Below are 69,019 nucleotides of genomic sequence, written 5' to 3'. Positions count from 1 at the left end.
GGCCCAGGCAGGGATTCTGTGGAGTCCTGGGGTTTTCGTGTTTTGCCAGGACAGACCTCACGCATTCAGCATGGTTCTGGTGTCTCCTGCATGTTGTGTCAGCCAGGAGAGTACACCCAGGGCCCACCCTCTGAGCAGTGACTTCCTAATTTCTTACCTTCTGAGGATAGAAGAGGTGAGCTCCTGGTGAGTCAGATCGGGGGTCCCCTCCTCCAGCTCCATAAGAACCCAATTTCCTGTATTAAATCCTCCCTGGCTTAAGATAGCTACATCCATTTCTTTTACCTATAATTAAACTTTGGGCATTCCAATTGGCCCACATTCCTGTTTTTAAAATCAGATCGACTTAGAGTTGCGTATTTCTTCATTACTCATAACTCAGATTCTGCTCAAAGAAAGGCCTAGAAATAGACCTGGCAAGCAGGTATGTGGGTGACGAGGAAGAGACTGCCAATGCCTGCTTTATTTTTTCATATCCCTTTTTTGGGGGAAAAAGTCAACTCAGGTGTTTTCTGATAGTTACGTAGGATGTATGGGCTGATCTGCTTTTTGTTCTTTCTTCTTTCTCTTTCAGCCCATTTCTGTCTTTTAAACCAACCTCTTTTTTTCAACCCCTCAAAGCACTTATTCTAGAATTTGATGTCGCCCGGTTCTAATACTCACATAAAAGCCAATCAAGAATATCATCTAAAGTGCTATAGTGTGTGTGTGTGTGTGTGTGTACGTACAGTGGGAAGCTCAAGGTCACACGGTGGGTTACATGTGGCTGACCCAGGGGTCAGGGACAAACCTGGGGTTCATACTGAACAAGTGTGTCGTTTATATGAAATTCAGATGGAATCGGGCCTCCTGTGTTTTTATTCATTGAACCTGGCAATCCTGCTGGCAGGCTCCTGGGGAAGCAGAGGAATAACATTTAATCTAAGATTTAATAAACACATTCATTTATAAAAACAAAATATTAGGTTACTATAAATAAGTCCAGAGGGGTCAGAGGCTCATAAATAAGTCGTCCCTGGAGCATTTGGCTCAATTCCTGATGCAAAGCCTCCCTCCGACAGGTGGAGCAGGGGGGGCGCGAGAGGCCCCGGACCACCCCAAGGCTGGAATGGCCCCTCCTGCTTCCCTGTCTGACCGGTGCACAGCCCTTGGCTAGTTGCCTTTCACGCTCAATATCTCACAACAATTGTCATTATAGATGTGGAAACTGAGGCTCAAAGAGGTAGGTGTCCAGCCCAGGTCACCCAGGGAGGCAGCCCGAGGGCCAGGGAGCCGCTCAAGTCCGCGCTACCCGCGGCCTCCTGCCCCTCTGCCCCGCGCCTCTGTGCGGTCCGGGAGATCGGGAGAGGGAGGAGGCCCCGGGGGCAGCCGCTGGCCCTGGTGCCGGTCGTACCTCCTCTGGAGCCGGGCGCGCAGGTGCCGGGTTCTCCTCGCCTCCTGCGCCGGGAAGAAGGCGCCGGCGATGGCGTGCCGCAGGCGCCGGGCGTAGGTCTCCAGCAGCACCGTGGAGCCGGCCAGCAGCTGCAGGCTCGCGGAGGCCAGCGCGGCGGCGTCCTGGGGGCGCTGGGCGGGCAGCAGCCGGCAGCCCGCGGAGGTGAAGCGCAGGTCCCACTGGAAGCAGTGGCGGGCGGAGAGGAAGGGGCTCTGGGCAGGGGGCCGGTTGAGGAGGAAGGGGACGAAGTCCAGGACGGTGTAAGCCGCCTTGAAAGGAGAGAAGGGGCAGTCAACCGCGGGCTCTGGCACTGCCCGCCCGCCCTGCGAGGCCTGGGGACCACAGCCCAAGTTCCCTGCCCTCATCTGCAAAATGGGTGCGGAGATGACGCCCGCTCCCTGGGAGGCCAGAGGTAACTGGGGCTGGCAGGCAGTTGACGCTTTTGCCAATTAAAAAGCATCTTGCAGGTGTCACCAAGATGATGATGACGATGATGATGATGACGACGACCTTTTAACAGAATGCTTTAGAGAAGGCCAATTAATGCTCAAGGTCATTTACCCTCCGCTAAGCCCCTAGTGACTATTCTGATGTACTGTCCCCTCAAATGTGAGTGATTCTATGAGGTGGAGGCCAACAGGAGCCTCATTTAAGAGATGGGGAACCCAAAGCCACTGGGTGGGTTCACATGTGGCCTACTCGGGGGCAGTCCCAGCCAAGAAGGGTGGTCCCAATACCCTGCTCAGAAGCCTCAGACCCTCCCGTGTCCACAGGTGTGTCAGAGGCAGGAGGAGCGGCGGGCAGCGAAGGCCAGCCCCGGGCTTGGAGGCAGGCTGCTTAGTGGGCTCTGGGTCTCCCCTCAGGGAGAACATCTCAGTAGCTTGCCAGGCAGGGTGTGGGGTCTCACACTGCTGTATTTTTAGGGGATCGTGAAAATGTTTTCATTTTGCTTCAAGTTAGAAGAAAAAAATGGACTTTTATGCCAGAACAAATAAAAAAATTAAAAATATTAATTAAAAGAAGAAGTGAGTGGTTATGTCCACTGAAACGAAGTCCCGAGCAGCAAGCCACAAATATATTAGTGAAGCAAGTATTCATGTTGAGGGATGAACTTTAGCCTATGTTTTCTTGCCAAGTGACAACCCACGGAAAGGAGGCTTGTGCTAAGTAAGGCTGAGTCACGAACCCGTGTGAGGGCCTGCCACACCCCGAAGCGCTCAACGAGGGCAGAAGGAGCTCCCAAAGCCCTGGCAGAGACGAGGCGGCCAAAGCCAGGAGGAGGGCTGGGCCCAGATGCTCCCCAGAGGGTCAGAGGCACCAGCATCAACAGTCGCAGAGACACGGCCCAAGCTTGGTCAACAGTGCTCCTGAAGACACCGAGATGTTGGCCAGAAGCCTGGGATCCTTGTGACTTGGCCAGCGTCATTCAGGTTTGGGCTTGGGTGGAAGGACATCTTAGGAAAATTAACCAACCACTTTCTGTTTTTCTTTTATGTGTCCATGAGAGGAGATGTGGTGAGATAAATTGTTGTTAAATAAAAGTAAATTACTTTTACATGAGTATAATTGGAAGTCTAAGTGAAAATAAAGCATTGAGTCAGGTTTCATGGATAGCATTTCCTCTCTTATTGATATATCAAACAAGAGTGTGACTTGGAATTGATAGCATCTTGGATATGATAAATGAAGTCTACGTCAATCAGGGAACACTCTTAGACCATTCCCTGACACATTTCTTTCCTGTGACCTGTGGTAGGAAATGCATTTTACAGCATCTTCCAAGCACAGATTATATTATAATTGATGAAAAGTTTCACGAAATAATACATAGCCTTATCACCTGCAATGTACTCTCATAATTTTCTAGTTTATTTCATTAAAAAAAGACAACTTACGTCATAATCACCTAAACTGATTTCTTGCAATTCAAAAAATGATTTTATAATATATAATAAGTATTTGATAAATATAAGCTCTTAATATTATTAGCTCAGGGTCTGACATTCGGGTGTTTTTTATGCAATAGGCTTTTATGTGTGATCTCACTATTAAAAAAAAAAATACAAACTCAGCATGGGGGCACATGCCTGTAATCCCAGTGTCTAGGCAGGCTGAGGCAGAAGGATCGCAAGTTTAAAGTCAGCCTCAGGAGATTAGTGAGGCCCTAAGCAACTTAGCAAGACCCTGTCTCAAAAATAAATAAATAAATAAAAATAGAAAGGGCTAACATATGGCTCAGTGGTAAAGCACCCTGGGTTCAATCCCTAGTACAAATAAACAAACAAATATAAATAAATACAAAGAAAAGATTGGAAACCACAAATCGTGATCCGAAAGTAAATACAACCAACAGTAAGGAGATGGGAAATTTAAAATAGTAACCGCTGGCTTTGTGGGCTCTGTGGTCTGTCCTGCCTCTCCTCGACCACGCGGCCTTTGCAGAGCAACCATGGATAATACACAACAGATGGGAGGCTATGTTCCAATAAAACTCGATTTACAAAATCAGGAAGCCAGCTGGATTTGCTCTGAGAGTCACAGCTGACTGACTGATGGTCTAGGCCATTCCTATCCAGGCGTGAGCTATTAGTAACAGCTACTGTTTATTAAACCTCTTTTGTGTAGCATGTGACTCAAATGCAGGAAACGAGGCTAGAGTGTTTGGATACTCCTGCAGGGCAAGAGATTTTCAGGGTTCTGGGTCTTGGCATCTGCACCTACAACAGGAGGTGAAAATAGAACCACTTCTTAGGCCTTGTGTGGGGATCAAATGGGCTCATTTGCTGATGCCTAAGCCACATGGCTTATCCAAGGCCTATGTTTTGCAGGCAAGTAAATGCAATTGCCTGTCAGGTGGTTTTTTGTTGTTGTTTCCAGTACTGGGACTGAACGCAGGGATGCTCTACAACTGAGCTGCACCCCAGCCTTTTTATTTTGAGACAGGTTTTGCTAAGTTGCTGAGGCTGGCCTTGAACTTTCGAACCTCCTGCCTCATCTTCCTGAGTAGCATTACAGGTGTGTGTCACTGCGCCCAGCTTTGCAAGTCCAGGGGTCAGTGAGGCTGCCCCTTCCCTCCAGGAACGGACTAGGTCATCTCCCCTCCCAGCACTTACATCATACTTAACCATAAGCGTGACGGGCACAACTGGCAACTTCTGAGCCCAATCCACTGCCGCCTGTGCCAGCAGGAAGGCCATGTGGTCTGTGGCCACTGCCACAGCTGTGGCCACCAGGAGCAGGGAGAGAAGCCCCAGCCTCAGGAGACAGTGCGGCAGCTCCTCCCGGGACAGCTTGGGCCGGGCTATTCGGAGCAGCCACAGGGGTGGAGGAGCCACTAGGTGGGTGGCCTGGGCCTGGGCCAGTTGCCGGGTCAGCTGTGGTGTCTCATAGACGTTGTCAAACCGCAGGTCAGTCAGGTAGCGGTGGAGGTACCAGGCAGATTCCACCAGGAGGCCCAGCATGAACATCCCCGTGACCACCCGCTGAGTCCCCAGGGCTGCTGCCCGGGCCAGGGACTCCAACGCAGAGAAGTCCTCCAGGACCCCCTGAGTGACCCTGAGCATGTGAAGCCGGAAGGCAGAGCCATTTCCCTGGCTCTCAAATGTCAGGCCCCGGTTGCCCGATCGGCTGGTGGGGCCCAGTGCTGTGGACGCATTGCGCAGCTGGTGAGTGGTGTTGAGCAGACTGTCCAGGGAGCCCTCGGTGACGCACCTGAGCACCTGTTCAGCTGCACCCATGTTGGCCAAGACGTTTGGCACCACGGCAACGGCCAGGGTGGCAGTACTGTAGGACAGGAGCAGCCGGCGTCCCTGTTCCGTGCCCAGGGTGGGCACACTGAGCGCGACCAGGCAGCGGACCGGGGGTACCAGGCCCAGGCCCAGGAAGACCAGGAGTCCACACACAGTGGCTATGATGCCCGAGGGTCCTGAAGGATAAAGCCACGAGGAAACCAGCCAATGACAAACCAGTTCTGCGGCAGCAACAGCTAGGCAAGCACAGAGGAGGAGCTGGGTCAGCAGCTGGCCACAGCTGGCTGGGACAGGCTGGGAGAAGGCATCCCAGGCAGCCTGCAGTGGGTTAAGGGCCTGGCGGATCCCCAACTGCCAGAACCTCCACCTGCACACAAGGAAATGGGAGGACGCTCCATCAGGGGGCGGGTGGGCCTGTCACGGTCCCTGCCCCTCAATGCCAAGGCCTGCTAGCGGGACGCCACCCTTTTGCTCCAGAGGCAGGCCAACTTTCCAGATGGGCCAATCGGAGCTAACCACTCCCACCCACGTGACAACGCTGAACCAATCACAGCTCTCCCCAGGCTGGGTCTCGCTGGAGTGGTGGGCGAAGAGCCCAGTCCTCCTGCCGGTGGGGGGCGCCTGCCCGGCTGCCCGGAGCCCGGAGCCTAGGGAGGACAACTGGCCTGAAAGGAGTCAGGGAGCAGGAAGCCCAGACAAAGGGAGAAGGATCAGGAGTGGGAGGGGCAGGGACGGAGACCGAAGCTGTTTCCCTGAGCTCATCGTCCGGGGGCCCTGGCCTTTATCATCCAGGGGCAAGGAAGGTGGGCCGTTAGCTGTGGCAGGCAGGAAACGGGTAATGACGGAAATGGACAAGGTGTGCACACCGGTGGAGACCGTCACCTGAAACACGCAGAGCAAGGACGGAGGGATCGCCTCTGGTCTGTCCCGATCCAAACCCCTGCTCCACTGCCCACAGCTGTGTGGCCTTGTTCCTTAACCCCTGGGCCTCAGTTTTCTCATCTGTAGAGTGTGCCTCCTAGGGTCATTCTGGTCACATCATAAGCACCACCTGAGCTATTATCTGTCATTAGCGGGTCAACACCTCCAGGGCAGGGACTTTGTATCTTTGGGTCACTGATACATTCCGAGGGCCTGGAATAGTGCCTGATGCGTGTTCATAAAGATATGGTACTCATAAATCTTCATGGAGCGTGGCAGGATGGCTCCTGTTTGCTCAGATCAGCAGGAATCAAGGCCAGCAGTGAGGGCAGGATGCTGGAGGAGGTAATGAATGCTTGAAGGTAAAGAAAAGGTAAGACATAATTGTCCCTGTGTTGGGCACCGAGGTGAATTAGGTCATGGGCCACACACAGGACAAGTTCACAGTTAAATTGGGGAGATATGAACAGGACATTACAGCCTAAGTCCACCATAAAAGGACTCTCGGGAATGGTCAGCCTGGGTCTGCACTGGGGTGGAGAAGGTGGAGGGTCATGTTTACCTGAGAGAGTCAGGAGGGCTTCCTGGAAGAGGTGATATTTAAGCTAGGGCTGGGTGGGGAAAGGAGGCTGGGTGTCCCGAACAGAAGGAGCAGAGCATGAGAAGGTCCTGCACTCTGACTGCTCCCTTAGGAAACAGGGTTGGGGGACTTGAACACACTGTGACGCGTAAGGCCTGGGGCACTGGACCAAAGGCCACATCCTGGGGTTCCAAGGGCTGAATCCAGTGTGCAAATTTGCTTTGTTTTGGTCCATGCCGTGGGTGTGTGAGAACTGCCGTCATCTGGATACAGGAAGTTTCACATTGAAATTGGGATTTCTAGCTTCTCTTGAGAAATGAGAGCATCTGGGTCAGGGCTCTTGCCTTTGCAGCAGGTGGCCAGAGCTGAGGATCCACGGCCCCCTTTGACAGGGATGCACCCTTACAGGCTGTGCCCCACCCTTCAAGGTACAGGACTGAGGGGCCCTGCCCAGCACAGTCTCATCTGGCTCTTGAAGGCATTTGGATGTGGGACTAAACGCCCCTTCTACCGTCTAACTAGTGTTTGGAACAGGGCAGCTGATGAAATACTAGCTGATCATATAATCATAAAAACCAGTACGAGGTCACCCTGGGAGCCAAGTTCCATGCTGGGAATTACAAATGACAAGGACACCAGGTGACATTTACCAAGTGCACCCTTGAGCCAAGCCCTATGTGTACATTTCCTTACTCAACGCTCACCACAGTTTCATAGACACCATAATCATTCCCACTTCACAGATGGGGAAACTGAGGCTCAGAGAGGGGGAGGATGGACCCAAGGTCACGCAGCCAGGGAATGGAAGACCTTGAGGGCTTATGCTCCTCACAACAGATTGCTGACCTTTTCTCACCTGTGGCCCTCACTGTCCAAAGTCCCCAGACCTACCCAGTCCTGACGAGGTGCTCAGCAGCTCCACAGAGGCCCCTCATGGTCCCTAAATGGCAGTCAGTCTCTGGCGGCGGTGGCAGGTGGAGTGGCCATGGGGGGAACCCTGCGCTTCTGCTTTTCTACCCTTTAAGCCCTCCTGGCTGCCTGTCCCGCCTGCCTGGGCCCACCTCCTGGGGGTTGGGTGAGCTGCCTCACCCTTTCCCATAGAGAGGGCCAGTGGAAAGTGTGGGAGGAGAGCAAGATGTTTCCCAAGAAATATCTGCAATCCCACTAGCAGGAAGGTAGGCTTTGGCCCATTCTACAGAGGAAGAAACCGAGGTTCAGAGAAACCAGCTCATTCACGGTAGTGGGAGACGAAGAACTCAGCTCCGCTTCCCCTTTCTCCCCTGTCCCTTGTGTCCCTTGTTATTGCCCCAAGGGAGCCTGGTCCCTAACTCTTGGCGGGGGGGCAGAGGAATCCACTGGAGACAGTGGGATCCCTGCTGGTCACAGAGGTCTGTGACTGTTCACTGCTCCTGTCCACTGTCCTACTGCCTTGGAGGGAATAATTCAGACCTGTGACCACCTTGCTGTATACCCGGCATTACAAACAGAAGGTACTCAATAAATGTCGATCACCCGCATGTACTTTATGCTACTGTCACTTTCAGGCTGTTCTGAAAGCCAGTCCCACCGGGAATAGAGACATCTCCCCCAGCATCTCTGCACCCCACCATGTCAGGATGGACACAGCTAGATGGCATCCCAGGCTGCCTGTCGTTTGCCCTTAAAAGGACACGTTCCCTGGGCCACTTGCTTAGATCTAAAGAGGAGCGTCCTGCCTCCCGATAAGGGACGTGACCTCTCACGGTCTCATAGCTGAGTGTGGCTAAACTCGCCTGGCCATGCGGCCCTGAAAGCCTGGAGCCTCCACATCGCAGGAAGCAGGCACAAAAATCTCCAAGGCAGCCGCCGGTGCCTCAGGGCTGGGAGGGAAGCTCACGCACAAAGCAGGTCCCAGGGAACAGTGAACTGTGGCAGTGTGGGCTCCTTTGGGAAAGGCAGCTGCTCCTCGGCCCCAGCCAAGTGTTAAAGCCCCACAAAAATGAGGCATGGATGGTGCTGATCCATCATGGTGCCAGGGCCAAAGGCAGCATGAGGACCGCCGACTTGCAACCTCTGCAGTGGGCAGCAGTCAGGCCTGCTGTCCAGCTGTCCAGCTGCAGGAGCAGGGAGCGCTCCATGAACTGCAGGGGCCCTGGGCTGTACGCAGCAGACAGGAACTCAAATGCCAGCGGTGCCAGTTACTGTGCTGTGTGGCCTTGGGCAAGACAGAGTCCCTTTCTGAACTTGTGCGTCCTCTGTTATAGTAAAGAGAATCTATTACCTACTTCTTAGGATTGTTTGAGGACCCAGGGAGATAATGTGTGGAGTATCCAGTAAGCAGTAGATAAATGCTCATGCCCTGCTCCCTCCCACCTGGGCTGGTAGCTCTGCCTGAGTGAGCTCCGGGCTGCTCAGACTTTCTCATGCAGGCCTCTGTGATGCCCCCTCGGCCACCCTCACTGGGTCCCTTCACACAGGGAGTCAAGGCACTGTGCTGGTCCGAAGGGAACCCACTAGCACTGGCCCGGGTTCCACAGAACCACCAGGGAGCTGATTGGTTAAGAACTACTTGGTTGTTTCCAGAAGGTCTATGGATTTGGGGACTGGGGACTTGGGAAAGGAAAGAGCTGAAGGTATTTTGGGCTTTTTTTGACATTTGTGGGCAGTCACCCCTGCCCGGCCTGACCTCAAGGCCCACCACATCCGGAAGGGCTTTGAGTCATCAAAACAGAGCGGCCTTGTCGAGGGGAATTTCTGGGTGAAGGATTCAGAGGCATGAGACAGAGGGGAGCTGGGTGCCCCGGCCTCGTCTCCTGGTGACACTGGGTTTTTAGCTCGTGGGTGTAGAAGGAGGCCACCATCCAGATGGTCAGGAGTGTGCCGAGGTGGTGGGACCGCCTGACAGAAACGCAACGGGAGCCCCGGAAATGAGTCTCACGATGTGGTTTTCTAATAACCGCATAAAAAATGAAATTAATTTCAGTGAAACTATTTTATTCAGTCTAATATATCCAAAATAGTATCCTTTCAAATATCAAATATCCTGTCAGATCTCATCCTTTCATATGTGAAAAATAGAGAAGATTGCTCCTAGGACAGTTCCCACTTGTATTTCTCATGTTTTTAGAATCTGGTCGCATTTTGTTCTGTGACACATCTCGATTCAGACCAGCCACCTGGTGAGGGCTCAGTCCCTCACTTAGCAAGTGGCCTCTGTGTTGGGCCGGGCAGGAGCCAGCTGCCCCCTCATCAGAGACAGTTCCACTGGGCAGTGAGGCTCCCCGCCGTGGCCACCAGTGACCACTGAGGCCAAGATGGACCTCCAGATGGTGTAATCTAGGATCCTGGGTTCCAGCGCCTTCCCAGGCCAGGAAGGTGGCAGAGTGGGAAGAAGGGAGCCAGGGTGGAGGGACACGCAGCTCGGGACTGGGGTAGGTGACAGTCCTGGCTCCCCCACCCCACCCACCAGGCTCCCAGCCACCGTCGCCAGGTGGCACGAGGGCCCCCATTGCTAGCTCCGAGAGGGGAGAGCATCTGGGTCAGGGCTCCTGCCTTTGCAGCAGGTGCCAGAGCTGAGGACCCCTTTGACAGGGCTGCACCCTTACAGGCTGTGCCCACCACATTGCTAGATCTTGTGGTGTTTTCTTTCCCAAGAGAAGTGGGAATCCAGATTTTTGAGTGAAATCTGAACTTTAAAGATGAGCAACCCAGCTGGGTGCAGGCCTGTGATCCCAGCGGCTCAGGAGGCTGAGGCAGGAGGATCACGAGTTCAAAGCCAGCCTCAGCAACTTAGTGAGGCACCATCTCAAAATAAAAAATAAAAAGGGCTGGGATGTGGCTAGTGGTTAAGTGGCCCTGGGTTCAATCCCTGGGAAAGAAGGAAGGAGAAAGAAAGGGAGGGAGGGAGAGAGACAGAAAGAGAGAGAGAGAGAAGGAAGGGAGGGAGGGAGGAGAAAGAGAAAGAGAAAGAAAGAAAAAATAGTGTGTGGGGGGGCAGCCCATTAACAGCTGAAAACTCACGGGGAGGGAGGGCCAGAGAGTCTGACCGAGGGCCAGGTCCAGGGCGAGGGCCACCAGGGGGCAACCTCTGGTGGTGACTAAAGCCTGTCACATTGTGTGGGGTCTGTCTCTGGACCTGCTTCCGGCTCCTGTCCCCTGGTCCCCTGGCCCCGGAGGTGGGCTTGGGTAGGCTGCACTGAAGACTCGTCACATTCTGCCTTTTGTGGTTCCAGATATTTGGTCCCAGGTTATTCTAGATGTTTCCATGAGGATGCTTTTGATGAGATTAACGCTTAAAATAAACGGACTCTGAGTAAAGCAGCTTGCCTTCCAGGATGGGGGGGTCCCGCCCATCAGTGGGAGCCTGACGGGAACGAAGGTGACCTGGGAGTCGGGACTCTGCAGCAGGCGGCCTCAGAGCCACCCGCGACTCCTGCCTTCAGAGTCCCAGCCTCGCTGCTGGACGCGGGACTCACGAGGCCCACAGTTGTGAACCAAGGGCTAACGTTCCCTCGCTCTTCCCTTCTTGCCCACAGCTTTGCTCCCTGGGTTCCATCATCCATCTGGGATCACAGTCCCCAAATATTCAGAGGAAAATCTCAGAAACAAACAATTCACCAGTTTTAAGTGACATTTATCTTCGTCATCACTGTCCACCTCTCCCTGGGCCTATGACCGTATCCTAGCCATGGAGAAGGAGGGAAGGCATATATGTGGGGTTCGATATTACCCACCGCGTTAGGCACCGTGGGGCTCTGGGAACCCATCCGTGAGGGCAGGGGGATTGCTGCTCATACCATCTGCGTGTTTCCCTCAGCCCTGCAGCGTCACCCTGGGCTCCCTGTGTCCCTGGACCAGCCCCTGCCCAGGCAGATGTCTCCTGGGAGGCCTGGGCTGGGAGGTGCTGCTGCACCCAGCCTCCTGCCCTCCTGGGATCTCCCCTTCCCTTGCCACCGCCCGCCCTCTGTCCCCAGCTGTAGGTGATGGTTTGAACTTTCCTCCAGCCAGCCAGCTTGTTTCCTGTTGAGCCTGACCTGCGCTCCCATTTCTCAGATTAGGACACTGAAGTCCAAAGTAACTAGAGACCTCCTCAAGCCCTCGCAGCATGCTGGGGTGGAGTCGGCATGGCCCCCTGGACAGCCCCCTGGACACTGTCCAGTGACTTTCATGTCACCTTTGGCTTTCCCCGTGGGTCGTGGCTCCCATTCCTCTGCCCTCTTGACTCTGTATCTGTCGGGACCAATATTGGAGTGCGCATGTGACCGAGGCGCGGCCGGGTACCGAAGCCCTTTGGGTGTGATGCTTCATCAATGTCGGCCGCCGAGGTAGCCTCCAGGTCCCCCGAACCTCAAGAAGAGTGGCCTTCTGACATTGTCTCTTTAGGGACCCATGGGGTAGCTGGCCGGGCTGTAAACCCAGGAGTAGGATGACTGGGTCCAGGGAGCACGGATAATGACCCTCCTGGCCACTGCCGAGTCTCTGGTGGGCTCCCGGGCCGCCGTCTCGCCTGCAGAGCAGAGGCCTGGTTTCCTCACGGCCACCACCACTTAGTGTCCACTGCCTGGTTCCTCCCATCTCACTGACATCTGTTCTGTCTTCTCTTAATTTGCATCTCCCTGATCACAAACAAGTGCGTCTGGCCACCTCTTCATAACCTGTGGCCATCTAGAAATATCCCTTTTCCGAGTTGCATCTCATATTCCTGCTTATTTTCCTCCAGGGGGCTGTGTAGGAGGGTCCAGAAACAGCCGCCAACCAGCCCCGTGAAACCCGCTGATTCTGGCAGAGTCAATGCTCTGGACTTTAGCTTTTGTCCTTGAGGCACACTGCTGTGCAGATCTTGGAGAAGCCACCCAAGAGGGACTCTGGAGCCTCAGTGGCCATCACGACACGCCAGCCGCTATTCCTTACCTCCAGCCCTGTCACAAGAGCAGAAGCAGCCACCCCGAGGACTCCGTCCAAGGAGAAAAAGGAGCCAATACATCAGCTCGAGGCCAGGTCCGGGGGCTCCTTAGGCCGAAAGCTACCAGGACAGGTGGTTTGTCCTTCCTGGGCCATTGCTCCTCGTGTGGCTCACACCAACCCTGGTACCTTTCCAGGGACTCAGCACCACCCCTCCCTCCTCTGCCCCCATGTCCTCTGCCCCAGGTCCCCTGCCCTCCACGTCCTCTGCCCCAGGTCCTCTGTCCCCCGGTCCTCTGCCCCAGGTCCTCTCTCGTGCTGAGAACAGCGGAGCCCTTCAGCATCAGGGCCAGCATCACCCACTGAGGGCTGTCCCCGAGGGCCAGGAGGAGCTGCTTCCTCTCCTGCAGAGAGGGCTGTCACCAGCCAGAATGGGCAGAAGCTGGACCTCTGAAACCCAGGCCCCCCCTGGGTGGAGGCCGTCCCTGCCTGGCAGCCTTCCCCACAGAATCCCCAGGCCTTCCCCGGCCTCTGGTGGACTCCTGCGGGTCCCAGCCCTGCTGCCCCCTCAGGGAAGTCCTGAGCGGCCTCTGATCACTGTACCCACGGGGAGTCTCATTTTCTTCTTCACCCGAATCGTGACTCAGAGTCATTTCTTCTATTTATTTATCTTCCTGTTGCCTGTCCCTCCTGTTAGAATGGAAGTTCCATGTGGGTGGGGACAGTGAACCAGCACATCACAGCTTCTGACTAGACACTTGTTGGGTGACCAAATGGGGGAAGAAGTGAACCAGATCAAGACCCCACAAGAGAGGCCAAGATAACTGTCTCCTGACTCTGGTGTAGATCCACGTGTTGAATATTTGCCAAACACGTGGCCTGTGGCAGAGGCTGGCCTGTGTGCCAGAGCTGTGGCAGCGAACCAAATAAAATTTGTATGTTTGTAAGTGTATGTGCTGGAAGGAGAGAAGGCAAATAAACAAGGAAATAGATGACTTGGCATCCTGAGAACTAAGAGGATGATTAGGGCAGCGTAAGAGGTGGACAGTAACAAGGGTGACAAGGACTTGGATAAAGTGAGGCCAGGAGCCACACATATATTTGGGTACAGAGTGTTCTAGGCAGGGGGACAGCATGTGCAAAGGCCCTGAGGTAGGAGAGTTTGAGTGTTTGGAGTAGAGGAGGGGAGAGGTAGAGCCAGAGAGGTCCATGAAGTCCAGGAATTTGGGGTTAGTGGCTCTCTCATGTTCACAGAGGCAAAGGATCTCCAGAGCCAGTGTTGATTAACATTCTTTATTTTGTAGCATTTTTGATCAGAAGTATTTGAGTCATGATTCCTCTGGTGACAAGTCCATGGGTTTCTCTGTGCATGAGCCTCTCACTGTCCCAGGATAGGGATCAGGGCCACCCAACCCCAGTGGGCTGAAGCTGTAGTTAACACTGACTGCTCCCCGGGAAGGAAGCGGAACCCAGCCTCCAGCTCCGAGGGGCCTCCGCCCTGCCCTCGGGGAAACACCTCTGACTCACTGAGCTGTACACACAGAGCCCTGTGTCCCGGGAGCTGCAGGGAGCAGGAAGGGGAAGTGGGAGGTTCCAGCCCCTGGTGCCTCTGCGGCCGCTGCACCGCCCTCCTTGCTCTCCTTGCCCTCCTTGGGCGTCTGCTGGCCCAAGCACCCGCTGCTCAGGGGTGCCTCTGGGGAAGCCTGCCCAGCCCTGCCACCTGCTCAGGAAGGTCCCTTTCCCCAGGTGCCTGCCTGAGACCACCCCCAGGCCACCCAGGAGCCCTGATTCATCCTTAGACTTTCTCCCCCACCCAGATGCCGTCACACTCACCACCGGGGAGGGTGGGGAGGGAGGGAGATAACAACCAGTTTCTGGGACAAGAAATGGGTGATGACCCCCTGCCACAGAGGCCCGCGGGGCCACATGCAGGAGGGTCTTGGCTGCTGGGCCATGGTCCCCTGTGAGAGGGCAGGGCCCAGGCTTGGCCTGACCCCAGATTATGGCCCAACTGAAGGATTCCAGGAGGAGAGGCCGGAGCTCCTGGGCGCCGTGGTGTGCTTGGAGAAACAGCAAGGGGACCCTGCCCAGGCCCCATCCGTTCCTCCCGTCTCTAGGGACTGGAGGGTGTCACAGGGGTGGCAGCCACACAGCGGTCCCAGAACAGTCCCCAGCGGGCAGAACCCCCAGCCAGGAAGCATCAGGCCTAGAACTGTGCAGCCCAAAGCCTCTCTGGGAACCGCGTCCTTGGAGATAAGATGACTGGGGAGGAGGCTGGCTGTGCTCCTGGGGATGGGGGCCTCTCACCCCAGTGCACAGGACAGACCCCATTCTAGCTTTGTTAGTGTGGCTAAAGTGGGCTCCCAGAGCTTGCTCTCAGGCGCAGACCTGGGAGGTCTCGGGGCCTTGAACCGCATGAGAGAGGAACCTGTGGGCCCAAGTGGACCACTGGAGGTTATCCTTGCTCTGCTGCATACTGGATGACAACAAAGAATTGCTGGATCATCCTGTAGGGTCCTAGCAGCAAGTTATAGTGACAGTCCTCTGGGAGGGCCCAGCCCAAAGGGAAACCCCCAGGAAGGCTCAGAGGGTCCGAAACGTGTCGTTGGTCAAGGTGAGTGGCTCTGTGATGTTGGCTAAGTGGTTGTTGGCCCAGTCCGGGAAGGTGCCCAGCTGGAAGATGCTCTGGGCCCAGGTATTCATGGCCAGGCTGAGCAGCAGGACGCCCATCACGTTCATCAGGAGACCTGTCCGGACCTGAAATGGAGCCCAGGCTGAGGGAGGGGTCAGCACAGACCCGCATGCAGGTGAGGAAACCTAGATCCCAGCAGGAAGTCACCCGCCCAGAGCCCAGGGAGGTCGGCCTGCCCAGGTCCCGCCACTGGAGAGCAACCGTGTTTGATCGTGATGCCCCTCCCCCACAGACACATGAGCACAGCCCACACGCGCACACATGGGTGTGCACACGCGCGCGCACACTCTGCAGGTCCAGGGGAGGCTGTACTTGTCTATGGAGACGCATTTTCCCCCTGGAGAGTCCACCTCTTGGAGTAGCTGAAGAGCACCTGCCTGTGCGCTTCCCCCTGGACTCTCCGGGCCACTGGGTCCCCTGGGGTTGAAAACGCCTGCTTTCCCATCTGGTTTTCTGCTTGCTTCACCTTAGTGTTACCCAGGCCTGGATCCCGTGGGGACAAAAATGTCCCCTTGGGCAGCTGCAGGGAGTGGGTGGTCTGTGGTGGTCACTCGCCCGTCCCCGGGTCTCTGCTCCTCTGGCTGCCTCTTTGCTCTCTGGAGCCCTGTAGCCTGCGCGTCTGCCCCCACTGTTTCCTCTCTGCCCCACACCATCCCTCCTGCCCTAACGCTCACTCCACTCAGTGCAGAGTCGCCTCTAAAGACATGGCTGTCCTGCCTAGAACCGCACAGAGCCTCCCCTGCAGCTCTGCGGCCACCCAGGCCTGTGCCCGCACTCTGCCCATCGCTCCCCGCCGCTGAGGCACAGCAGCCTTCTGGGTGCTTCTGGAGCACGCGGAGCTCGGCCCCTCGCCCAGGTGATGGCGGTGCCCCCTGCCTGGAGAGCTCCCTTTTGTGTGGAAGACTGACTGCCTCTCAAGATCAGGTCTCAGCCGCTGTCACCTGCTTGAGAGCCATCCCATCCCTCCCCATCCCATCAAAGTCATCTCCTCCATCCCCCATGCCGGGTTCTGTCCATTTTCTAGTGCTTAGCAATTGACATTTCACCTTCTAAAAACTCTGCCACCTGTGTCCCGGCCTCGCCACGCTGCTGCCCCCAGTGGTCAGAGCACAGAATGCACCAGCCCCTTCCTCTGTCTGCTCTTTCTTCTTCCCTTGGTCCCTCTCTCCAGTTATCCTGCTGGGGTCTCCTGCCTGCTTACGCCATCACCCTTCTTGGCTGTGTCAGCTCAGGACGCTGAACAAATGCTCCAGGCAGCCAGTGGGGAGGGAGGAGCTGCTGGAGGAGAGCGGCAGGCGGGAGGGAGGGTCTGGCCGGAGGTGGGGAGAGGGGACCGGAAGCCCTGCTCAGATGCTGAGCTCCCCCAGCCCACCCACAGGCTTCTGCTTCCTTTGTCTCACTCCTGGGCACTGAAGCCATCCCCCTAAGTCCCAGAGCGTGTCTGCTGCCCCCTCTCCTAAAGATTCTGGGCACGGAGCTGTTGGTCAAACAACCAAGAAAACAGCAGTGCCCAGAGAGAGGGGCAGGTCCCTTGTCCCTGAAGCGAACTGTGGGAAGCAGTCACTAGGCGTGTTTGCTGGAATGGTCTAAGCGGGAGCCTAGCCCAGAGTGTTTGCTGAAACCTGAACCCAGCCTCATTCAGAACAGCTGTTCAGAGACGGGGGCAGGTGGAGGGCGTGGGGTCCAGCCTGGACGCTTTGCCCATTGCCTGGTGCCCCTCCTCCTGCTTCCCGGGCTGTGGCTGGGAATGCCCAGACTCACCATGTCTTTGACCAGCAGGTGTCCGGAGGCGAAGGCGATTGAGTTGGGGGGCGTGGAGACGGGGAGCATGAAGGCGTAGGAGCAGCCGACCGTGCCCGGGATCATCAGGTACAGCGGGTGCACTCTCAGGCGGATGGCCTGGGCCAGGAGGGGACCGAGACACAGACAGACACCGAGCAACCACATGAGTGATAGAGACAGTGGAAAGAGAAGGACACGAAGGCACAGAGATTGGCAGAGTGACAGAGAACAGGGACACAGAGAGACAGAGATATGCAGCCAGAAGTACAGACAGACACAGGCAGGAAGGGACCAGCAGACCAGGACGAGATGGAGAGAGGTTCCCAAAGTCAGTGACATCGCAAGGCCACGTGGCTGTTTCATTAGGGACCAGCTGGGGCGATTTAGCCAGGACTGTCCTCCTCCTGTGAGTGAGCATCCGAACTGCCCAGATGGCTGCCCTGCCTCCCCAGAGAGGCTGATCCAACAGGTCTGAGCAGAACCCACGACTGCGGTTCTCACAGTTTCTCCAGGGATGCTGCTGCTGCCGCCTCCAGGGACCACACAGGGACCGAGGACCAGGGCACTGACAGAACGGCTCCATACCCGGTCCTCCCCTCTGGGCACCTGTGTCGGGGCTGGCTGCGTTTCAGTAGCAAGGAGAGCTCAGGCTGCATCACTTGCAAGCACTCCCACAGTTCTAGAGTGTGGGTAAGTTGTCTGTGGGTTGACCTCAGGCAGCAGTCACCAGTGCGTCACCTCTGCTACATGACATATTCACCAGCGATTCATGTTGGACAATCTCTGCCACTTTACTAAGATAGGACATTTGGGCCCCTCTAAGGACTGTCTGCAACCAGAAGCAGAAAATTCCTGGGAAAGCTCTACGTCGCCCTCTGTGGACTTGATGAGAAGCAGAACTTAATAGGTCCCGCAGAGGCTTTCCAGCAAGAGCAGGCCCTAGGCTCCCTCCCCGCCCCCAGCACTCCACAGCACCCCTATTGCCAGGTCCCTGAGATCCTGGGAAAGGGTCTGACTGAATCTGACTTCACTTGAGGGTGTGAGGGGTGCCACCCCATACTGCTGGTGGGAGGGTAAGCTGGGGAGTCGCTTTGAAGAGCAATCTGCTCAAACCTAACCTTTTAAATGCACATGCTCTTTGATCCAAGAATCGCAGCTGTAGGCCTTTTCTCTAAAAGTAATCAAGGATGCACAGACCCAGCAAGATCAAGGCAGCCTTGTTGGGTAGTAGCAGCCTGGAGTCACCCATATGATCATGAGCCCAAGATTGCTTAAACTAATCAGCAACTATCCATTTAGAATGGAATATTCCCCAACCGTTTAAAAAAAGCATACATTATAGCTCTGCGCTGATACAGTATGATCTTCTCTGTAAACTGATACATAAAATAAGCAAACTAAAACCCAAACCAGGCAGGGCAGCAGGAGGGCTTGTGTGCACCATTGGCACACCGGGCATAGACACCATATATGATTGCAACATTGATTTGGTCAGTTTGGGATTATATTGAAATAGTCATATGGCTTGGTCTTCTTTAATCTGTTTAAGTGTAAAGCAACATGGATAGTCTCCTGAGGCTAACCCTGGTACAGATTCTTAGAATACCATCTACCTGATCGTTGTTCTTTGCATGATCCTGGACTCACTTCGCTTCAGTGTTTGCATCTTTGTTCACGTGAGATTGGATTCTCTCTCTCTTCCCCTCTGTCGCTCTCCCCCTCTCCTCTCTTTGGATTTGGCATCAGGTCCTGCTGACCTCCTGAATGGCTTGCAGGCCCTCTCTCTTTCTGTGCTGGGGACCAGCTGGGTGAGGTGGGAACTCTTTGTTCCTTGAAGACTTGCCCCCCCTCACCAGCAAAGGTAGATTCTGGATAAATGGCTCCAGCCGGTCCCTGATGAGACCCTCCAGGCGGGTGATTTTAGAGCACAGGTTCTCAGTCAGTGTGATGTGCCCCCCAGGGTCGAAGCTAGGGATGATGCTCAACACCCCCGCAGCCCACAGGACAGCCCCACCCACCCCCAGAGAATTCTCTGGCCCAAGTTCTCAACAGTGTGAAAGGCCTGCTTTTGAGAGGGGCTACAGCTTTGCCTGTCATTAGAATCTCAGATTTCCCACATCATCCAGCTTTGGAAATTTGTATCAGAAAACTCTGCGTGTCACCGTGGGTTCATTTTCCCCAAGGAGGGCGTTTCTTGTTTGTTTGTTTTTCACTTTGAACATATTAACTCATATTTATGCATTTCTTGAAGGAAAAAAACACATCTATCTTTTAAATGACACTGTGGTTCTGACACTTCCACGCATTTCGGAAGACAGAAGTGACCCCAGGGTCCCTAGGAGGGCTCTGTCGCAGGGAGGGGGTTTCCCGCCCGGGGAAGGCGTGCCCCTCCCCCCGCCCTGGCCTCGGCCCGAGGGACCCTCACCAGCTCCGCCAGGATGGGCAGGAAGATGACGATGGTGGCCGTGTTGCTGGCGAACTCGGTGAAGAAGGCGATGACCACGGTGACGAGCAGCACGGCCAGCACCGGGGGCACGTTCTGCAGCGGGTGCAGCTGCCCCCCGATCCACGCCGACAGCCCCGACTCCTGCGGGTGGGCACAGCCGTCACACCAGCCCGCCCGGCTGCCCGAGGGGTCCGGGCGTCGCCGCAGGGACAGCGCTGCCCCTGCGCAGGCGGGAGACCCGGGGCAGAGAGGCGGGGCACGGCCAAGGGCACCATCAGAGCCAGGGGCCGGAACCCAGGGTCCCCATGACCCATTTGGTTAGAATCAGAAATTCCGTCTCCATTGGCTCTAGCACCCCAGGCTCCAACTTGAGCCGCAGGGAGATCAGACCCTTCCCCACGAGTCTGACTCCTCCAACGATGGTGATCGATTAACAAAATATCAACAAATTGCTTATGCGAATATTCATTATTGTTGTAATTATTATATAATAATACTTCATATGTATCAAAGTATTATATATGATATACTAAATATCACATATAATATGGAACAAATGAACACGTGTCAAAAGCAACATAATCAATGATTATTAAGAATAAAGATATTTATGATCCATAATAAGGATGCCTGTTACAATGATAATGTAAACACTAACATTATTAGCATTGTACTACTGTTTCCTGTCATAAAAATTGTCATGACGGAGGCTTTGTGGGGCCAGTGCCTGCTACATTACCTGCTGACTCATCCCAGCCATCCTGTACGGTGGATTTTATTGTCCCTGTTTTATGGGGAGAGGATGGTGGTGGGGGATCTGAGCCTGGAAAGGTGTTGTGATTTACCTGCCCACAGTCCATCCCCCCAAATAGTGACTGAGATCCACATCTGATTCCTGAGCTGACATGCTTCTGCAAAGCTCCCCACACCCCACTTCCTCTGGACACACTACTTTGTCACTTGATCTCTTAATCAAGAGCAGCACCCAGAGCTGACCACAGCCCTCCAGGCCAGGGAAGGAAGAGAAGGGGTACAGTCCCCTGAGCCACCACTCTAGCAATGCTGCCCGCCAGCGTGGGACTGAAAGCTAGGGCCAGTGCTGCTGCACACTGCCCCCTGGTGGTGCCACATAAGATCACAAGGAAGCTCCCTGGCTGGTCCTGTAGCTTGTTTTCTCGTCCCAAACGACAGAAGTATAGGTTTAGGAACTGATCAAGGGCAGAGTTGGATTAAGCCCTAACACTTGAAGTCAAATGTATTCCTGCCATAGTCCTTTTATCAACCCAGGATCCTCTGCTACCAATTCACATTGTTTTGCCAAAGAAACCTTGCCCAGTTTCTTTCCTGTTTAATAGAAGATTCACTGTTTATTCAGAACTTAAGACTTTATGATGGCTTCTAGAACACAGCTTTACGTTGCTTTATTTACATAAATTAAATACGACACTTGGTTGTACGATGTGACTTTCAATTTACCTTCAATGCATGAATAATAAATGCTAAAAAATGTTTTCACCGTAGAAAGGTCCTTGCAGAATCAGGGTGTTTCTGGTCCACCTGCACTAGCCGATAGCCCAGGACAGGCCTCCCTGGCCTGGGGACACCGCGAGGAACTAATGGGGCCACTGGCTTTTCCCAAAGGCCGCAGCGCTGGCGGAGACCAGCCGAGCACATGCAGTTAGACAGAGAGGGAGGTGGCAGGGAATGTTAATGCCCCGGCTCAGGATGAAGCCCAGGGCCCCCTGCATCTTGGCCTCCGAGTGCTGGGCCTCCTGCCAACAGCCCAGCAGCCACCCGGGTCCTGGGCGCAGCTCCTCGCAGGAGGGACTCTTGGCAGCTTCCTGGGAGAGGAAAACCCCCAGCTCCCTGGGGTTTTGTTGGGGACACTAAAGGGACTTCACCTTCCCTTTCCCATTCCTTTGGAATCGGAAGCTCTGTTTCCTAGGAAACACACACCAGGGGTGTCCCCAGGATGTCCCCAGGGGTGCCAGGAACCACTGAGAGCCCAGTCAGGGGCAGCACGGCCAAAAGTTGAGAGAAGCCTCCAGAGTCAGGAGTCCTTCCTGCCTGAGCCACCCTGGCCAGGCCACGAGGCCTCTCTGTGCCTGACTCCTGAACCTGTAAACTGGGGACAATAGTGCCTGTCCTGGACGCTGCTGAGAGAAAGAACTGATGTATAAAGTGCCCAGAGAAGTGGCCAAGGACCCAGGAAGAGCCCGGTGCAGCCTCGAGTCACCAGATGCCAGAAATGGCAGGACTCAGAATCACCCAATGCAGAGGTCAACTGTGTTCCTTGGTGGCCCCAAGGAGGACCAGAAGACCGAGGGCCACCTGCAGGACGGGAGGGAGGGAGACTGGGTTAGCGTGATGAGGCCCCTCCCCCCTTCCTACTTCATCCAGATCCCCTTCCCGGGTCTCTTCTCTCAGCAGGGCCACATCTTACGAGGAGGCCGGCGTGAAGTCAACTCTCCTGGGGTCCTCAAAAATCCCTTAAAAGGCTCGTAAAACAGCAGCCTCCGCTGTGCCTCTACAGCCCTAAATAAGAATCTTAGGAAGCAAGACCAGTGACTTGGATTAAAGGAAGGAAACAAAGAGTCCTGTATGCGTCTGTGGGACCCTGCATTCATCGCCGCGTTTACCAGCTGGGCGACATTGGGCAAGCGGCTTACCATCTCTGTTCCTTGGTTTCTTTAAGTGATCGTGCTAAGGATTGAACAAGTACAGGTAAAAAGAGTCCCTGTGCATACTCAGCACTGAATAAAATCATCATTATATATTTAATTTCTCACACAACATAGTGCTTCCTCCGTGCCGGGCACCCTGCTAAGTCTCTGCTGATATTAACTCACTTGATCCTCATAACAACCCCCAAAGTAGGTGGTTCACACCTCCACGTCGTGATTGAAGAAACTGAGGCACAAAGAGGGTGAGTGATTCGCCCAAATAAGTGAAATGACTCGTCGGAGTGACTCTGGGCTTAGAGTCTGGGCCTTGGCCGTTCCACCCAGCTCTTGTCCCCCACCATGATGGGACAGTAAGAGGGACGAGCCTCGGGTTCCCCTCAGGAGAGGGATGGGGAGGGCTCGTGTCTCTGACCAGGGTTTGCTCCACTCGGCACCAGGCGCCTGTGACTTCCATCTGTCGGTAGAGAAGTGGCTCTTGTGACTCCGTGTATCTGAAGGCCATGGACAAGGCCACTCTTTCTGCCCTGAGATGGTCACACATTCGCGGCCATAGCGGCTGGTCTGCACCTGGGTGCTGCTCTTCCAGGTCCTGTTCTATATTGTCATCCATTTTCAAAATCGCCATCTATGGATCCTAATGACAAATGCTTGCTGGGCATCACTCCTGGGTGCCTGGGCCTGAGGGGTTGGGAAGGTCTGGTCCCTGTCCCCATGGAGACAGATCACCAATAAGCAAACACTGCCCGATCCGTCGGAGGGTAGAGGAGGTACAACAGAAATGGGCAGGGTGGGAAGAGAGGAGCGGAGGGGCTGAGACATGGACGTGGAGATCTCAGGGAGAATATTCAACAGAGAAATGTGGTGCAAAGGTCCTGGGGTGCAAGCGAGTCTGACGTGGATGAGGAAGAGCAAGCGGTCAGAGGGACTAGAGAGTAGTGAAGGAGGGAGAGGTCGTGCCAAGGTCAGGGAGTCAGGCGGGCGCCAGGCCGTGCGTGGGCTCATGTGCAGGCCTGGGAAGTCTCTGGGTTTGTGGTCACGTGTGTGGGCAGTCGTGAGCACACGGTTTTGCCGCACAGCCCTGCAGTGGGGACACGCTGCAGACCCCAGCTCACGTCCACGAGGCTGGGCCTCCAGCTCTCGGGCTCAGCCCCGGGGAAGCCACACGCCCAGCCTCACCTGGGCCCCAGCCAAGGATCTGCAAGCCCCGGGTGGCCTGGCTGTGGCCCGGCCAACACACTGGGCTGAGCCATAGCTTTCTGTCACTCCTGGGCTGGGCTTCAGCTGCCCGGGGACAGGATGGTACCAGCAGAGGCTGGGGAAGAGGGGCGGCCCCCACACAAAGGCCCTGTTGAACAGAACCCCGGGCCGCTGCCCAGGCCTGGGCCGAGGGCCAGCCTGGCCTCCCTGAGCCTGGCCCCGTGGAGCAGGACCCCACCACTGCCCCCGCCGAGCCCAGAGGCTCGGGAGGCGAGGCTAGCCCTCCCAGTCCCCTGCCTTGGGCTGGGCTGGGCTCAGGCGGCTGTGCTAATGACACCCTTGCTCCTGACCCCGGGCTCCCCTTCCCCAGCTTCCAGGCAGGGCAGCCAGTGAGTCAGGCCTCAGTGCCCCGCCCACGCTGCCTGCTTCAAACTCCGACCCCTCCACGGTGGTCACTGATCTCCACTCCAGGTGAGGACACCGAGGCCCAAAGAGGTCGAGTAATCTGACAAAGACCAAACAGTAAGAAGGGGGAGCTCTGCTTCCAACCCAGGGGACCTGTTCACTGCGCTTCAGGCCACACCTGAGTCACTTCCTCCCGGAAGCCTCCCCTGATATACCCCCACAGGAGGCGACAGCGAGAGGGGCAGACCAACCAGGGTTCTTATCCAGCCCTGCTACCAGAGAGCTGTGTGACCTGGGACCAGTCACCTCACCTCTCTGGCCTTGAAATTCCTAAAATGGAGACCAAAAAAAGCCCTTTAGTCACCTGTCATTTGTTCTCCTTGAATTCTGCTCACTTGTGTGAGTTTCTCTCTCTGGAATAAACAATCCCCCTCAACAGGTGCCTCGCGGAGGACCTAGCGGAGGACCTGCGTGTGCCTCCCGCACCCTTGGGGAGGCCTCGATGGGGAGGTTCGGCGTGCAGTCAGCCTGCCCTGGCCCCAGAAGAGCCCTCTGGCCCAGAGTCCTATCAGCCCAGGCCCGCGGACAGTGGACACTGGGAGACCAGGGCCTGGCCACCTCTGACCAGTCAGGGTGCTCTAAAGCCTCTGTGGGGCGGGGTGTCCCCAGCCCCCTCTCCCTCTCTCTTCTCTCCCTCCAAGGGCGCAGACTGAGGACCCGCTGCTCCCACACAGCCCAGGGTCCACGTGGCCCCAGGAGGGAGTGAGGTCATGGACGGGCACTCGTCAACCTGGCTCCTTATCGTCTTACTGTCTTCCCATCTCTTCTGTAGAAGAAAAAAATCATCTACGATTTATAGATGAGGAAACTGGAGCCAGAGAGGTGGCGGAGCCTGTCGAAGCACCCCAGGGAGAAGAGGCAGAGCTCAGCCCCCAAACCTGGTCACCTGAACAATATGCCCTGGTGACGGGTGTCCCACTCGGGAACGCGACCTGAAGATCAAAGTTGAAGTGAAGTGAGGAGGCATGTGAGCAGGGGTTTAGGTCTCTCTGCCTTCCTCACAGAGTGATCCCCAACTGGCTGTGGGTGTGCCCACGGGGGAGGTGGGGTGGAGCCTAGTGGCCACCTGCGCAGGCGTCCAGGGGCCACCAGCCTCCTCCTGTCTCGTGGTTTGCCTTTCGAGGGCAGCAACAGCCCTGTGAAACCCACCTGGGAGGTTCCTCAAGGTGCCGTCAGTGAGCTCTCTGCCCGGCACAGGGCGGAGCCTGGGACTAGATCAGGGCTGGACCCAGCTCCCCGCAGAGCACTAGCTCATGACCTTGGGGAGCTCCCTAATTGTCCACACCTCCGTTTTCCTTCCTGTAAAATAGGGATGGAGGCATCATCCTTCCCTGGGGGGGTCAGTGTGAGGATCAAGTGAGATAATACAATACGTATTGAACGCCGAGGCTGTGCTGCCTCTGGGCAGTGCCGACTGACCATGGACTTGCATGGCCTGAGAGTGAGCACCTCCTGGAACTGCTCTGTGCCTCGCCTGCCCGGCCCCAGCCCTACTCTGCGCTCAGGGAGCCTTCTAGAATAACACTAGGGATACCTTTAACGAACGACTACTAGTATCTAACATGCAGATCTCAGAGGTCAAGGACATAGACTCTAGACTCCCTGGTTTCTCATCCTGACTCCCCATCTGTGTGACCTTAGGCAAGTTACTTTACCTCTCTGTGTCCCAGCTTTCCTATCTACAGAAGGGAATCCTCACGGCCCCTGCCGCACAGGGTCGTTGGGAGGCCCCGGGAGCTGAACAAGGAAAGCACATCCAGGACTCGCGCCTACTCCTCCCGCTCCCAGGACCCTCCAGTCGCGACACATTTGTCCTGTGGCCACCCCGAGCTCCTGGAGCCTCCGCATCTGACCTCCTCCCTCTCCCTCTGCTGAGTGCGGGCCCACGAGGTCGGGGACCATGGCTGTCCCTCTTTGTCAAAGGGAACCTGGCTGTGCCCGCGGGCCCACTCCACCCCCTCTCCTGTCTGAGCTTCGGGGACGGGGACCTGCCCACACGGCGGCTCTCACCTCGCAGCCCTTGGCCATGGCGAAGCCCCCGCCCAGCAGAAGGATGATGTTCCAGGGCACCGTCTCCTGGGCCTTCCTCCAGGTCAGCAGGGGCTCCGTGTCCGTGTTGGGAGCTGGGCAGAGAGAGGGACCCAGCAATGCGCAGGGGCCTTGGCCTGAGGAGGGGGCCGCCAGCCCTGCAGCCCCTTCTTCATGGGGACACTCAGGGGTCCCAGGACGTCAAGGCCTCACTCTAGAGAAACCCCGTGAGTGTCACGAGGGGGTGTACATTCAGAATGCCACCACGCCCGGCTGCCTCGGCTCCAGATGTGGGGGACCAGGCGCCCCACAGGCCAGACACCACCTAAATCTCCCATCTGCCCCCAGGGAGGTGCCGGCGGGGTCCCCAGGCCCAGCAGGAAGGGCTGTCCTGACGCCAGCGTGCCCAGAGAGGGAGAAGGGGAGGAAACCTAGAACCATGGGGCCCAGAGCAGCCTTGGTCCAGGCGGTCCCCGGGCCTCTCTTCCCCAGCAGGGCCCAGGTGGGCAGCGAGCCGGGTGCAGGGTGGGCGAGCCACGCTACCAGCTGGGCAGCACCTGCCCTGTCCCTGTGGCTGGGAAAGCAGCCAGGCAGTCCAGAGACAGTGGCACAGGCACACTGGAGGGGGACTGTTCACGACAGCAGGTGGTGGCTGGGCCTGGCCCGCGGGAGGCACCCCAGCCTTGGCCGCTGGAAGGTCCCTGCGAACACTGCCTAAGGCAGAGTGGGGCAGGGGGAGCTGACCTCTGCGTCCCCAAGGCCTGGAGCCAAGTCACTGGTGAGTATCTGCATGTCACCCTGGGCCCCCCTGCTGGGCGGCGGACACTCTTGGAAGGGAGCAGGGGGCAGCCGCTCCCAAGTCCCCATTGACATTCCTGCCCGTCTCGGCTTCCCCAGGTTCACCCGGCCTCCAGGGTTTTGTGGTCAGAAAGTAAAAACAATAAGGGCTGCTCTAGGAACTCCCCAGGGAGGGCTGCAGATTCTTGGACCAACCAACATGCAATTAAGCCAGACTTGGAAGAGGAGGTGGCAGGAGGCCCAGCCTCTACCGCGTGATACAACCCTATTTCATTAGAGCGGGGAGGGGCTGAGAGAGTAAGCCACCGCCCTGGGTGGCAGGTAGAGCAGGACAGGGAGGGGAAGGCCCTGGCACAGGCCTCGTGAATGCACACTGCCGGCCACCTGTTAGGCACCACTGGCATGAACTTTGCCCTTTTTATGATTGTCCTGCCCAACCACGCCCTGCCACTATTTCCTATTAGCCCGGCTTCTGGCCAGGTGGGCTCCACTTTTGGCTCAAACTCCGCCTGGCTGGCGTCTAGAGCAGCGCAAGCACAGGCAGCAAGCACAGGTTTGGATTAGGTTTGACCCTCGCTCTACTGTTCACCAGCTGTGTGACCTGGGCTGGTGACTCAACCTCTCTGAGCCTCGACCTCCTCATCTGCAAGGCATGATGATAGGACTTCCCTCAGAGACTTTGGCGCTGAGATGAAATGTGCCCACGTGGGCAAAGCGCCGAGCTGGGGCCATGGCCCACAGCAAGCCCTGGTTCTTTAATTGACAAATTTACCCCAAGGGCCTGCCATGTGCCACACACTGCTCTGGACACCTGGGATACAGAAGGGCCAGCAAGGAGATATCCCCCGCTGTTGGCTGGCCGTAAAGGGGGAGGAGGAGAGTGGACGGGTGGAAGACGGCCAGTTGGGGTGAAGAGAAAACCCAAGTTGCTTGGTTTCCACATCCTGCTTAAGCTCGTCGGGTGACTTTGATCAAGTCACTTTCTCACCCTGGACACTGACCATTAGACCACTCTTTAAGGCACCGTCCAAGTTCTGAGGGCTAGGACACAAAGCGTCACCTCGGCCAGTCTGCACAGGACACCAGTGGCCAGAGGACTGCCCTGCCCACCAGGGACTCAATGCTGGGAACTGCAGCCAGGGCCTCGGCTAAGGTGGCACAGTGACACTGCCTGGACCAAGCTCCACTCACGGTGTCCTAGTGCGACTGCCACTGGCCCGCGTGGCGTTGAGTCAGTGACCAACATTTCAAATCAGGGAGATTTCATACAAGCCCAGAATCTTTGCTTCTCTTGAAAAAATCGGACCAAACCAGTCCTGCCTCCCTGCGTGGCGGCCGTGGGCAGGAACGAGGGCGTCGGCCCCACGAGATGGGCCTGCACAGCCTGCTCCCCAGGATGCCAAGGCCCCTGTCCTCTGTCCTCCCCTCTGCGGCCACTTCCTCCAGGGGCAGACGCTGCTCTCTGTACCAGGATGTGACAGGGGAGATGGATGAGGAGGCCACGTGCTTCGGGCACGGACTGGGAGCCAGCAACCCTGATCCCAAGACCACTGAGGGGACACCAGCCCCCAGGGTCCCTCCTCCCTGTAGGAGGCCCCAGAGCCCAGGAGCCGGGTGGAGAGCACCAGAACAGGGCGGCAGCGGGCACCGCCGTCTCCGCCATCACCCCCTGCAGCCCAGCCAGAGGACGCTCTGGGCCTTCAGGAGAGGCCACCTGACCTGGGGCAGTCGTCACAGGAGGCCGCGAACCTGTGAAGCCGTGAGGTGGCCTCTGGGGGAAGATCCGCCCAAGTGAGAAGGAGCTGGAGCAGCCGGATTCTGAGCCGCCAAGGGAGGGGGCCGACTGGGAGAAGAGTCCTGCCACGCAGGTGCCCACGCAGGTGCCCACAGAGGGCCGTGGGCGGGGTCCTGCAGGGAGCTGGAGCCGGGGCAGAAACCCTGCAGAAGCAGATGTCCCAGGGTGGCCCTAGCAGAGGCCCTGGCAGGGCGGGGGGCGAGCCGGAGCCAGGGGTAAGCAGCCACCAAGAGGCAGCAGGACCTCGGAAGACGCCCAGCAACGGAGCTCAGAGACGATGATGCGTGAGCAAAGCAGGGGCCTCAGGCAGGAGCGCTGCCAGGGCCGGAGAAGAGCTGAGCCCCGCTCAGCGGGGAGCCCGCGGCCAGGCCCCCTGGGGTCCAGCCAGGCCACAGCTGCGTGGGACCCTGGGGACACCTGGCTTTCTGTGCAGTCAGAGCTGGGACTGGCCTGCGTGAAAGTCTTTCTTCCCCAACCACAGGAAGTAGTTAGATCCTGACCCCTGACCCCTGACCCCTGGCTCCTGGTCCAGAGCCTATTCCCTGCCTGAGACAGACACGGGGCTAGTCACAGGTGGCAAGTGCTGGTGCCGCCTTCTGGCAGCCCTCTGCTGGACACCCAGTGGGGTCGCAAACTGGCACTTAGCCCTCCAGCCTTCGGACGCCCGCTTAGGGGCCTGCGGTGATTTTCATGAATTTGGATTTTAATTGAGCTTTGCCTCCGACTCACTGCGCCCAGCTTGGCTCTTTCCTGCCTGGCTCTTAGGCCACCAACTGCGCCTCCTGCCTTGGCTGAGGGCCAGGGGCAACCTCAGGCCTTGGGGTCGCACTTAGGTAACTAAAGGGAAAATGAATCTCCCCGGCTCCCAGCTCTCCTGCGGAAATGCGGCCTTGACTGTGGACATGGGACGCTGGATTTCTTATAATGTCATGTCAGGAAATATTCTTCTTTTGATTTTTTTCAATTATATGAAAACCATTCCTGGCTCATGGCTTGTACAGCAACGGCCAGTTGCTGGGCCTGGCCCAGAACTACATCTTGGATGCCACCTCAGGCAGTCCCAAGTCCCCAGACGTCCCTCACACTGCGAGGGGGACACGCAGGACCACATGGTCAGTACAGTGCTGCTCCAGGTCACTGAGGCCACACCGCAGGCCACAGTCCTGGCAGACCCCGAGGCCCAGCCTTCCCACCTTACCTTTGAGGTCAAACCACCACTTGAGGGAGGGTCTCTGGGACGGGAAGAAGAACAAGACGATGACAACGGCCACGCTGGTGACAGCATCAGACACAAACCTACAACGAGAAGCCCACAGCATGTGACCCTGGGCTTCTCAGCAGGCTGTGGCTGGCAGGCCGCCAGTGAGGGTCTGGGGACGGGAGTCAGCCGCTGTGAAGGGGGCATTGTTGGGGACAGGGCCACTGGATGCTGAGCGCAGTGTGGGGCCACCCCCAGGGAGGCAAAGGCCCTTCTCCCTGGCCCCTGGGCATGTCGACGTTGCTGCTGCCAAACAAACGCCAATCCTCCCGATTCAAGGACCAGAGCAGGAGGGACCGGCCAGAGAGGGGAGACTCTGAGAGCTACAAAGAACGGGGTCCCACCTCCGCAGGAGAGCAGGGAAGCTGGGTGAGGGGGTACATCCATGTGGGGAGCTCAAGGGTGCGACAGAGCCACCTCTTAATGCCACCTCTTAAGCACCCACAGAGGGCCTCTGGGCCTGTGTGTCAGAGGAGGAGGAGGGCCGTCAGGGGGCAGGAAGGGCTCGCTCAGGCCAGACCCTAGGGGCTGCGGCCGAGAGGAGCCTGAACTCGGGGTTGCCTGGCTCCAGATTCCATGAGGCCCGGAGCCGGTTCCTGACAGAAGCTGTTGGGCTCACAGGTACGGAGACAGGAGAACGCACATAGCTGAGGGTTGGAGGGGGCCAGTACCCCCGACGTCAGAGAAATACAAATAAAAACAGTCACCAAATACCACTTATCTGCTAATAAATTGTCAAAGCCTAAAAGGGGGATGAACCTGGTAGGGGGTGGGGGAGGGAGGACACACGGGCTTAACCTTCTAGAAGGCAGCGGAAAACAAGCCGCAGATTGTACCTGAGAACGCTCCTTGATCTCTTCTGCTCCTACGAGTTCACCCTCAGGAATGATTTATGAGACTCATACACAGATTATGAACAGGGGTGTTCACTATCGGTAGGATAACAGGGAGGAGTTTTGATAGGGACATGCTTAAATAAAGCGTGTTTCATCCACATTACAAAATAATCTCTCTGTTTAAAAAGAGATAAAAGATAGCATCAATCTTTAACATAGAAATAGAACCAAGATTTTGTAAATTACAGAAAAAAGGAAGGGCTCATTTGTGGTATTGGACATAGCTCAATAAGGAACTCGTTAAGTAAAATAAGATCCTCCCAGACACAGAATGCTTTGAAGTGCCTAAAAAGAATGAAGTGAATCAGAAATCGCAAGTTGTTCAGGATCAAATTACTGCATTTTCCAATCTTTTGTCTCCTGTGTGCATGTATGTGTACTTTGATATGCGTCTACATATCTGGAATGTCACACACCAAACTGTTCATTGTGATTGTCCTCGGGAGTTGGGTTGAGGGTGGTTGAAGGGCAACTAACTCTTTCATTTTAAATTTGGTCTTGTTTGAATTTTTGTGAGTATGCATGATTTTTCTAATTAAAAAAGAGAAAAATGGATGACCATCTGTTTACTGAGATTACATTTCTATTTGGAGTTCTTTCTAGCTAATTGTCATGAGTTTTATTGAGGTGTAATGAACTTGTAATAGAACGTATCCATGGTAATATACAACACGATGTATACAAAGTCTTGGGTACAATTCCAGGTTGGACATGTACCCAGTCCTGTAACCAGCCACTTGACCAAGAGGTAAAACAGATCTGGTCAGGCTTTATTGAAAGTTAGAAAAGATGTCTATCAGAACTGGGGATTGAGATTTGGAGTTATTTTTCACTTTCTCTGTATTGTTGAAATGCTTATAGCATCTATTATGCATCTGGAAAAAAATTAACAAAGTACCTGGAAAATTATTCTGGAAAAATAAAAGAATAACAGTAGTCAATTCTCTTGACTCCATGAAGTTACATGTTTCTGCCTTAAAACAACCTTTAGTAGATCAAAGTTTTACCACTCAAGTCACAGTGAGGACTTGGCGGCTCCAAGGGGGAGGTGAACCCAGGGGTGCTTAACCACTAAGCCACATCCCCGCCCCTTTTACTTTTTTAGAGACAAGGTCTCACTAAGTTGTTTAAGGTCTTGCTAAGTTTCTGAGGCTGGCCTTGAACTTGTGATCCTCCTGCCTCAGCCTCCTAAATTGCTGGGATTAGAGGCATGCACCACCATGCTCAGCTACGTGGCTATTTTTAAAAATATCTAAATGTATACATGTTCTATCATCCAAGGCTAAACTCTTTTCAGAGGGTGATAATGACACAATTACACGGGACGACAGGTGTAAACTCCGACACGGGTGTCCTGGTCTGCAGCCTCTCCAGCTCCACATGGCCCACCCCACAATCCTCCCCGTTGGCCTCCATCCCAGAATCTCACCCGGCAGGGAAGAGGCTGGCCCAGCCAGGGATGAACTTCGGGTCCCGGGAGAAGAGGAGGATGGCGAACATGCAGAACAGGATGAAAACGGCCTGTTCCGCAAACCTGTGGCACAGACAAGCACAAAGGTGAGCCTGGGTTCAGGTGACAGCAGCAGGGACGGGGGACCCAGGCAGGTGTCCCTCTGAGAAAGCTGAAAAGACTCCCTCCCTCCCAGGAGGCCTCAGAGAGAGGGCAGGGTGACGAGGTGTGACTGCTCCGTCCCTGGCTCCGCCCTTGCCCAGGACCCTGCCTCAGCACCAGGCCACCCCCTCCCAGTGGTTTCTGGGAATTTGAAGAAAGAGAAAGAAAGGAGGAAACGGAGACGGAGGTTGAAGGCAGAGAGAAAAGGGAAAGACGGGGGAAGAGAGAGGAACCGTCACGGAGGCAGAGGAGACAGGCACTCAGGAGGGGACAGCCACCGAGAGGAGCACGCACAGGGAGGGACAGACGTGGAGAGGGTGCAGGGCTGCGGGGGGGACGCTCCAAATGCAAGAGGAAATGGCTCCCTGGTGTACCCACTTCACAGAGCAGGCAGCAGGGCCCAGAGAGGGTTAGAACGATGCCCAGAGCCCCACAGGGAGTGGTGGCACGGCCAGTCTTGGACACAGACCTGTGGAGCCTCGGATTTCCGCCCATGGGTAATGTACATCAAACCAGAGCCTGAGAGCCACCGGAGGTGGTGTCAGACACGGTGCCTTAGGTGGGAGGGGGCGGATCCCCACCCCAAGCACCCTGAGGGCTTTGTGGGTCAAGGGTCCACCCAGTCCCCACCCTCCGGGCTCCCAGGTCTTTCCCAGGTCCTGACGTTCTCCTGAGACTCGGCCAGGGCCAGGCCAGGGGTAGCCCGCTCTCTCCCACCCCAAGTCACCCACACACTTGATGGGACCCAGGTTCTGGAACTCTTCCCGGATCACAGCTCGCGCCTTCTCCTCTGCGTCCACTCTCAGCTTGGATTTCCTTTTTCTCCAGCCCCTGAAACAGAGGGCGGTAGGGGCAGCCGCGCACTGGGTCCCACCTCTCGCCATCCCCCGCCCACCTGGCCAAGCCACGTCACCTCTGTTCTCGATACTGGGAGGGCCTCTGCCTCCCCTTCCTACAGCTGTGCCCCCAGAGTCTGGCTGAGAGTTTGAAAACAGGACGCCCAGGCTGAAAACCCTCTTGTGGGTCCAACGGACACGTGAACACAGACAGATCAACGGAACAAAACAGGACGTCTGGATCAGACTCACTCAAGTGGGAGCTGAGCCTATGAGCAAGCTGGCCTCTCAGATCAGCATGGACAAGTGGGCTATTCAGAGATGGGTGTTGGACGCGCAGACTGCTGGGACAGACTGAGAGCCCAGGAAGGCACCCAAGCTCCATGGCCAACTGCATTTTGACAAAAGAGCCGAGACCTTGCAACGGGGATGGAGCAATCTGTCGATATATAGTGCTGGGGCCACTGTATATCCACGTGCAAAAGAATGAATTTGGGCCCCTACCTCACACCATACATAAACTTAACTCAAAATGAACTGAAGGTCTAAATATAAGAGCTAAAACCATAAAATTCTTAGAAGAAAACAGGGGTACAATTTCATGGTCTTAGATTAAGCAAAAATTTCTGAGGACACCAAAAGCACAGACAACCCAGATCCATGCACTAGACGTCATCAAGCCTTCTTTACCTCCAGAACATCCCTTGCTACCTCTGGCCCCAGGGCCTTTGTACTTGCCATCCTAGTTCCCTGGATCTGGCTTCCTCATTGGGGGCCTCCCCGTCTAGCAAGCTCAACCGGGGCTGGCTGGGTCTCTGCCTTTCTCCCGGCTGCAGCCTCAGCTCCTATCAGCTCCTATGTCAGGCACCTCTCAGGGGCCCAGGTGACGTTGCTAGGTGAAGATGGAGTTGGGGGGCTGGCCTGAACCACTCTTATGTGCACCCAGAACATCCCTCTCACTGGGCTCCCTACCGCATTTCCTCCCCCAGCCTCCTCTGGTACAGGTGCAGCAGGTGCTTTTGCAACAGGGAGGTGAGACAAGGGGCCGCGGTTCAGCCCGCCCTGCCCTCATGCGGTCGTTACCTGGGCCCTTGCTAGTTCTTATCCTCAATCTACAGCGAAGACATTGGAAACTCAGGGAGGCCTAGAGTTGGGTAGGACGGCACCGAGCCACAACTTGAACTCGGGTCCGCCGGAGTCCCTGGGCTTGCTTCCCCGGCCTGAGCTGGCCTTTGAGCCCTGAATTCCCGCCCTCAGGGGTCCTGGCAGGCATCTGAGTCAGCCAACACCACACCCAGCTTCTCTTGTTTCAAGCATTTGTACATCTCTGCTCCCGCTGGTCCCACTTCACAGATGAGCCCACGAAGGCCTGGAGATGAGGGGAGGGACCTGGTCAGAGAAGAACAGTGGGCACGGCTGCCAGGCCCAGCTCAGAGCTGCTTCTCCTGCTCCCCCAGCTCTGGGCATCCGCACCTCCCTGAGCCAACATGCTGTCTCTGCACCCACCAGGCTTCTGGTTAGTGAATACATTCCTCCTAATAGGCTCGCCGCTTAATTAAGGAAATGTATTTAAGTAGAAAAATTTATCCACCCATAAAGGGAAGTAAGACTTCCTTCATAAATAAAGTAACCGTAAAAACAAATGCGGAAAGTAAATCACCATTATTGCCTCTTGGCTAGAAGCCAAGGCTGGCCTAAGTCTCTGGGCCTGGAACTCGCTCTTTCTTTGTTCCAAAACATGTTAGGGAAGTTTCTAGTCTTCCCTGGCACCCAGCTGGGGCCTTCTTCTCAACGGGTAGAGGGACATTTCCCCCGTTACGGGATTCAGTACTGATTAGTACCAGTCCTCAAGCCGCCCAGAGTACACTCTGCAGCGGGCCCCACGGGGACCCTGCACCCCCTCTTGTCTGGCCTGAGTGTGGACCTTACTAGAGAACAGGGCTATGAATGATGGTCCAGGAGGGGACGGTACCGAGGGCCTGCACAGCCGGCCGCCGGCCCAGCCCGATCCCACACCCTGGGAGGCCAAGACCTGGGTGTCAGGGCTGGCGCTGCAGCACCTCCCAGAGCTCCGAGTTAGGAGAGCAGCAAGGCTTGTTGGGAAGTGATTGGATTCCAGGGTGAGATCCCGACGGTGGACTGACCCCTTGATGGACTGGTCGTTTGCATGGACCACTGGGTGGGAGTTTGGGCAGGTAGGAAGGAGGTCACTGGGACCCGGCGTGGGCTCGGTCTTGCCCTGGCTCTTCCCTGGGTCTCTCTGCTTCCTGGCCGCCATAGTGGGTTGGTGTCCCTCGGACGCACCCTTCCACCGTGATGCTCTGCCTTACCTCAGGCCCAGAGCCATGGACAAAGGGGACCACGGGACCTCTGCAGCTGAAGCCAAGATGAGCTTCCCCTCCCCAGAGCTGTTCTATCGACTGTTTCCACCCAGTGACCCACAGCTGGCTCACCAAGGAGCAGAGGACGGGGCTTGATGACAGCTGTCACGGGGGACACGGAGACGCCCACCCAGGGAGCCAGGGGGCTGAGGGCGCCCAGGTCACACGGGCTCCAAGCTCAGGTGTCTCTCGTCCCCGGGCGGCCACCAGGAGGACGAGGAGAGGTACCTCAGACTCAGGCCCCCGTACAGGAAGGAGATCCAGAGCCAGCCGGCCAGCAGGAACAGCAGCATGAGCGGCAGCGCGAAGATGAACCAGGAGCCGAAATTCACCACGTCGCACTGTGGAAAGAAGCTGAGGACAGCGGGGGCGGGGAGGGGACGGTGGTCAGGGTGCTGCGACCACAGGGGCCCCGGGATCCTCCTTTTCTGTGGCGACGCTGGACTCTGACCTCGTGGACTGAAGGGCGCCTGGGTGAGCCAATGAAGTGGGACGGGGACCACGGAGCACAATGCTCGGCCACCGAGCTCCCCATCTCCAGGTGAGAGCAGGGCCCAGCAGGCCCAGCCTGGCGTGCTCCTGAAGGTCACCAAGATGGTTTCAGTCAACCAAATGCACCGCACCGTGGGCTGCCACCTCGCCCTAGCTGGATGGCCTCCCTGAGCCCAGGCCTGCGCCCCCACGGTGAGGTCCCTGGGGGTCTTTCTCTGCTACACGGGCTCAACCTCCGATTGGAGCACACCATCAAGCCTGAAAGGAAGGATCCAGGGCAGCAGGCCGGGAGGATGTGGGGGACGGGGATTCCTGGTGCTTGGTCAGTGGAACAATGTTTCCCGGAGAAGAATTTGATCAAGTGCATTGAACCAAAGGCCGGATGTTCTCTCTGGTAAGTGGATGCTGATCCATAATGTGGGGAGGGAGCACGGAAGACTGGAGGAACTTTGGACTGGGCAGCGGGGAGGCAGGGGTGAGGAGGGGCATGGGTAGGTGAGAAGGCAGACTGAGGAGGGCATCAGGACCCCAGGTACATGTACGACTGCGTGAACAGTGCGACTCTGCAATCACGCACAACCAGAGAAATGAAAAGTTGTGCTCCATTTGTGTACAATGAAACAAAATGCATTCTGCTGTCACGGATAACTAATTACAACAAATTAAAAACGATATTTTTGAGTCTTAAAAAAATGTGTGACCCTCTTATCCAGAAATTATTACTAAAAATATGCATTAAGAAAACAGCAATCAAATGCAGTCAGGAATGTTTGTGCTAGACTAGAAAGGAAAAAATAAGTTGTAAAATGACAACACACATGTATTCATAGGCCTTTTAAAATAAATAACCAAAATATAAAGTTATTTTATAATAAACACACAAATGAATAAAAATATTAATATACAATAGAGTGGGACCCTGAGAGACTTTTATTTCCTTCTTTTTCTTCATCTGTATTTTCTACCATGAATAAGAATGCCTCTGTGAGAAGACAAAAGAAAAAGAAAAATATTGTTCTAAAATATTAACATATTAGCAGATATGTGGTCAGTCCCATAATTCATAATAACAAAATAAAAGTAAGATGAAAGCAATCTAAATGCTCATGATTAATAAAGTGTGACACTTAGCCAAAACAGGATAATTGATAGCTATTAAAAATTTATGTTTTCTATAAAATTTTAATGTGAAAATCAGGCTCCAAAATAGTACAGGGCTGGCGATGTAGCTCAGTGGTCCAGAGCTTGCCTCGCAGGCCTGAGGCCGGGGTTCAATCCCCAGAACTGCCAAACACAAAAACAAAGGCAAAGCTACACAGATAATGAGTGTCCGAACACAAAAGAGCCCCGAGGGAAGCCTGTAGCAGTGGAATTGAAGGCATTCTATACTTTAATTTTTTCTCAGTTTTCTGTTTTATAATGTGCCTGTATCATTTGATAATTAAAATAAAACAGTAAAATGTGTTTAGAAGCAGGACCAAGGATCAGGCAGGGCAGCCACTTTCTTTTTAATGGGAGAGGTTTTCTTTTACAGTCTCTCTCCACCAGAAGTTCCAAGTTTGTGCATCCAATTTGCATAGATGCAAACGTATTTGCATACAATTTGCATGTGATTTACTCAAAATCCTGTGTATTTGGCATTTTCATTTAACAGCCCCAGTGCTTCCTCCCTGATTTCTTTTCAAGTTGAGACACAATCCTGCTCACATCAGGGTAGGCAGGCGGCCTGGAAACTGGCTGACACGACTTCTCTTTCCCAGTACCCTCCAGGCTCCAACTCAGACCCTGGTCCTGCACCCAGCGCCCACGGCTTCCTGTCCAGCCCTGTAGAGGGGCTTCAGCAAGCCCAGGGCCAAACACCAGCCACCTAGCAGTGCACAACTAGGAAAGCGGAAGGGCCACGCCGTACCCTCCCAGCCCCGGAGCAGGGCCACCCGCTTTCTGGCTTTTCTGTGGCGGATCCACACCTCGAGGCACAGGCCTGCCGTGCTGCAAGACTAGAGACTAAGAGACACCTGGGGTTGGCGGCTTTAAACCACGGGTACAAGGGGAGGCTCAGGCCCCATCCCACACCTCCTAAGTCAGAATCTCTGAGAGGAAGGCCCACACCTTTCCCTCACCTCCCTCAGTGATTCTGAGGCATGTGCAGCTGAGAGCCATTGGTTTCTATCATCAGATCTTAAAATGAAAGGGTTTGGGATCTGAGAGCATGGTGACAATTCACCTTACCCAGGAGTCCACTAAGGCCAAACGGGGAGGGGAGGGGCATGGAAAAGTTCTCATGAAAGTAACCTGGGGGGCATGCTCTGGTGGAGCGCTTGCAGAGCACGCCCTGGATCTATAACCAGCTCCACATAATGAACAAAAAGCAAAAAGAGAGAACTTTGATTCTTCACGAGATTGAGACCAACAGGGCCCCCTCTCCGTACCATCCCCACAGATGGTGACCGCTGAGCCCCAGGCAGAGGCCGGCTAGCATTTGTGGCCATGCTGACCTCAACCACTGTTAGCTGCTGTTTGCCAAAAGCTTACGTTTGCAGTTATGCAAATCAACAATCACAGGATTCATCTCCACTGCAAAAGAACCTCCCAGAATCCTGGAATCTGAACACCATAGACACAGAATCTTGAAATACTGAGTTTTTAAACTTCAAGAAACTAAAGGCTTGGGATAACGGGGTGAGGTTGTGCAGTGAAGAGTCCTTCTCCTCTGTCCTCCCGCCCTGGCTGCCAGCAGCCCTGTCACTTGGGAACCTGTTCAGTGGGGGGAGCAGAGCCTGCTCCACGGCACACCCGCCCCCCCAGCATGGTTGAAGGCTTCTCTCGGCTCTTCCCAGCCACAGAGCAAGCCGCATCAGGGGTCAGTTTCTAAAGCACCATGTCGATCCTCTGCTGTCCCCTCCCCACCCTTCCCATCCCGTGTGGAGGAAGATCTGGTCCCTGGGTGCTGCTTAGAACCTCCTCACACCTTCTTCGCCCGCCAGCCTCCCTCATCTTTCTTCCTTTCTTTTTCTGGGTGGGTCTTGCTGTCACTTGGGCCGGCCTTGAACTCCTGGGTTCAAGTGATCCTCCTGCCTCGGCCTCCCGAGTAGCTGGGACAAGTGCTCCCCAGCGTCCTGGCTCTCCCTGCCTTCCTGTTCCCTGGGGCTCTCCAGGAAAGTCCCACCTCAAAGCCTTCGCGCAGGCCGATCCCGAGGTCTCAAATGCTCTTCTGACCTGTGTCCCCACAGCTCATGCCCTCACTTGTAGGTCTCTGCTAAATGTCACCTTGGCAGAGGGGACAGGTGTCCCTGACCAACCTGTTACAACAGGACACCTCTCCTGTCCTGCTTTATTTCCTGTCACACATATAACTTGTATCCCTCTGTCTCCTATTACTAATGGTCTCTCTGCCAAACAGGAGCTGCCACGGCGGAGCTTGGCTAGACCTCGAGCATCTCTGTGTCCCTAGCGCTGGCCAAAGGAGGCCTCTGTACACCTTCCAGGGATGCGGAGAGCGAGATGGAAGCCCAGGATGAGGGTCACTTGCTTTTTACCTCTTGAGCTGGCCCAGCAGGATGAGGTTGGGGGCTGTGCCCGTGAGGGTGGCGGTGCCCCCGATGCTGGCCGAGTAGGGGATGGAGATGAGGAAGCCCTTCCAGATGTTCCTGCGATACTCCTCCTCCTTCTTGGAGTCAGCCGGCAGATCCAGCGGGGCCTCCACCTCCTCAGGGTGGCCTCTGTTTGAACACCCACAGAGAAGCTGCTCAGAACCCAGCCAGAGAAGCAGCTGCCAGGGTCGGGTCTGGGGGACTTTCTAGAGGCAGATTCAGCCCGGACATTGACCACCTTCGCTGCGAGAAGGTATCCTAAAGAAATGAGGCAGCGCCCCAGGTGTGGGCGCAGGAGTTCACTGAGGCATTGAATGTCATTTAAATCTAAAGCAAACTAAAAATCCACCAAAAGGGACCAGCCAAGCCAAGAGGCTCTCTTTCTGGATGGAGCAGCTATACGGATATGGGGACAGGTGACTGAATGAATGTCCATTGACATAAGAGCTCACCGTCACCCAGACTCAGCCAAAGGCAGGAGACAGTACGACTTAGGGTTTCTTTTAAAATATTCATGTTTTGTGAATAGGTGAGTGTTGAAAATGTAGAATAAAGTAGACAAAGTCGTTTTGGTCCCTTTCTAGAAGGAGGTGGAATTATGTGTTGTTTTCCTCTTTGATTCTTTATTTGAATTTTCTGGGTTGCTTGTTCTCCTTGTGCAGTGGAAGAGTTCAAGAAGGAATGAAATGAAGAATTAATTATATCGTTAAGACATCATGATATTGGCACGAATTTATTAAAGTAAAAAGGTGTCCACTACACTCCGTGGAGAGACTTGGCGGGTTACAAAACTGTGTGAATGACATTATCAATTTTTAATTTCTATTTATTTATTTATTTTTGGTACCGGGATTGAACCCAGGGGTGCTTAACCAAAGAGCCACATCCCCTGCCCTTTTTAATATTTTATTAGAGACAGGGTCTCCCTGAATTGCTTAGGGCTTCGCTAAATTGCTGAGGCTGGGTTTGAACTTGCGATCCTCCAGCCTCAGCCTCTCGAGTCACTGGAATTACAGGTGTGGGCCACATGCTTTTTTGTTTGTTTGTTTTCAAACATGCATTTACGTATAGAGAGAGATACCAAGAAATCATCCACCACGGTGTTCCCTTGACTCCTGATCTGTCTCTGGGAATGAGATGCTGGACACACTCGTTTTGACCTGTGCTCTCGTAAAAGCGTCTCTAAGTAGATAGACTAAGGACCCTCTGCTCTGTCTGTGGGGTGACAGGCTCGTTAGCCTGACTGGTAATGACTTCTCAGTGTGTACCTATCGCAAAGCATCACATGGCACGCCTTAGCTCTCTACAGCTTCATTTATCAGTTATACCTCAATAAACCTGAAAAGAGGAGTTGAAGCAATTTTTAAACCTTACTTTTTAAGATTAAAATTTATTTTCAAACACTTTCCCCAGAAGGCAACGGGGACCTGCCCTGGGGTCTGGGTACTGGGTTTCCAGTCTCACAGGGAGGCCAAGACCAGAAACAGCTCGAGACGGATGAGGCCTGACTCCTCAGGAGTGAGAGGCCTGGTCAGGAGCCATGGTCTGCTTCAGACCCAGGGCCCCCGTCAGCCTGAGACCAGGGACGAGGGGGCAGGCAGGCTACAGTGCACCGAGCGCAGCCCTGCTTTACTCAGATGGGGAAGCTGAGGGGTCTGCAGCCCTGGATATGGTCTTCCTGATGGTGGGCCCCAGGTCTCGTCCAACCTACCTAACATGTGCTCTGCATGGGCAGATGTCAAAATATACTCCCAGGTCACGTGGTCATGAGCGGCTGGATCAGTCACAGAGGTCACGTCTTAAATTTGGCTCAAAGGCCCTGGACGTGGTGCCGGGAAGGAGCCCAGGCCACGGGAGCCACTGATAGAGACCACGCCTCCTGGTTGCTCCCATCTTGGTCAAAGCCAAGGCTGTGACAGTGGCCTAGGAGGTTCCACACACCGTCTTTCCACCTGCACCTTCTCGTCACCCCAGCCACCTCTCTGTACCCACCCCCATCTGCTCACGCAGGCTCAGCCACGCCGGCCTCCTGTGGCTCTGGGACCCCCCAGGAGCTGGGCAGGTGCTGTCCCTCTGCTGGCAAGGCCCCCCACAGATGCCCGCGACCTCACCTCCTGCGGGGCTCCCTCAGCGGGACCCTCCTGGCGAGCCTTCCCGGCCTTAACCTGCCCTTTCCTCCCCTCTGGCTCCCCTTGCTTTGCCCCCACAGTAAGGGCTTCACTCGCCCACCTGGCTCCCCCAGGGCTGGCGCCTTCCTCTGCTCCTTGCTGCATCCCCGCCAGCCCTGCGCCCTCCCTAAGCGCGTGTCCAGTGAGTGAAGCCGCCCGACCCATCCCGGCTCTGCCCACACAGCCCTGCGCTGCCTGCTCTTCAGTGCGTATTTTTTTTTTTTTTTAATATTTTTATTTATTTATTTTTCGGCGGACACAACATCTTTGTTTTTTGTATGTGGTGCTGAGGATCGAACCTGGTCCGCACACACGCCAGGCAAGCGCGCTACCACTTGAGCCACATCTCTAGCCCCCTTCCGTGCATATTGAATGAGGAGGATGACACTTTAGTAACAGGTGCCCCCTGTGTATACGTCAGACCCGGGCAACCTTTATCCACACTATCTCACCTAATCTCAAAACAACTCTCGGAGGTGGGCCCCAACATCACGTCCGGTTGGTAGGTGAGCACTAACTGAGGCTCAGAGAGGTCAAGCAACTTGTTCAAGTTACACAGTCAACAACTAGCAGGGCTAGAATTCCACGTAGGTCTGTGCGACTCCAAACCCTGGGGCCTTAACCATGCTGCCCTAATACAAAGGACACTGCAGAACAAACGTGACAATGATGTGAAGATGTCACATAGGGTGAAATCGGCCATCAGATCACAGGATATGTTTGTCCTTAGAGCCTCTTAGCCTGGCCTCCCCTCCTTGACAACCATGTGGCCAGCTCTTCTGCTCCCTGGGTCCCTCCTGTAAGAGGAAAGCCCCCAGCCCCCAGCCCCTCGGGGATTCCTGTGCCTCTGTCCTCTCCATGGTGGCTTTGTTTAAAGGAGGCCATTGAGGCCTTGCCCAAGCCACAGGGAAGAATGGTGGAAACTGGGGCACTGGGTTGTCTGGAAGGCTTCAGGGCTGGCCAGGGGAAGGCCGAAGCAGATCCTTGAACCAAGCATTTCACCCCAGAATTTCCCCAGGAACTTACTCTTCGGTGCTGGCCAGAAAGCGCATCTCCGTGGGCACTGCGGGCAGGCCGCTCCTCCGAACAGCAGCTGGGGGGAAAGAGGGCGACGTCAGCGGGAGCGGCAGAGGGGATGGGGCACCGGCTCTGGGGTAGCCAGCCGAGGGGCCTCTTCCTGGCCAAGGACCCTCTGCTATTCATTTAAAGAAAAAAGGGTGAGGGAGGAGAGGAGACCAGGGACTCACCCCCTCCTGTCCCACCATCTGGTCTGGAGATGGTCCCGGGCCTGTGGGCAGGAAGTCAGCTGCAAGGCCACCTGGCCACCCATAACCCAGGCCCAGGCTCACCTGAGCAGCCATCGCCGAAAGGCTATTTGAGAATGACCAGCTGTAAGGTGTAATGGATTCAGCGCCCAAGAGGGATGACAGGGTTTTTGCAAACATCTCTGGCCTGGCCGGGGAGAAGGGACTGCGGGGACCCAAACTGGGAGCTGGGAACCCAGGCAGGGCCTATCCCCTTCTCCAGGTAACACGGTGGGGGTTGGACTGGGCTGGTGGCCACGAGATGCCGAGAGTAGATAAGCCGGGCAGGTGTTTCTGTTCCTCTGAGACTTGAACTCAGGACCAGCTGGAGCTCAGGGCAGGAACTCAGTCACGCGAAGCCTCGCCCATGGATCCACGGAGAAATCTTTATGGAGTCTCTCGTGTGTCGGGCACCGAGTGTCAAGGCATGGAAGTCCGTGCCCTGCGGTTCTTACCCTCAGTGGGGGAGACAGGCCACAGACCCGTAAATATGCCAGGTATGCCAGACGAGGGGTGTCGCGGAGAACAGGGCAGGGAGGGACCTCTGCTCTGGGGTGAGACATTTTTTCAAGAGTCTGACTGAGAAGAAATTCCCACGGAGAGGAGCTCTGACCAAGAAGGAAAATCTGTCCTCTGAGACCTGAAGGAGGGAGCGGGGAGCCCCACACATGCCCGGGGCCATGGGGAGGAGGTGCAAAGGCCCCGAGCAGGAGAGAGCCCGTGTGTCAGGAAGCCGGAGGCCAGGGGGCTGGAGGAGCCTGGGGAGGAGGAGGCAGGCGAGAGAAGAGGCAGAGGCAGGGTGGCAGGAAAAGGGCCACCGTGCAGGGTCTCGGAGCTCACGTAAGGAGCCAGGGTGGAGCTTGAGCAGAGGAGGACCGCTCAGGATCTGACTTCCTTCTGAAGCCCCTCTGCTTACCGACCACACTCCCCAGGAGCTTGGACAGTGTTTTGGAGAAGAGAAAAAACTGAACGGACTTAAGTCCTGCAGTTGGAGCCATCACCCAGGACCCTGGGAGCTGGGTGTGGGGCTGCGGGTGAAACTGGGGCCTGGTTCCCTCACTTACTATGTGGCCTCAGGTCAGTGGTTCAACCAGGGCCGATTCTGCCCCCGAGGGACACTGAACAATGACTAGGGACGTTTTTTGTCACAGGGATTTGGCGGGGATGCTGCAGCACATATTAGAGACCATGAATGCTACTAACCACCCCCCATAGCACGCCAGGCCCCCAACAAAGAGCCCTGTCACCCCAAATGTAATAGTGCTGAAGTCGAGAAGCCCTGGTCCAGAATCATCCTTAATTTCCCGTTACTCCATTCGTGAGTCATAAATGGAGTTACCGTCTCCATGCAACTGTCAAGAGGATGAAGGAATGAACCCAAGGAATTTAGGGATAGGCCCGGGGTCAGCTCAGTGGCAGAGCACGTGCCCAGCTTGCTTGAGGCCCTGGGTTCCACCCCCAGCACTTCAAAATAAAATAAAAAGATAAAGCAGAGACCAGCAAGCTTCTTCTACGAAGCCAGATAGTAAATATTTTAGGCTTGGGGCCATGTGATCTGTGCTGTAATAATCAGCTCTGCCGGGGAGCACGCAAGTTTCAATTTATGAATAGCTGGGCGCTGGGACTTGAATTTCACATAATCTCTGCATGTCACAAGACGTTTTTCTTCTTTCAATTTATTTCAAAAATATATAGAACTATTCTTGATTCATAAGCTGCACAAAAAACAGATGGTGCTCTGGATGTGGAGGGCCAGGGTGTGCCAGCGGGAGCCGGTAGGCGAGGGTGCTGTGCGGGACACAGAGCAGGGTGCTGGATCCTGGGGCCAGGCCACATGGTCCTCCTGCGGGACCTCCAGCTAACAGAGCAAGACCACTTCCTGGCCTTGTCTAAATGCAAGGTCACTGTGCTGCCCAGGAACCCCAGCACCCGCTCCTTGCTAATGAGCGACCCTCTTTCCTGACCCAGGTGTGGATGCGCCCTGGTTGCTGGCCTCACCCATCGGGGACCGGCCGGGCTTCCACAGGCCCTCCTCCAGATGACCTGAGGGACGACCCAGTCCCTGGCAGGTTCTTGTGACCCCTCTGATGAAGACACTTGTGGCTTGGGGTGCAGGCTCTCACCCCTGCTGCAGTGGATAGTCAACTCATTTAAGTAGACATTCCCAGGGGACTTTGGCTGAAGGACATTGACACTCTCAAAGAAAGTCCAGCAAAATGTTTGATTTTTCCTCTTTACATGGGATTTCCTTCAGGAAATCAGTCACACACTGACCACGTGGAGGAGCAGGAAGGGTCTAGACCCCAGCCTTGGCTCTCTCCCTGGCTTGCTCACCCAGTGGCTTGGGGAAGTCATCGTCCCCGCCCCCGCCCCCCAAGCTGGGTGGTTCCTATTGGTACCAGGAGGGAACAGGGTTTTATGGCAGCAGCTGGGGTCATATTTGCTGTGCCTGGGGCGGGTGCTGTGACCACCAGAGAGGTCTGAAGGCTGAAGTCAGCCGGCTCACCCTGAGTGGCCGGGACCAGGACCTCAGGGCTCAGGTGACAGTAACACACATGCACACCTGAGGCTTGAGCCCTGAGCCCAGGGCACTAAAGCAGAAGGTGGAGCCTTCCACAGCACACGGTGGGTGAGGAGAGTCGCTCCCCAGGGGATGGCTGGACAGGAGGACTCAGTGACTGGGGTCCCCACCTCCAGCGCCCTCTGCACCACTCCCCGTGGGCTGGACCACTGCTGCCACATCCCTCCGACCTCCCGAGCTCCCGAGCTCCACACAGCTGGCCCTGGCTGGCCCTGAGGAGTCCCCGGTGCGGGGGTCCCTATGGGGGCTCTGGGGTGGGGCCTGGGCCTCAGTATCTTCAAGAAGTTCTGCGGAGCCCCTTTTGTGCAGCCAGGGTTGAGGGCAACTTGTGGAAGTTACTGGTGGAAAAATGAGGCTCCCGCGGCTGCCCGGCCCTGGTGGGGGCTCCACATGCTCCTCCCTGGAGGCCGCTGGAGGCCAGACAGGAGCTGGAGCCCAGCCGGGGTCGGGGTTCGCCGCACACACCCCGGTGGAGGGGACCCGCGATGGGCGGGGAGTCCCATTTCTTATGAGTTAGGTGACAGCAGTCCCCGGGCCTACTCTTCTAAGGACGGTGCCGATGAAGACAAGGGACATGGAGTTGGAAGCCAGGGCAGCAAGGCGAGAGCTTAACGATTCACCAGAGGCCTCCCCTGGGCTTCCTGTGGCCGCGGGGGCCGAGAGGCCACAGGAGAGCCGGCTGCTGGGGCAAAGTCTCCGGAGGGACTCCTCTGGGTGCAGAAGTCGAGGTCAGCCCGGAGCTCGGTGCTTATGTAAGGTTTAGTCAACAACGTGATCCTTGAGTTCGAGGGGCCGAGAAGGCTCACTGGTGGAGGACAGAGCCCAGCAGCCCTGGGCGTGGGCAGGGTTGGCCACCTTTCCCCTCCACCCGGGAAACCGAGGCCCAGATGGGGAGGGGGGGCAAAGCTAGGATCCTCAGGACCCAGAAGCCGAGCGGGGAGGCGCTGGCCTGTATCCCCAGCAGATCGGGAAGCCGAGACAGGCGGGGACCTTCAGAAGCCCCCACGTTAGGCAGGTGCCATCCATTAATTCATCAGCACTCCTGCCGCCCCAGGAGGCCACTTACCCCCCTATTGCATGTCCGAGGGGCGGAGGCTTAGAGCTCGTTAATAACACGGGGACACCTACCACGGGCCAGAGGGCGCTCTGGGTGAGCAAGTGGGCAGGGCGACACAGGCCCTCAGGGAGCAGGCAGCGTGGAGTCCGTGGGGAGGCCCCAAGGAGCCAGCGAATAGCCCTCTCCACCCACCACAGGGCGGGTCTTCCCACTGCTCCTCCCACTGCTGGAAGCTCCTCCCACTGCTGGAAGCTCCTCCCACTGCTGGGAATCCTAGAGAGATTTTTACGCAGCGGCCACATATGAGCCACTTCCTATGTGCCTGGCTGTCGTTTCTCACATGTCACTCAACATAAGACAAAATGGGGATATTTTGACTTTATAGACAAGAAGAGGCTCAGGAGGTGGGTTGGCTTAATGAGGGAAGAGGAGGGCAATGCTTAACGCCACCCGAAAGATGTTTCTGTGACAGATGGTGCATCTCGGACATTCCTGAAGGAAAGTCATGGGTGGCATGCCTGGGTGGCCTTCTTTGGGCAGAGAAAAGAAGGAAAAGGTTCAGATTTGAAAGCCAGGTAGAGGTGGGTGCAGGGGTACACACCTATAATCCCAGTTATTTGGGAGGCTGAGACAGGAGGATCGCAAGTTCAAGACTAGCCTCAGTAACTTAGTGAGACCCTGTCTCAAAATTTAAAAATCAAATTAAGACCTGGGAATAAAACTCAGTGGTAGAGCAGTTCCCTAGCACACACAGGCCCCTTACTGGACCCTGAGCAAATCACTGACTTGAGCTTCATTTGCTCCTCTGTAAGATGGGGTAAAACAGTGCAGCCCCCACAGCTGGAGGATGAAACGGGAGCCCCCCTGTGGAAGGGTGTCGAAGCCACCACTCACGTGACAGTGCAGAGCACAGGATGGTTCAGGAACTAGAGAGAGGGGGCAGGTCTACCCTCAAAGGCTGAGGACCTCTGGGGTCTTGTCCAGTGAGCCCCATCCTACCCCAGCTTCCCCTGGGCTCCCCTCTGGGCCAGGCCCTACAGCAGAGAGCTCATAAATGCAGACTAGAGCTCAGCGACTCATTCACGGTGTTACTCTGGGTGAATCATTTTGCCCCTGTGAACCTGTCTCTTCATCTGTGAATGGAGGTCATCTACCTCATGGTGCAGTTAGGGTTAAACAAGTCGATGGGTTCAAACATTGAGCATGGCGTCTGCCATAGAGTGGGCCTTCAGAAAAGGGTGGCTGATATTAGCATTGTGTGGCTGCTATCGATGGCCCTTGTGACCTTGCAGCCTGGAGGAGACGCCCTGCCCCTCTCCTGGTCCATCAGCACGGACTCCACTCCCTCCAGCTCTGGCCTCACCCCAGCACCTGGTCAAGGCACAGAACTGGATGGAAGGGCCATCTCTCTTTGAGCTGGAATCAGCCTTGTCCTTGTCCCAGAGACTGATCATTAACCAGCCCCTGTCTCTGATCCTGCGGCTGCTGAAGGGCCCCCAGCCTCCCAGGGCCCCAGCCCCCTGACATCCTGCAGTGCGAGGGAGAGGACCCCGGCTCCTATTGCAAGGTCACCACTGTGTGTGACCCTGGGCGAATCCCCTCCCGCCCCGGGCCTCAGACTCTGCGTCTTTGTAAGGAAGGACCTGGTATTCAAACCTCCTGTGTTCATTTTGGAAAAAGAGACTCCTGTGGGAGGCGGAGTAGGAGAGAGAAAGAGCAGCCCGTCCCAACAGTTGGAAACGCTGCCTGGGAGGCCACTGCAGCTCTTCTTATTTCTTCAGCTCCCAGAAGGTCAACGCCAGCTCCATCTCATTCAGACCCCAGGCCTTAGGAGGGACCTTGCATTAAGTAAGTGCTCAATAAACACAGTTATTGTTACTAGGAAGGGCAGCCTAAGATAAAGAGGGCTCAGCCAGGGTTGAAAGGGGACAAGGTGCAGAGACCTGGGGAGACAGTTTAAAAACCAATAAAGCCAACAATGCAGAGCAGGGGCAGCCGCGCACGGTTTGCAGGTAGAATCTGCCAATGGAGACTGGAGTTCACATTTTTAAGTGGCTGAAAAGATCTGTAGAAGAATAACTGTTCAGGATGTGACAGTCCATGAGATTTTAACTCATTAATAAAATTGTGTTAGCGCCCAACCACGCCCACTGGCACTCTGCCACTCACTTCAAAGGCAGAATTGAGTAATTGCAACAGAGCGGCCGACGGAGCCTAAAATATTTACTATCTGGTTATTTACAGAAAAAGTCTGCCAGCCCCAGCTTCTCTCCCCTCCCATGGAGAAGACTTTGCCCTGGAGGAGACGACATATGAATGAACCATCTCCCTTCTCCAACCCCATCTGTACAGTGCTGATGATCATGGGCCGTTGTGGGAACAGAATACACAGGAGCCACTAGTGCACAGAGATACCAGCAAGTGACATCGCCTAGATGCCACATGGGCCAGCATTTAACTTTGGTCGGATCCATATTGACTGGAACACATACTGGAAAAGAACGTAACCAGCACCTAAAACCACCAGAGGCGTGGAGGATGCGGTCGGTCGTGTGAGTTATGAAAACGACCCAAATCTGCTGGGGCCCATCTGCCATCTCTCTCTCAAGAGGTGGCTTCTACCTCTAGGTGCCAGGTGGCGTCTCTCATAGTCTCATGGACCCAAGGGGAAGCAGCGAGCAGGAAGGCAGAAGCTGACGTCATTCCCACTTATGTACCTGAGGCCAGATTCAGCCGCCTGACCACATCTGGCCACAAGGGAACCCGGGAGATCCAGCCTTTTCTCTGCAAAGCCCCGAGCCCATGAGGGTCCACTGCCAGGAGAACTCCAGAGAAATTGGTGTGGGACGAACAGCGATTTGTACCCACACACGGATCAACTAAAGCTTCTTTTAAGAAATAGGACATTTTAGAGCTGGGGTGCAGCTCAGTGGGTGAAGAGCCTGCCTCCCACGCCCAGGGCCCTGGTTCAGTCCCCAGGACCACAAAAGAAAAAGAAAAAAGAAAGAAATGAGACATTTTAAAGTGGACGTGATGTGACAGCCACGCGCAGCCCTGGGAGAAAGGCCCAGGGACTCGGGTTGCCGAAGAAGAGCGCTCGTCCCTGTGCCCTGGACTGACCTGGACGGCCTTTCTCCCGCTCCTTGGTACCTGAGGGAAATACGCCTCTGCTTCTGCAGTGGCTTGAAGACGTCATTCTCTGAGTTGTAGCCACAGGATTCCCTCTGGCTCGGCTGATTCCCTCTGGTGGCACCAGTGGCTCTGGAGCACAGTGCCGGGCCTGAGTCAGGCTCCATCATCTGCCCACTGTGTGATCTGGGGAGGCTGCTTGCCCTCGCTGGGCCCACAGAGTGGTCTAAAGCATGGTGGCCACTGTGGGGTTTTGGAGTCGGTTTGTTTTTGCTAAGAGCACAATTTCAGAGGGTGGAGGTCACAGGGCCAGGTCACAGCACAGTGCTACTGTTGGCTGCCCAGGCCCCTCTTCGGTTTCATTTTTTTTAAAGTCTCTACTCTCGCCGCTCCCCACTTGGACCCTCCCGTAGTAGCTTCCCCACGGGCTAAGAGGCAGCCGTTGCTTCCTGCCCTCTCCTTCCTTCCCTTGTTTCCTTCCTTTCCTTTTCTTTCTCTCCAGGAATCAAACCCAGGGCCCTTCACCTCTGAGCCACGTCCTAAGCACTTTCATTTTTATTTGGAGACAGGGTCTCTCTCACTTCGGCCTTGCCAACTTGCTGAGGCTGGCCCAGCTCAGGACCTCCTGCCTCAGCCTCCCAGGTCGTCGGGACCATAGGTGTGCGCCACGGTGCCCAGTTTATACTCCTTATGCTCTTACAAAACGCTGTGTTGTCCACATGTTTAATTCACATGTTGTCCTTGGGGCCTATACCTCATTCTGGTTTTTCCACAATCAAAACTGTTTTAAGAGATCCGTTTCTGTATCGGTGGGGTTTGCTGGTTCTTGTCTTAAAAGCGGTGGTGCTTGGTGTGTGTCATCAACAGAGCCCACGTGACCGCCACCTCCTCACCCCAGGAAGAACGTGTCTCCTGTGTCTCCCGGATGGAGAATCCCGGGGGCTTTATCCCCCAGGAGCAGAGCTGTTCCCCCAGGGCAGAGGCACGTTTGACTTCTGCACACTCCTGAAGAGCATAATGTGTAGCTTTTCATCTCCCTCCCTCCCTGAGAGCCCGGCCCAGACCACACTCTTTCTAGCAGTGCACCAGCGTTCCCACGGCCACGTGGCTGCCAACACTGGGCATTACCCAGCTTTCTTATTTTTACAAGTCTTATCGATTCAAATCTCATTGCTTCAATTGGCGTTTCTCTGAGAATTAGGTTGAATATCTGTTCAATGCTTTCAAGCAAAGTTTCATTATAGGATCCAGTTCAAGGGGTTATGTGGAGAGTTAAAGGAACCAATACATATGCTCAATAAATGCAAAAATTAGAAAACCAAAGTCCCACAGTTGGACTTGTCTAATTCTCGATTATTACTATTAAACATTTGACGCCTAGAAGGTGCTCTGCAAGTGCGCATTCCCTTGGCTTCTCCCAGTTTCCTTTGGTTGTCCCTGCTCCCCTCCCTTCATGCGGTAGAGTGGCCGCAGTGCCCGTGCACAGCCTCACCTGTGTTTTCATCACCTTCCCAACTGAGCTCCTTCTGAGCCTCCTTCTGGCCAAAGAGACTCTTCAGGATGGCGTTGGCAATGGGCAGCATCATGGCCGTGGAGGCGGTGTTGCTGAGCCACATGGACAGGAACGAGGTGGTCACCATCATCCCCAGAATGAGCCTGGGGACAGAGGGAGATAGAGTCAGAGCCTGAACCCGGGGTCCACGAGGTCCTCTGGGCCCAGGTTCCCCTCCCTGAGGAATCCACGCCATTAGTTTCACAGTGGAAAGTTGAGATGCAGAGAAGCAAGTCAGTGGCCAAGAGGGACCGACAATCTGGGCTTGCTGGGATCTCAAGAGCCCTGGGCCACTCTGTGAGTGAACTGCCCACAGGCTCCTGGGGAAAGAGAATCCAGAGCCATTTCAACCTGAGGTTTTCTCTCCCTTGCCCCAAATCCTCAGTGTCACCCATTTCAGGATGAAGTTGCCAGGACACAAGGCTCCTGCCATCTTGCCGTACGACCTTCCCAGTCTCCCTCTGGCCCCCACTCCCACCAGCACCCGCTGCTCACCCGCTGAGCCTCTCCCCAGCACCCAGCGTGCTGGAGGACTCTTCGGCTCCTGGTCTTGGCTTGGTCTGTTCCCACAACAGAATCTAAGTCTCAGGGTGTTGTGGGTTTTGTTTTTTTTTTTCATACATTAGTTTCTTAATCCACCTGGAATTCATTTAGATGGTTGTATGAAGGAAGGAGTCAGCAGAGTCTTTTTTGTAGATCAGACCAATGATCTCAGCTCCCGCCATCTACCGACCCTCCCCCTTCCCTGCTAGTTCCAGCGCCCTCTGGGCCCGTTCCTCTGTGTCTAGATGGCTCTAAGCCAGCGCCTGGCTGTGCTCATGGCTGCAGCTTCACCTCCACACACCGCACACCCCTGGATAGCAAACCCTGCTGGCTGCTGGGCTCCGTTCTCGATGGAGACTGTCCCACAGGATGCACAGACTCCCGAGGGGACACCTCTACACGGTCGGGCAGATGTCTCAGCAGAGTGGATGCTGGAAACCCAATGGTCATCCACAGCGTCTCCTCCTCCCTTACCCCCATGGATCATGTCACTTAAAGAGTGCTCAGGTCTCTCCCTTCTGTCCTTCTCCACTGCCACCCTCTAGTTCAAGCCGTCACCATCCCTTGTCACACCCAGAACAGCCTCCCAGCCAGGCTGCACCTGGCTTCTCACCTGCAGCCCACCACACGTGGCCAAGAGCAGGCTTAAAAATGTAGATCTGCCAGGTCATTCCCGGCTCGGGACCCTTTACAGCAGGGGGCTGTGGATGCCATTCAAGGCTGGATCTGGGAAATACCTGGCCTCTTCATGTTGCTAACTTCTAGTCAGAAGTGAGTCTTTTCCTCAGTGCCTGAGACTTTATCACCAAAAAAGATCACAGGTGTTTTATAGCACTTTATAACAGCTGCAGAATCCTGGCTTAGCGATGATGCTCAAAACGGTTTCATCACTAGATCTTGCCGTGTGCTGGGTTCATAAAGGGGCTGTTACGGCAAAATGTGTTTTAAAAATACTGTTTGAGTAACTGCATTTTGCTCCAGTTGGGGTTGTTGTTGTTGTCTTAAATCCTGAGAACTAGATTGCTTCATGCAATTTAAAACATCATTCTGAGAAAAAATCTTAAGATTCACCAAATTGCCAAAGGGGTTCATGGAAAAAAATCAATAGACTTGTACACACACACTCCTTAGCTAAAGGCCACCCAACCCTCGGAGAATGGGAGTCCACATCCAGAGGGCTCGGGGCTTTGCAGGGTTGGGTCCTGCCTCCGCCTCTCCTGAGCCATCTTCCCACCCACTTTGTGTCCCCAACGGCTCCACCCCATCACCCGGGCTGCTAAGCAGCGAGCAAGCCTGAGAGCGCAGGGCCAGGCCCTCTGCGCAGGGCTCAGGGACAGCCCGCAACAACCTTCTAGTGCTCACAGGGACTCTGTGAGTCAAGGTCCATCGCCAATTCCAGGCAGCGAGTGGCAAAGTCACATCCCGGCTGGCCCTGTGGCCTGGCCTTACCTGGCCGGCTGGACTCCCACGAGCATCAGGACCTTGAGGGCGATCCTCCGGTGCAGGTTCCACTCCTCGATGGCGGTGGCCATGATGAGTCCGCTGAGGAAGAGGAAGTTGGTGTCGAGGAAGTACTGGGGGCAGACCTTGCTGGAGGGCAGGATGCCCAGGAAGGGGAAGAGGACGATGGGCAGCAGCGCTGTCACCGACAGGGGCAGGGCCTCGGTGCACCAGTAGACGGCCATGAGCAGGATGACGAACAGGCAGCGGCCCTCCTGCAGGGGACATGCACAGCTGGGGCACGCCCGGTGCCTGGTGCAGAGGCAGGTGGCCAGACCCACCGGGCTCATTCCCAGGGAAGTGGTGCCCTTGGCTTTGACCTTGAGCTAGGGGCATCACCTTTCTGAGCCTCATTTTTCTCGGTACAAAATAGAGACGCTATTTCTGTCTACTTCACAAGACTGAAAGAAAACTAACCAAAATACTCCACTGTCTTAGAGGTAAACCCCTAGGTGAGGATGAGAATGGAAATACTTGATTTAATAGGGGACCCCAGAAAGTTCTGGAAGGGTGTGGGCAGGTGACACAGAGAAGGGGTCAATACAAGGTGAGTTTACGAGAAGTTTCCACCGTGGGCAGTTGGAGCCACAGTCCTGGTGGGGAGCCTGGGATGCAGTGCAGGGCATACTTGGGAGCTGTTCTCCCTGGAGCCGAGGCCCTGACCTGGACCTGCTGAGGCCTGGCCATCGCTGGTTGAGGACGGCTCCTGGGAGCACTTCCGGCCTCCCCCTGGGCAGGCTGAGCTCTGCCTACAGCCAGAGAAACACTCCTGCAGCCACAGGAAGAGGGATCAGCATGTGCGGGCCCGGGGACCGCCCTGGGGTAGAGGGCACACAGTAAGGACGGCCGCAACTGGGCAGGTGCAGCAGCCAGCACGGCACACACTCGATGCACAAAGACGTGACCGTCGCGCTCATCCTGTCCTGTGCACCACCTGACCTACCAACCGGTGTCCCGGTTTGGAAATGAGGCATCCTGAGCCAGGATTGCGACCTCGAATGCTCACAGGAGCCTGACATGCCACCATGGAGCTCTGGGGCTCCCTCGCACAATCTCGCACCCTTCACTTTGCCAAGAAGACATTTTGCTTTTCTTTGGGGTCTGTCATGAGACGCCAGACTGCCAGGTGACAGTGCATTCCTGCCCCTGACATTGGCAGTCTGGGGCCCAGCCACCTCCTGCTCATCAGCTTCTGCAGCTCAGGAAGACACACGTGCAGGCAAACCATTCGCCCCAGAGACAAGGCCCCAGGCAGCCCAGCACCGTGAGCATGGGGCAGAAGAAAGCCATCGGAGGGACTGGGTGGGGAACAAGGAGGGCGCTGCCTTGGTACCAACTTGCTATGGCTGAGTCCCCCCAGCCCCCCAATTCATATATGGAAACCTAACCCCACTGTGGCGGGACCCCCATGAATGCAATTGTAAAAGAGGCCTGAGGGCCTTCTGCCTTGTCCAGGCCCAGCAACAGGTGCCATCTCTGAAGCAGAGAGAAAGCCCCCCGCCCTCCAGACACTAAATCCGTCTTGGACCTGGCTGGGCTGTTTTAACAGGCTCCAGAACTGTGAGCAACACATTCCTGTTGTTTGACCCAGTTGACGGCACTTTTTGTTACAGCAGCTCAAATGGAATCAGACGCTCCTCCATCTCCCTGGACCCTCACTGTTCACAACAGGTGACTCCGTCAGCTTCCTCTGGCTAAGTTGCAAGCTTGGTCAAGATTTCCAGGGACAAAAGACTCCCAGGAACCACTCCAACCAGGAAGTTTGGTGGCTGTCCAGGTGGGATGGCTGAGGCACGTTGATGCCCCCCCACCACCGGGTCCTGGTAAGATGGAGGCGCTGTTGTCCTGGAGTAACGTTTTCATCCATTCCCCTGCGATACCGCCACGGTCTTCACGTTTCACGTTCCCACCACCAGAAACGTTCCTTGGAGCCAAGTCCTCGTTGCAGGGTCCCTCTGGAGGACAATCAACAAGCTCCTGGAGACAGTGACATCTTTCTGAGCTGGGATTTGGGAGATCTTTGGTGTGGGGGAGGAGGGGCTGTCTTCTTGCCTGTGCGGAAGCTTTTTGTATTTGAGTCAAAAAGAAGGGCCTCATCTGAGCCAAACCCAGCTAGTGGGGTGCACCTGGCTGAAGAACACCCACTTGTTATGTCAAGTGAGTCGGTCAACGGAAAGGGGTCTCTCCTGAGGCTCAGAAGTAAAAGGGGGTGCCACTGCATACCCACTCCATACCTGGTAAGGAGCATGGGTGTGTTCCACGTGGAGAGGACCCTGGGAGGGCGAGCTGCTAGGAGCAGAGCAGGGGCCTGAGGGGGCGTCCACATCAGTCACGCTGGTGCACCCCCTAAGGCCGCCAAAACGGGTTCCAAGCCAGGGAAGTTCTCAACAGCCCTTCTCCCTACCGATCCCCGAAAATTCCCAGAGCATCCGAAGCACTACCAAACCACATGCACACATTCACTTGTCCCCGTGAACCCAAAGCTTCTGACATTCATTTGCCCATGGATCAAAATATCCCTTAAAACCCTGCATGACTGGAAATGCTGCCAAATCGCAAGCCGCGACGATTCCGGTGTTCAGTGTCACTGGCCTCCTCTGTGTCCCCACCTAGAATGCAAGTGCCACGAGAAGAGGGTCCCTGTTTGTTGTGTCTTGTTCTCTTCTGTGTCCCCAGCACCTGGCCTAGCGCCCAACATGTCTAGGGGCTGAGTCAGTGCAGAATGAGTGAACTGAGGGAGGGAGACCCCCCAATACTCTTTGCTGGGCCCTGTCCTGGAGCTTCGGGGGCAGAGAGAGGAAGAGAACCTCTGCCCTCAGTGGGCAGCCAGGCAGGTGGCACACGCTGTCACCCCAGGCCTCGGGAGGCTGAGGCAGGAGGATCGTGAGTTCAAAAGCAGCCTCAACAACTCAGTGAGACCCTGATTCTAAACAAACAAACAAACAAACAAAAAAACAGGCTGGGGATGTGGCTCAGTGGATAAGCACCCCAGGCTCAATCCCCAGAACCAAAATAAATTTTAAAAAATTAAATGCTTTAGAGGTAGGTGGCTAAAGACTCTTAAGAGCAGCACCAAGTCATGTGACCAAAAGGAGCCGTGGCTCGAAGTCCATTAGGGACAACTAGCGGGAGTCATTAACTTAGCTGAGAGGCCAAAGGGGTTAGCAGGGGAGACTTCTCTCGGGAGAAACTGCCTCAACTAAACATTAGCAAACGAAAGCTTTGGCAGTGTCCGAAGGTCAGACCCTCCACTGTCCCGCAAGCGTCTGGTCATTGACTTGTGTATTGTACTCGCAACCTGAGGGCAAAGTTGTGCAGCAGTAGAGGAACGTTGCAAATTCATTCCTCTAACTTGAAAGGAATTGGTGTGTGTGTGTGTGTGAGAGAGAGAGGGGGGGGGGCAATCATGTCCAGCACCAAGTTAAACATCTCAGGCCTTAAGATAGCTTCTCCTCTGTCTCCTCCTCTCGCTTCCTCCCTCCCTCTTCTCTCTCCGGCTGCTCCTGCGAGGATGCCCACATCAGCCCTGGGTAGAGGGAAGGCCCAGGACAGCACATGTCAACTGGGGGGTGACCTGAGGAAAATGGTGGGACCTGGGGAGTCTGCCGTGGCCACCGGGCAGTCCTGCATGACCTTTCTCAGAGCCTCTCCTCCCTGACCACAAGGCCACGCAACAGGGCCCCTGCCCGTCCCGTCCCCTCTACCCCCAGTCCTCCTAGATGCCTGCTAAGTGAATGAATAAGTGACATAAACCAGGCATCACAGACTGCAGCGCGGGGGACTATTTGGTGAGTGACGTGAGCTGGTGGGAGAAAAATCGCACCATCTTGACGAACCTGCTTTGCGCTCGTGACAGTGTTGGAGGGGCAGAAAAGCACTATTTTTCCAGGGGAAAATGCCCAAACATGACAATGATTCACAGTTGACACTGGGCTTCAGTGTCTTGGGTGCAATGGGAAGGGTGGGGACCGAGGTGAAGGTGGCACGGCCCCCTGAGGACAGCAGGGCCGCTCAGCCCCTCTGCTCCCTGCCACATGGGTCCCATGATCCCCGAATTCCTGGGGCCTCAAGAGAAGCTTCAAACTGCTTCCCTGAGAAACTTCAGTTTAACAAGATTGGCTCATTAAAAGGAAAGCGGGGAGGCGGCCATTATTAGCAAGGGCTGTCCAACCCACACTCACCGGTCTATGACCAGGCGTGGGCATGGTTTTAATTGGTGGAGTCATGGATGTCTTTGATTATTAATGAAAACCTCAGAAGAGTGCCCAGACATACACACAGTTTGACTGTGATGTCAAAGTGCTGATCAGCCTCTAGGGATCACAGGACCCTGTTCTGAAATCTCTGCTCCATGTTAAAACCCCCATTTTACAGGTATAAAAACCCAGGCCCCGAGAGGCAGAGCAATTTCTTCAGCACCATGGAGAGCGCAGGGTGAGCTCTGAGACCTCACGTGAAGGGGAACGCAGGTGGATGACCCACCCCACGGCAGGCAGGTTCCACCCTGTGGCTGGGCCCCGTGCTCTGTGAACTGGGACCAGCCACATGACCCACGAGGTGCAGTCTGTGTGGGGGAAGGGGAGGCTCCTGCTCCTCCAGGGCGGATCCAGGTAGGAGGGAGCAGGGTGACTCGTGATGGCAGGCACTGATCCTTTGAATTTGAACTTCTGGAGTTCAGAGGTTGGGGAGGTGTCTGATCTTGCAGACTCACTTTCTGAGTCACCCAAGGGCAAGCAGCTTGCCCTGGGGCCACTTTGTCCTGTCCAGAGGCTCTGCAGGAGTGGGGATCAGCTGAGGGGCCCCTGCAAGGCGAGCTCCAGGGAAAGTTCCACGCCTCCCGCAGCAGATTGTGCAGCCGGGCAGCTCAGCAACAGCCTCCAGGTGTGGAGGAACCCAGGAGGAGGCCGAGAAAGATTGCGGCTGGAGAAGCCCGGGGCCTGAAAGCAAGGAGGCTGCCCCAGAGGCCAGACCTCAGCAAAGCTTGAGATGGAAGGGGCCTGAGAGCGGCCAAGTGGAAAGCAGTCAGCAACATTAGAAGACAAGGGACGCTGAGGAAATCTCTTCAGCTGGACTGTCCAGATACAGTAGCCCGGGTCACATGCGGCTATTTATACTACTTAAAATTAAATGAAGTTTAAAATGTTGTTTTCTCAGTGATTTAGCCACATTTCAAGGGTTCAACAGCCACCTGTGACTGGTGTCTGCCATTGGGGACAGAGCAGGTGTAGCTACTTCCTTCCTCACACAGACTTCTTTTGGATAGAACTGGGCCCCGCAGGCTGGCTCCTGTTTCCCAGGACAAGTCACACAACACCCTGAGGCTGTCTCTTCCTCTGCACATTTGGAATAATCATATTTGGATATCCAGCCATCAGGGGAAAGGCATGGGAAGGCAATTGGAAATGTGGGGCGGTTCTCTTGGGGTGAGGTAACGAGTGCACTCTTTCTTTCTTTCTTTCTTTTTGGGGGTTGAACCCAGGGTTTTGCAAATGCAAGGCAGACGCTTTGCCACTGAGCTGCACCCCAGCACCCCAGCCCCAGGAGTGCATTCTTATTTATTCATTGCTCTGTTTTTCCAAGTTTCAACAACCAATAGACATGATTTTTTAAAAGAAGACATTCTCTGAATGTAAAGCTAACATGCTGGCCCAGCTCTTGGGCTCCCCTTTCCTCCTGGAGCACCCGCAGATGTGTAATTATTGTGTGGCAGAAATTTGAGGCCAGGTCCATTGCTTCCCCCTTACAGCTCACAGAATTTCACCGGGATGTCCATCCGCCTATTTGTTCAACCGCCAAGTTCATTTACATGGCCGTGATTGATCTCCACGTTGCCGAGTCTCTGTCCCTTTTTTTCTGGGAAACAATGTACTTTTTCAACCTGCACATATTTTAGTTTTAACAAAGTCTCTCCCACTGAAGATCGCCACCTTGTTCTCAGCTACTTAGTCTTCCGCAGGGACCTCAACCTTGTCGAGGCTCGCTGTCCTTCCTCTCCAGCATCCCTCTCCTCGGCTTCCTCTTCCTTTCACTCCCTCTGTCACAACCTGGTTATAGTGTGAGCGCGTTCCCATCCCCTCTCCTCCAAGGGTGGCTGCTTGTCCTCGGCTCTCTTCCTGAGCGTTCCCCGTCCTCCTCTTCTGGGCCTCCATCTCGCATCAGCATCTAGTGCTCTATGTGGGGATCAGGAGGCCATCACCTCTCTGCTGTGTTCACATCTCAGAGGGAAACCCCTGCTCCTGCTCCTCCTGCTCCACGGCTGGCTCTCCCACCTCTATTCTTCGTGGGCTTTCACTGTGTGTCCCTTTGTCTTTTCATTCTGGGGCCATCCTGGTGAAGGTCCACACTGGCCGCTCCCTACAGAATGAGGGCCGTCCTTCCAAGCCCATTTCTTTGTTGGAGGGAAGGTGGGCACGGACGGGGCTGCAGGGGTCTACCATTCGCACAGTGAGTCCCGCCCTGGAGTCTTCTGGGCTCGGCAGGCGGGAGCCTTGCTGAGCACCACACCAAGGAGGTCCCGCGTGGGTGGCTCCCAGCATTCCTGTTCCTTGACTTCTTGAGAGAGAACATGGCCCACTGGCCCACGTGTGGCCGCTATCCGTCCCCTCCTTCCCCCGCCCTCCGACTGCCCACTTCTTGCCAAAGGTCTTTGAGCCTCCAGGATCAGCACACCCGGCCTGGGCTGTCACATGTCTCAAGGACTCGCCTTCCCCCACGGCCGGCCCAGGCTTTCCAGGAAGAGGGAGGCTCGGGACTGGAAGGGAAGGGGGGATCCAGTCCTGCCCGGCTGCTGGGCTGCTCCTGGTTCCTCCTGCCCCAGGTCCAACCCCAAGGCCCTGTCTGCCGGACCTCGCGGGTGGACCGTCCCCTGCTTCCCTGGAAGGTGGCCGGTTTTTCTCCTCTTGTTCCTTTGGTGGCTATTGTCAGGCTGCTCCAGAGACGGCTGGGACAGAGCAGCCTGTTCTGCCAACTTGAGCCCCGAGAGCCTCCCCTGCCGACTTGGTCATCAGAACCGCCGTCCTCTGCTCACCTGTGCTCACCTGTGCTCACCTGTGCTCACCTGTGCTCACCGGCACTCGGGAAGGAGGGGGCGTGGAATAGAAAAGGCTGACGTCACCCCAGTCCCCCGCTCTCTAGTCAGCGATCCTGGGCTGCTTGGTTAGCTCCCTGCCCTCAGTTTGCCTGATGTAGACACATGTCATTGACACCCACCTGGGGGACAGAGCTGCTTAATGTAAGATACACACCCCCAGCGGTTGGTACGAAGGTATCCCCGACAGATGGGCTGTTGTTATGCTGCATTCATTGTTATGATCATATATTAACATTATTTTATTATAAATAATACAAGTTCGATTCCTTAAAGCTGGACTTCAAAAATGTAAACCAATGGTTCCCACGGGGGGTGGGGGTTGTCCCCCAGGGGAAGTTGTGGATTGTCATGACAGGTGGGAGGTGCTGCCAGCATCTAGTGCACACGCTGGGGCTGCTGCTGACCTCTGTCTGCAATCAAGAATTACCCCCCCCCAGTGTCAATGACAATAGGGCTGACACCGAGAAAATCTGTCTGTCTAACCGAAGGACAGTAGAGGAAAAGGCTGCCCACAGAAGGAAAGAGGCTAGCCTGCAAGTCAGAGGTAGCCTGTGTCAGCCAAAAGCTTCTCTTCTCTTTCCTCATTAAGAGGTGATGGTCCCGAGCTTTCCAGGCCGCAGGGGTTGGGAGCCCAGCTGGCACTAGGGCACGGCACCCCATGACCCTCACAATGAGCCCCTCCTTAAGCCTGGTCCTGCCCTGGTCCTGCCCTGGTCCTGCCCTGTTGGGAGCAAGGGCGGCGGTGGTCACAGTCCCTGAGCAGCCCTGTTCGTGTCCACCCAACCCAGACACACGGCCCAGGGTGTGAGTGCCTTACAGGAAGTCTTATAATCCCCCACTAACCCCCAGCCTCTCTAGCTGAGCCAAGGCGTCACCAAGGGATTAAAGTTTGTAGGCAAAACACGAGGAGTGGGGGCAGGGGAAATGCCTCGTCAGGCGGTTAATTTTTGAGCTGGGGAATGGCTTCCAGGTAGGCTCAAGGCTGCTCTGCCCCCATCGCCCCTAAGCTTGCCCTCTGCCCATGACAGGGAGGAAAGAGGGGCGCGTCCTCCCCAGGGCTGGGGGCAGAGTTTTCAGGTCCCCTCCCGCCCTGCTCCCTGGGCTGCTGCAGACACTTCTGTCCCGCACTGGCCTGTGGCCAGGCTCTTGGCAGGTACTGGAACCCCATGCAGGTTCAGGCCAGACCTGAGGGGGCAGGCCTGGGGCCAGCGGCCTCAGCCGTACCTTCCGCGGCCACCTGAGCGCACAGGGGCCAGCTGGGAGGCCCTGAGCTCTGACCTCTGGCAAGGAAGAAGCCACACCTTCCACCTCAGGGGTCCCCTCGCCAGCCCTGCCCAGGCTGGGCCCTCTGAGCCAGCAGAGTTTGAAGCCCCACGGCTGTCACTCACTTCTGCTGTGCCCTCTTGGTCTGGTCGCGTCTCCGATCTGACCGCTTGGCCCTCTGAGTCTCCCTGTCTCATCCGAAAGTGGGAATGCGTGGTGAACCAGGGCAGAGGCCGCCGGAGGAGACGACGAGGCCACAGAGAGCTGGGTGACACCAGGAGTATTTCTCCCCCCACCTCTCAAGCAGCTGTCCCTGTCGCCTGGTGCCATACCACTGCTGTGCAAGGCCGTCACACACGGAGCGCTTATTAGGCACCGGGCATGGTTCCGCGGGTTCCTTTGTTAAACACCCACAGCCCCGGGAGGCAGCCGCAGCCACAGGGTAGGGATGTTGGGCATACTGTGGCTCGGGCCGCAGGACTTGCTCAGGGCCCCTGTGCCTCAGTGTGGGTGTCCATGGGGTCACAAAGCCAGCCTTTACGGAGCGCCCACTCCACCCAGGCGCCAGGCAGGCGTGACCTGCAGTCGCCCACCGGCTCATCTCAGCCACCTGCTCAGAAATAAGAAGACTGGGGCCCGGGGGGCTTGAGGCCTCTCTGCCCACGAGTGCACTCTGGCAAGGGATGAAGCCGGGATCCCACCAGAAGTTCTGTGCCCAGAGCCATGGTCTGGCCTCAGGGCAAAGAGGAGGGGCACAGGGAAGGCAGCTGCTGGAACTGCTCACAGAGGAAAGGGGGGAGCTGCCCGGTGACCTCTGAGCCAGCCCCCTCACTCCACCCCTGCTCTGCAGGATGTCAGACCCCTGGACTCATTAGCAGATGTTGTGACAAGTTCAAGTTCCCGGAGCCATTCATTAAAAGTGTTCCTGGGCAGTTTGCGCCCTGGGGCTGCCCGGCTCACTAATCATTACCAGCCTGGCAGGGCAGGGACTGGGCAGGGGCGGCTCAGGACCACGCTGCCTGGCTCAGCGCAGCAGGACACATCATCTTTGGGAAAAAGAAGCTGACTCACTATATGACCTTGGGCGGCTCCTCGGCTCCCCATGGCCAAGCCTCCCTGGTCCAGCGGTTCCTTCAGCCCATGTTCATGTGTGAGGGGGCGTCCAGAGCTCACCCCTGCAGGCCTGGCCAAGGGGGGCCTTCCTCTGGTTGGAGGGAAGCCCTGTCTGAAGGCCCGGATGGCGCGAGCCTTTAGATCTCACCGAGGCCCTTGGATTTCACTTCATTTCTCTGGGGGGAGGACCAGGGACCTAGGAAGGGCTCTGGTGAGGACGAGGAGGACCCTCTGCTGCCCCCTGAACACTCACCACGCTCCCACCTCAGGCCCGTTGCACTCACTGCTCCCGCTGCCCGGAAGGCCCTTCCTCTCTACATCTCTGGCTCCTCCGCCTCCTTCAGGCCTTTCTCAAAAGCTCCTTCCCAGTGGCACCTCCGACCCTAGAACGGCACCGTCTCTGTCCCTAGGCCCCTGCCACCTCCTACCTCAGCATCGCGGGACGCGCTGCAGACCACACTCCCCCCATGTGCTTTGGCTCTCTGTGTCCCTCCAGGACGTCAGCTCCACTGGGCAGTGACTTGTGGCTGAGTTCACGCCCTGTCCCCTAGAAGGGCAGCTGGTGCTCGCAGGTGCTCGGTTAGTAGTTCTGACTGACGTCTTGGCCCCTTGTGACAGTGCCTGGCACACGGGCACAGGTAGAGATGGCCTTTCTTAATCCACAGCCAACTGGGACATGCTGATTAAGCACCTACTATGTGCTGAGAACCGCGAGCAGGGTGGACGGCACCATTCACCTTCTCTGTGGGCAAAGGCTTGGCTTCTTTCGAGGCAGACAGGCCGCATTACCCGTGAGGAAACCGCGGCTGGCGATGGCAACACCACGTTCTACCCGCAGAGCCACACGCGGCCCCCTGAGCTGCCGGCCACAGCTGCGTTCCTTGTCGGCCACCATCTACCCCTGCTCACCCAGCTGGCCCTGCTGCCGAGGCCTGGCCTGGGGGTCGCCAACCCCACTTGATCATGAGCCTCAGCGTCCCCTGGCTCTGGGATTTGGGCTGAGATTAAGAAGGACGGGAGCGTTCTCTGAGGTTTCCTCTGAATGAGCACCGTGTCACCAACCGTCCCACACCTGTGGGAGACACACTTCTTTCCATTCTCTAGGGGGAGGGGCTAGGGCCACTGAGCCAGGGACGGAGCCAGAGGCCCAGGAGCACGCCCGACCGCGGTTCCCCCGGGCAGACGACCCCCGCAGCCAGCTGTGGCCCTGAGCAGTTCAGGCGCATGAGGCCTCTTCGCCAGGTCCCGAGGGCAGCTGCAGTGTCCCATCTTGCAGACGAGGAAGCCAAGGCACAGAGAGAACGAGGGGCGTGTCCAGGGTCGTGCAGCCAAGAGGTGGGAGGCAGGCCTGGGGTCTGGCACTGGGGCCCGTGCTCACCCCCTGCCCCGCCCCAGGGGGCAAGTCTGGGGGCAGCCGCAAAGCAGGCCCCTCTTCCAGAGAGGGAAGGCCCGGGTCTGTGCAGCTCACAGCAGGAGAGGCCTTGGAGGAGGCAGGCGCCCGGCCGGCCTCCCTGCAGCGGGCGAGAGTATCCAGAGCCGGCCGTGGGCTCCCCAGAGCCCAGCAGAGGTGGCCACAGGCAGTCACAGGTCAGGCTTACCAGGCTCCGCAGGCCTGCACCCCACAATTCCAGCCCCAGATGTCCTCGGAGCAGAGAAGGCCCTCGCCAGCCCCAGTGAGGGCTACTGGCTGTTTCCAGCCCTGTCCAGAGAAGCCGGACGGGGCAGGGGTGGCCAAGGAGCCAGGGGAACTTTCCTGACCTCTGCCCCCACTTCAGCCCCAGAGCCAGCAGCTCCCCGTGCCTCGCAGGAGAGAAAGGTGCCGGGGACACCAAGGCCCAGGGTGGGACAGGCCTTCTTTTGTCATTTCCCACCACAAGGAAGGCGGCTGTCCAGGGCGCAAAGGGCAGAGGGCAGAGGGCAGGCGGAGCCCGGAGCTGGCCTCTGAGCCAGCAGCGCTCTGGCCAGCCCGGAAGACTCCCCTCTCCCAGCCCTGCCCTGGGCCTCCCTCCACTGCCAGCCTGGTGCCCCGCCAGCACCCCACTCTGCAGCCCCAGCTTCCCCACAGCAAAGACGGCTGCACTGTGCTGCCCCCAGCCTTGCTGGAGAGATGGGGAGCCGGGGCCTCCTCCACAATGGAGGGTGTTCGCGGACCCACCAGAGGCCGGTAGCACCCCACCCCCCACCCCGGTTGTAACGGTCAGAATTGCCTCAAGTGGCCAGACGTCCCCTGGGAACCAACGTGAGAAGCCCTGACCGGGAGCCTTGTCGGTACGGCCAGAAGCCCAGCGACGCAGCGTCCATAGGCAACGTGTGGGGGTGCTCTGAAAGCCACCGGCCACCTGCCTCATCGATGAGGACACGAGGCGCAGAGGGGTGGATGCCTGGCCACGGTCACGCACTGGGTATGGCCAGGACTTGAGCCCAGTGTCCTCCAAGGCCCTCCCCCTCGCCCGCTCCTGCGCGCCGAGACCTCCAGGACGCCTGCCCCCGCGTCTGGATGGCACCTCTCGCCCGCAGCTGGCGCGACCGCTCCCTCCCTTCAGCGAGGCCCGCCCGACGCCAGCCCAGCCCCCTGCCACGGCTGGCGATGCCGCTGGAGGCCCCACCTCCCGAGCCTCGGCCTCTTCATCTGTGAGGTGTGTCCACCACCCCTGGACCTGCAGGGTGATGCGTGGGGCTGAGAACACACCAGGGCCAGAGGTGGGTGTCTGTACCCCAGCTCTGACGCCCTCCAGCCCCGGGCGCCTGGGCCTCGTCTCCTCCTCTGCAGTCTGCCTCCTGAGGTCAGCCCCCGGCCACGGAGCAGCATGAGCTTCAGTGAGAGTGTGTGGAACCGCAGCCGGCCCTCAGGGAGTCCAGAGAGGGTCAGCTAGATTCCTAGAGTCCCTCTGGGGACAGAGGAGGGGGCATGGACAGGGCCTGTGCCCAGGGCAAGCTCAAGTTCACTTCCCCTCAGGGGCTTGAGGAGGTGAAAGCCAACTCCTCCCAGGCCCAGCCTGCTGGGCGGGTCCCCAGGAGAGCTCAGCAAGGGACAGGGAGGGGGCCTGGCTGGGGGAAGGGCCATATCTCTATCCAGAGGGTGTCACTGCCCCCCTCATGGGAATTTCAGGACAAGTGGCCAGAGCACAGAGCTGGTGCCCCTTATTATGCCGACGATGGCAGCAGAGCCGCCCTTTGCTGGCACCGGGTCAGGTGGCCCAGTGGGCCCAGCAGGTACGTTGGTCACGCACACTTCACGGCCGAGAGGCAGCTGAGGCTCCCCGGGGGCAGCATGGCTGTGTGTCTCCAAGACCCTGACCCATGTCCAGCAGCGAGAGTGGCCCGGCAGAGCCTTCGACCGGCTCCAGGCCCCAGGCAGGCCCCACCCTAGCTGGGGGCTGACTCTGTGCCTTCAAGGTCTGGGGGTATCAGAAAGCCCTGCTCAACAGCCAGAGGGCACTGTCCCGGGGAGACAGTCAGGAAACACGATCTTGTTCCCTGCCGCTTCCCGGGGACCACGCGGGCCTGTTTACACACCTGCAGGAGCAGGGAGCCTGGAGACCTGGCAGGGCCTCAGAGGAGCACAGGGTCCGTGTGCCCGCTCGGGAAGGGGCAGCGGGTCAAGCCTGGCAGGGAGAACTCCAAGGGGGCCCAGCTGGGGGCTCTGGGACCACCCGCCCTGCTGGCAGAGGACTGAGAAGGTCCCTGCAGCCCCCTTTCCCAGCTGAAAACACTGGCTTCAGTCCAAACGCTCCACAATCTGGGCTGCAGTCTGGGCTCTGGAGAGCACATGGTGCTCTGAAATCGGAGCCTGTGTTCAAATTCAGATTCTTCCATGCAGTGTGCTGAGTGCCTACTGCGTGTTAGGCACTGTTCTAGGTCCTGGGGATGCTGCAGAGGACACAACAGATGCAGGCCCTGTCCTTACATTGCCCACAGCCTGGTGGGAGAGGCAGAAAAATGCTTGTTTGAGATTGGGAATAAATCCCTGAAGGCAGTAAAGCAGAGAGATGTTTCAGGAAGAGGTTTGTGAAGTGAGGAGGGCGAGCGTGCTGGCCAAGAAGTCAGTGAGGAGCTAAGACCCAAATGAGCAGAGGCCAGTCACAGAAGACAGGAGGCCAGGGTAATCCAGAGAAGGCAAGTACAAAGGCCCTGGGGCAGGTGTGGTCTTGGCCAGTCTGAGGAACAGAAGGGCTGTGAGGCTGAGGCATAGTGAGAGCAGAGGAGAGTGCAGGACGCTGAACTAAGTTTTGTGTCTGATGCTCTGACACCCGCAGGTGCTGGGCCTCCAGGGCTGGCCAGTTCCTAGAGATCCTAACCCACTCGTCTACAAGTGCTGCTTTCAGAACCAAAGAAGCCCGAGCCCACAGTCCTAGGCGCCACACTCCAGGCCATTTTCCAGCTGCCCTCATCACCCGGAAGCCCTGTGGGCAGCCCGTGGGCAGCGCTCCCCAGCCCACCCTGGGCCTGCCTGCCTGGACTCGGGCCTCCGCTCCTGCCATGAGCCCCTCCAGGGCCTCGCCCACCGCTCTCACTCCCCCACCTCCGCTCCCCTCCCCCTCCCCTGTGGCAGTCAGTCTGTGCAGTGACTCTGAGGAGGGGATCAGGGGCCAGGTGGGCAGGAGGCAGATCACGCGGGCCCGGGGGCCACTGTCTGCATCTCGTTCTGCATCCCACCACCAACGGGGACCTGGAGTCGCGCTCTGCTGCTCTGACCCGGGCCACCTCACTGGGAAGCAGTCAGGACCAGCCAGGTCGCACACGAGGCACCAGCACCCTGTGCACTTAGTAGGCACTCAGCAGCGGTGATTTGGGCCAGCTCAGTGGGTCAGTGAGCGGGGGACTCCCCCTCCCGCCTTTGGCTCCCGCTCTTCAGGAGCCCCATCCCATCCTCAGTGAAGTCAGCCGAGGCCAGGGGGCTCTCTGGTGGCCAGCCCCACCCAGAGTATCACAGTCGCCCACAGCTGACCCTGCCCCTGGCCCGGCCCTCTTCCCAGCTCTTGAGTCAGCTTCCGATTGTTCTCAGAGTGGGCAGACTCAGCGTCTCTGTGCAGGAGGCACGACTGTGGAGACTTGGCTGGGAACCGTCCCACAGCTGCCCTCCGCCCTCTGCCCTCTGCCCTCGGATTCCTCACTGGGCAAATGCAGAAACAAGACAGAGCTGGGCTCGGCGGTGCACACCTGTGATCCCAGCGACTGGGGAGGCTGAGGTAGGAGGATTGCAAGTTCAAGGCCAGCCTCAGCAACACAGAAAGGCCCTAAGTAACTCTGCAAGACCCTGTCTCCAAATAAAGTCTATGAAGGGCCAGTGCGCTCAGTGGTCAAGCGCCCCTGGGGTCCATCCCCAGAAGTGAAACCCAGGGCTGGGGATGCGGTTCCCAGGTAAAGCAGCCCTGGGTTCAACCCCAGGCACCACACCAACAAACAAAGAACCAACAGAGCGAAGCCAACGCACAGGAGCCCGCAGCTGCTTCTTGGGGCTGCAGCGGGGATTTGTGAGGAAATGCGGGGCAAGACCTTGGCATGAGACCGACCTCTGTTTCTATATGTGACATGCATTTATTGAGCACCCACTATGTGTGGGCACTAAAGACCCAATGATGAACTAGACAAAAAAACCGCTGCTCGCGGAGCCGCACCCGCGGGGACACGCACAGCGGCTGACAGGCCATCAGGCTAATGCTAAGGGGGGCAGGTAGTGGGAAAGGTCCCGAAGGAAAACAGGGCGGAGAGTGGAACGGCTTCATTTCCCTTTCTGATGGGGCCCGGAGACGCGCAGGGAGGTGAGTTCTCAGCTGAGATGAAGGAAGTGAGGGCGAGGACCTCGGGCATCTGGGGGACAGCAGAGCAAAGAAGGAAAAGGCAGAGCAAAGGCCCTGGGGTGACGGACAGCTTGGGCTGATCAAGGAACGGTAGGAAGGCAGTCTGGCAGGAGTGGAGGGAGCGGGAGGTGGGTCACGGGGAGCAGGGCCCGGATTCTCCCTGAGCCATCGGTCAACGCCGGCTTCTCCTCTCCTGGTGACCGTCCAGTGGTCTGAAGAGAACTGAGTGCACAAGGCCAGCGCCAGGACGCAGGCCTGAGACCCAGCAGCTGGGGAGGCTGAGGCTGGAGGCATTTCAAAGCCAGCCAGGTCCATCAGCAAGGTCCCGTCTCAGGAATGTTCTTGAGAGGTCTGGGAGCAGCTCAGTGGTGACGCGCTGGCCCAGCATGGACGGGCAAGGCCCT

General features: G+C 56.4%; 2 protein-coding genes across 4 annotated transcripts; both read right to left on the bottom strand.

Annotated features, from left to right (window-relative positions):
• Positions 1–1,287: 1,287 nt before the first annotated feature.
• Ocstamp (osteoclast stimulatory transmembrane protein) lies at positions 1,288–7,617 on the bottom strand. The gene is made up of 3 exons (XM_076849495.2): positions 7,574–7,617; positions 4,546–5,548; positions 1,288–1,701 (listed from the first exon to the last, which is right to left on the bottom strand). The coding sequence occupies exons 1-3, from the start codon at positions 7,615–7,617 to the stop codon at positions 1,288–1,290; spliced, it is 1,461 nt and encodes a 486-aa protein (XP_076705610.2).
• A 7,528-nt stretch (positions 7,618–15,145) lies between these two features.
• Slc13a3 (solute carrier family 13 member 3) lies at positions 15,146–53,560 on the bottom strand. 3 transcript variants are annotated; one of them, XM_076849189.2, is made up of 12 exons: positions 53,298–53,548; positions 51,246–51,409; positions 42,709–42,775; positions 39,461–39,643; positions 35,661–35,786; positions 32,951–33,046; positions 32,033–32,137; positions 29,648–29,745; positions 25,839–25,951; positions 19,462–19,623; positions 17,016–17,153; positions 15,146–15,319 (listed from the first exon to the last, which is right to left on the bottom strand). In XM_076849189.2, the coding sequence occupies exons 1-12, from the start codon at positions 53,531–53,533 to the stop codon at positions 15,146–15,148; spliced, it is 1,662 nt and encodes a 553-aa protein (XP_076705304.1). In that variant the 5' UTR covers positions 53,534–53,548. The 3 variants fall into 3 exon arrangements, with proteins under 3 accessions (XP_076705304.1, XP_076705306.1, XP_076705305.1); XM_076849191.2 differs by lacking the exon at positions 42,709–42,775 and having other exon boundaries at positions 35,661–35,704; positions 39,462–39,641; positions 51,241–51,409; positions 53,298–53,560; XM_076849190.2 differs by lacking the exon at positions 32,033–32,137 and having other exon boundaries at positions 53,298–53,533.
• Between the last annotated feature and the right edge of the window lie 15,459 nt (positions 53,561–69,019).

The sequence above is a fragment of the Callospermophilus lateralis genome, chromosome 3, assembly GCF_048772815.1.
Source record: "Callospermophilus lateralis isolate mCalLat2 chromosome 3, mCalLat2.hap1, whole genome shotgun sequence".
In the NCBI taxonomy this organism is placed as follows: domain Eukaryota; kingdom Metazoa; phylum Chordata; class Mammalia; order Rodentia; family Sciuridae; genus Callospermophilus; species Callospermophilus lateralis.
The sequence above is the reverse complement of the archived record's forward strand: the minus strand, read 5'-3'. Positions and strand labels throughout refer to the sequence as shown.

Excerpts from the sequence above, each read along its gene's own strand:
- Ocstamp (XM_076849495.2), bottom strand. The coding sequence starts at position 7,617 with ATGAGGGGCCTCTGTGGAGCTGCTGAGCACCTCGTCAGGACTGG. Across the intron at positions 5,549-7,573 it reads GAGCACCTCGTCAGGACTGG|GTGGAGGTTCTGGCAGTTGG; the intron begins GTAGGTCTGGGG and ends CCTTGTGTGCAG. Across the intron at positions 1,702-4,545 it reads CGCTTATGGTTAAGTATGAT|GCGGCTTACACCGTCCTGGA; the intron begins GTAAGTGCTGGG and ends TCTCCTTTCAAG.
- Slc13a3 (XM_076849189.2), bottom strand. The coding sequence starts at position 53,533 with ATGGCCGTCTACTGGTGCACCGAGGCCCTGCCCCTGTCGGTGACAGCG. Across the intron at positions 42,776-51,245 it reads GGAAGGTGATGAAAACACAG|CTGCTGTTCGGAGGAGCGGC; the intron begins GTGAGGCTGTGC and ends CTTTCCCCCCAG. Across the intron at positions 33,047-35,660 it reads TACGGGGGCCTGAGTCTGAG|GGGCTGGAGAAAAAGGAAAT; the intron begins GTACCTCTCCTC and ends CCTCTGTTTCAG.